Raw genomic sequence first — 66,048 nt, 5'->3', positions numbered from 1 at the left:
TACCAGTAAAGACCCTGAATTACACCGCACCGTCTCTGAGTGGTTCCTGCTACCCCCATCATCCACATCTGCTGCCCTGAGGCCATACCCCTCCCATTGGGGGTTATACCATCTACGCTGCACCATCCATCCACCGGCCTCAGCGGACTGTCCTGCAGCGGCAGCTCCATAGCTGCATTCAACGGGTGGCGTAGTCGTCCTGCATCTACCGCTGTTACATCGCCGCTCACTTTGACTCCCTGGGCACGGAACGGGTCACCGCCACGAGACTACAACCCTCAAGAGATCCGGCTCCGGGTAAGCTCCCGCGTGCGCAACGCAGCGCGACACAGGCCCAGGGGCGCGTCATTAGCTCCTGGGCAGCTGTCTGATTGGGTTAGTTACACAAGATTCTTTGAAGAAGAAGACGTTAATTCTGCTGGCCCTCGTTAGGCGGTCGCCCTCTAAAACCATCCCCTGGGCAGCTGCTGAAAGCCTGGCCCCTTCACAGCGCGAGATGCTTTTAACGCCATCATTTGCATACGGCCGGCTGCGGGGTCAATAAGCACTCCTAGCCGTGGCAAGGAGCTCGGTGTGAGGCCTGGTAGAGGCGGCGGGGTTGCGTCCTTATCTTAGAGGTCTTGGGGGGCTTGGGATGCTTGGGTCTTCCAGCCTCTACTTTACGTAAGGTCGGTGTCCAGCAAGGCGCCACTCAATGCTAGCCGAGCTGGGCAAGATGGCAAAACGTCATCAAAATTGTCTACAATACCTGGTGTTCTCAGGAGGTGTCCCAACCAAGTATTTCGGAACCCATCTCTGCTTTGCTTCCGAGATCAGACGTATCCAAGGTGGTATGGCCAGTAGACGCTGCTTGGCCCATCGCCCGGCCAGCCTTCCTCAGGATCGCGTGGGGACAAGAACTCTGGCCGTTCTGGGGCGGTCTCCGAAGGACCGATGCATAGGCTGTGCCGTCCCTATAGGTGTTGTTTGTTGAGCAATGAAACACCTGCTGCATCAGATGTGTTTAAAAATGGCTCGGCGCAGGGTCTCCTGCAGCCTAAACCGTTCATCGCGGGGATGTGACAGAAAGAGCAAGCTGGACCCACAACTTGGGGTGGAGCGAAACGCCCAGGAGTGAATGAAGGAAGTGAATTTGAGCTGCTCTTCGGGGGGGTCGTGTGGCCTGCAAAGGTGTTTTGCTTGGGTTGTGCTGTAAACTGGCCTCCAGGTTACCGGTGGTTGCCTCCAGGTCAGCGGTGGTTGCCTCCAGTCATGCGGGAGTCGCTGGTCCTGGTGAAAAGAAGCCTAGTATTAAAAGTTAATAAGCAACAATGCTGGAGGCCCACGGTGATGAGAAGGATGCTGGTATTTTGCAAGGATTAAATAGCGCAAGAGAGAAAGCAAATGAAAAGAAGAAAGGAGCATGTGTGCGCTTGTGAAAAAAGGAATGGAAAAAAGGCATAGAGGAGAGTGAGCCCTGCTGGTGGAAGTAAGAAAAGGCAAAAGCCTACAGCACCTGGTGTTCCCAGGCGGTCTCCCATCCAAGTACTAACCAGGCCCAACCCTGCTTAGCTTCCAAGATCAGACAAGATCAGGCGTGTTCAGGGTGGTGTGGCCGTAGGCAGAGACAGGCCTCTCACTTGCTGCTTTTCCACTTTGACGTCCGGTTGCCGGCTGCCCTTTCCAGTGCTTAGTAAGACAAGGTGCTTTTGTGCTTTCTTTTCTCTTCACTTTTTTGCTGGCTCCTTAAAAAGGTCTTGTAGACAGAACGCCCCGCTCAGAGCCGCTGAGCTCACTGATCGGCTGCCGCGCTGTCGACGGAACGTCAGCGTCGCGGCCAATGCCACAGGCCGGGAGCAGCGGCGAGACTCACCGGTAGACCTGGGTAGGGTGAGTAGAGCGCGGTTAGTTGCTTTCTAGATTAACTTTTAATGAAAGGGAGCAACCCTTTTGACTGTCTGCAGCGCGCCGTACCTAGGAAGCGCACACTCACACACAGCGAGCATGCACAAGTTGCTCGCACGAGACCACATTCCCTATTTGCACCTGCAGCTTTTCCGCCACCATGCGTCAGACTCTCCTGCCTGTCTTATTATTATTTCAGGGCCTTAGCAGTAACCACCCCCTCAATTCCCTCCCGCTCCTCCCTAGCACTGAGGTTAGCTCCTGGGCAGCTGTCTGATTGGGTTAGTTACACAAGCTTCTTTGAAGAAGAAGACGTTACTTCTGCTGGCCCTCGTTAGGCGGTCGCCCTCTAAAACCATCCCCTGGGCAGCTGCTGAAAGCCTGGCCCCTTCACAGCGCGAGATGCTTTTAACGCCATCATTTGCATACGGCCGGCTGCGGGGTCAATAAGCACTCCTAGCCGTGGCAAGGAGCTCGGTGTGAGGCCTGGTAGAGGCGGCGGGGTTGCGTCCTTATCTTAGAGGTCTTGGGGGGCTTGGGAGGCTTGGGACTTCCAGCCTCTACTTTACGTAAGGTCGGTGTCCAGCAAGGCGCCACTCCATGCTAGCCGAGCTGGGCAAGATGGCAAAACGTCATCAAAATTGTCTACAATACCTGGTGTTCTCAGGAGGTGTCCCAACCAAGTATTTCCGAACCCATCTCTGCTTTGCTTCCGAGATCAGACGTATCCAAGGTGGTATGGCCAGTAGACGCTGCTTGGCCCATCGCCCGGCCAGCCTTCCTCAGGCTCGCGTGGGGACGAGAACTCTGGCCGTTCTGGGGCGGTCTCCGAAGGACCGATGCATAGGCTGTGCCGTCCCTATAGGTGTTGTTTGTTGAGCAATGAAACACCTGCCGCATCATATGTGTTTAAAAATGGCTCGGCGCAGGGTCTCCTGCAGGCTAAACCGTTCATCGCGGGGATGTGACAGAAAGAGCAAGCTGGACCCGCAACTTGGGGTGGAGCGAAACGCCCAGGAGTGAATGAAGGAAGAGGGTGAGATGGTTGCGAGTGAATTTGAGCTGCTCTTCGGGGGGGTCGTGTGGCCTGCAAAGGTGTTTTACTTGGGTTGTGCTGTAAACTGGCCTCCAGGTTACCGGTGGTTGCCTCCAGGTCAGCGGTGGTTGCCTCCAGTCATGCGGGAGTCGCTGGTCCTGGTGAAAAGAAGCCTAGTATTAAAAGTAAATAAGCAACAATGCTGGAGGCCCACGGTGATGAGAAGGATGCTGGTATTTTGCAAGGATTAAATAGCGCAAGAGAGAAAGCAAATGAAAAGAAGAAAGGAGCATGTGTGCGCTTGTGAAAAAAGGAATGGAAAAAAGGCATAGAGGAGAGTGACCCCTGCTGGTGGAAGTAAGAAAAAGCAAAAGCCTACAGCACCTGGTATTCCCAGGCGGTCTCCCATCCAAGTACTAACCAGGCCTGACCCTGCTTGGCTTCCGAGATCAGACAAGATCGGGCGTGTTCAGGGTGGTGTGGCCGTAGGCAGAGACAGGCCTCTCACTTGCTGCTTTTCCACTTTGACGTCCGGTTGCCGGCTGCCCTTTCCAGTGCTTAGTAAGACAAGGTGCTTTTGTGCTTTCCTTTCTCTTCACTTTTTTGCTGGCTCCTTAAAAAGGTCTTGTAGACAGAACGCCCCGCTCAGAGCCACTGAGCTCACTGATCGGCTGCCGCGCTGTCGACGGAACGTCAGCGTCGCGGCCAATGCCACAGGCCGGGAGCAGCGGCGAGACTCACCTGTAGACCTGGGTAGGGTGAGTAGAGCGTGGTTAGTTGCTTTCTAATAGCCTGCAGCCGGGGATTAACTTTTAATGAAAGGGAGCAACCCTTTTGACTGTCTGCAGCGCGCCGTACCTAGGAAGCGCACACTCACACACAGCGAGCATGCACAAGTTGCTCGCACGAGACCACATTCCCTATTTGCACCTGCAGCTTTTCCGCCACCATGCGTCAGACTCTCCTGCCTGTCTTATTATTATTTCAGGGCCTTAGCAGGAACCACCCCCTCAATTCCCTCCCACTCCTTCCTAGCACTGAGGTTAGCTCCTGGGCAGCTGTCTGATTGGGTTAGTTACACAAGCTTCTTTGAAGAAGAAGACGTTACTTCTGCTGGCCCTCGTTAGGCGGTCGCCCTCTAAAACCATCCCCTGGGCAGCTGCTGAAAGCCTGGCCCCTTCACAGCGCGAGATGCTTTTAACGCCATCATTTGCATACGGCCGGCTGCGGGGTCAATAAGCACTCCTAGCCGTGGCAAGGAACTCGGTGTGAGGCCTGGTAGAGGCGGCGGGGTTGCGTCCTTATCTTAGAGGTCTTGGGGGGCTTGGGAGGCTTGGGACTTCCAGCCTCTACTTTACGTAAGGTCGGTGTCCAGCAAGGCGCCACTCAATGCTAGCCGAGCTGGGCAAGATGGCAAAACGTCATCAAAATTGTCTACAATACCTGGTGTTCTCAGGAGGTGTCCCAACCAAGTATTTCCAAACCCATCTCTGCTTTGCTTCCGAGATCGGACGTATCCAAGGTGGTATGGCCAGTAGACGCTGCTTGGCCCATCGCCCGGCCAGCCTTCCTCAGGCTCGCGTGGGGACGAGAACTCTGGCCGTTCTGGGGCGGTCTCCGAAGGACCGATGCATAGGCTGTGCCGTCCCTATAGGTGTTGTTTGTTGAGCAATGAAACACCTGCCGCATCAGATGTGTTTAAAAATGGCTCGGCGCAGGGTCTCCTGCAGGCTAAACCGTTCATCGCGGGGATGTGACAGAAAGAGCAAGCTGGACCCGCAACTTGGGGTGGAGCGAAACGCCCAGGAGTGAATGAAGGAAGAGGGTGAGATGGTTGCGAGTGAATTTGAGCTGCTCTTCGGGGGGGTCGTGTGGCCTGCAAAGGTGTTTTGCTTGGGTTGTGCTGTAAACTGGCCTCCAGGTTACCGGTGGTTGCCTCCAGGTCAGCGGTGGTTGCCTCCAGTCATGCGGGAGTCGCTGGTCCTGGTGAAAAGAAGCCTAGTATTAAAAGTAAATAAGCAACAATGCTGGAGGCCCACGGTGATGAGAAGGATGCTGGTATTTTGCAAGGATTAAATAGCGCAAGAGAGAAAGCAAATGAAAAGAAGAAAGGAGCATGTGTGCGCTTGTGAAAAAAGGAATAGAAAAAAGGCATAGAGGAGAGTGACCCCTGCTGGTGGAAGTAAGAAAAAGTAAAAGCCTACAGCACCTGGTATTCCCAGGCGGTCTCCCATCCAAGTACTAACCAGGCCCAACCCTGCTTAGCTTCCAAGATCAGACGAGATCGGGCGTGTTCAGGGTGGTGTGGCCGTAGGCAGAGACAGGCCTCTCACTTGCTGCTTTTCCACTTTGACGTCTGGTTGCCGGCTGCCCTTTCCAGTGCTTAGTAAGACAAGGTGCTTTTGTGCTTTCCTTTCTCTTCACTTTTTTGCTGGCTCCTTAAAAAGGTCTTGTAGACAGAACGCCCCGCTCAGAGCCGCTGAGCTCACTGATCGGCTGCCGCGCTGTCGACGGAACGTCAGCGTCGCGGCCAATGCCACAGGCCGGGAGCAGCGGCGAGACTCACCGGTAGACCTGGGTAGGGTGAGTAGAGCGCGGTTAGTTGCTTTCTAATAGCCTGCAGCCGGGGATTAACTTTTAATGAAAGGGAGCAACCCTTTTGACTGTCTGCAGCGCGCCGTACCTAGGAAGCGCACACTCACACACAGCGAGCATGCACAAGTTGCTCGCACGAGACCACATTCCCTATTTGCACCTGCAGCTTTTCCGCCACCATGCGTCAGACTCTCCTGCCTGTCTTATTATTATTTCAGGGCCTTAGCAGGAACCACCCCCTCAATTCCCTCCCGCTCCTTCCTAGCACTGAGGTTAGCTCCTGGGCAGCTGTCTGATTGGGTTAGTTACACAAGCTTCTTTGAAGAAGAAGACGTTACTTCTGCTGGCCCTCGTTAGGCGGTCGCCCTCTAAAACCATCCCCTGGGCAGCTGCTGAAAGCCTGGCCCCTTCACAGCGCGAGATGCTTTTAACGCCATCATTTGCATACGGCCGGCTGCGGGGTCAATAAGCACTCCTAGCCGTGGCAAGGAGCTCGGTGTGAGGCCTGGTAGAGGCGGCGGGGTTGCGTCCTTATCTTAGAGGTCTTGGGGGGCTTGGGAGGCTTGGGACTTCCAGCCTCTACTTTACGTAAGGTCGGTGTCCAGCAAGGCGCCACTCAATGCTAGCCGAGCTGGGCAAGATGGCAAAACGTCATCAAAATTGTCTACAATACCTGGTGTTCTCAGGAGGTGTCCCAACCAAGTATTTCCGAACCCATCTCTGCTTTGCTTCCGAGATCGGACGTATCCAAGGTGGTATGGCCAGTAGACGCTGCTTGGCCCATCGCCCGGCCAGCCTTCCTCAGGCTTGCGTGGGGATGAGAACTCTGGCCGTTCTGGGGCGGTCTCCGAAGGACCGATGCATAGGCTGTGCCGTCCCTATAGGTGTTGTTTGTTGAGCAATGAAACACCTGCCGCATCAGATGTGTTTAAAAATGGCTCGGCGCAGGGTCTCCTGCAGGCTAAACCGTTCATCGCGGGGATGTGACAGAAAGAGCAAGCTGGACCCGCAACTAGGGGTGGAGCGAAACGCCCAGGAGTGAATGAAGGAAGAGGGTGAGATGGTTGCGAGTGAATTTGAGCTGCTCTTCGGGGGGGCCGTGTGTCCTGCAAAGGTGTTTTGCTTGGGTTGTGCTGTAAACTGGCCTCCAGGTTACCGGTGGTTGCCTCCAGGTCAGCGGTGGTTGCCTCCAGTCATGCGGGAGTCGCTGGTCCTGGTGAAAAGAAGCCTAGTATTAAAAGTAAATAAGCAACAATGCTGGAGGCCCACGGTGATGAGAAGGATGCTGGTATTTTGCAAGGATTAAATAGCGCAAGAGAGAAAGCAAATGAAAAGAAGAAAGGAGCATGTGTGCGCTTGTGAAAAAAGGAATGGAAAAAAGGCATAGAGGAGAGTGACCCCTGCTGGTGGAAGTAAGAAAAAGCAAAAGCGTACAGCACCTGGTATTCCCAGGTGGTCTCCCATCCAAGTACTAACCAGGCCTGACCCTGCTTAGCTTCTGAGATCAGGCATGTTCAGGGTGGTGTGGCCGTAGACAGAGACAGGGCTCTCTCTTGCTGCTTTTCCACTTTGACGTCCGGTTGCCGGCTGCCCTTTCCAGTGCTTAGTGAGACAAGGTGCTTTTGTGCTTTCCTTTCTCTTCACTTTTTTGCTGGCTCCTTAAAAAGGTCTTGTAGACAGAACGCCCCGCTCAGAGCCGCTGAGCTCACTGATCGGCTGCCGCCCTGTCGACGGAACGTCAGCGTCGCGGCCAATGCCACAGGCCGGGAGCAGCGGCGAGACTCACCGGTAGACCTGGGTAGGGTGAGTAGAGCGCGGTTAGTTGCTTTCTAATAGCCTGCAGCCGGGGATTAACTTTTAATGAAAGGGAGCAACCCTTTTGACTGTCTGCAGCGCGCCGTACCTAGGAAGCGCACACTCACACACAGCGAGCATGCACAAGTTGCTCGCACGAGATCACATTCCCTATTTGCACCTGCAGCTTTTCCGCCACCATGCGTCAGACTCTCCTGCCTGTCTTATTATTATTTCAGGGCCTTAGCAGGAACCACCCCCTCAATTCCCTCCCGCTCCTTCCTAGCACTGAGGTTAGCTCCTGGGCAGCTGTCTGATTGGGTTAGTTACACAAGCTTCTTTGAAGAAGAAGACGTTACTTCTGCTGGCCCTCGTTAGGCGGTCGCCCTCTAAAACCATCCCCTGGGCAGCTGCTGAAAGCCTGGCCCCTTCACAGCGCGAGATGCTTTTAACGCCATCATTTGCATACGGCCGGCTGCGGGGTCAATAAGCACTCCTAGCCGTGGCAAGGAGCTCGGTGTGAGGCCTGGTAGAGGCGGCGGGGTTGCGTCCTTATCTTAGAGGTCTTGGGGGGCTTGGGAGGCTTGGGACTTCCAGCCTCTACTTTACGTAAGGTCGGTGTCCAGCAAGGCGCCACTCCATGCTAGCCGAACTGGGCAAGATGGCAAAACGTCATCAAAATTGTCTACAATACCTGGTGTTCTCAGGAGGTGTCCCAACCAAGTATTTCCGAACCCATCTCTGCTTTGCTTCCGAGATCGGACGTATCCAAGGTGGTATGGCCAGTAGATGCTGCTTGGCCCATCGCCCGGCCAGCCTTCCTCAGGCTCGCGTGGGGACGAGAAATCTGGCCGTTCTAGGGCGGTCTCCGAAGGACCGATGCATAGGCTGTGCCGTCCCTATAGGTGTTGTTTGTTGAGCAATGAAACACCTGCCGCATCAGATGTGTTTAAAAATGGCTCGGCGCAGGGTCTCCTGCAGGCTAAACCGTTCATCGCGGGGATGTGACAGAAAGAGCAAGCTGGACCCGCAACTAGGGGTGGAGCGAAACGCCCAGGAGTGAATGAAGGAAGAGGGTGAGATGGTTGCGAGTGAATTTGAGCTGCTCTTCGGGGGGGGTCGTGTGGCCTGCAAAGGTGTTTTGCTTGGGTTGTGCTGTAAACTGGCCTCCAGGTTACCGGTGGTTGCCTCCAGGTCAGCGGTGGTTGCCTCCAGTCAGCCGGGAGTCGCTGGTCCTGGTGAAAAGAAGCCTAGTATTAAAAGTAAATAAGCAACAATGCTGGAGGTCCACGGTGATGAGAAGCATGCTGGTATTTTGCAAGGATTAAATAGCGCAAGAGAGAAAGCAAATGAAAAGCAGAAAGGAGCATGTGTGCGCTTGTGAAAAAAGGAATGGAAAAAAGGCATCGAGGAGAGTGACCCCTGCTGGTGGAAGTAAGAAAAAGCAAAAGCCTACAGCACCTGGTATTCCCAGGCGGTCTCCCATCCAAGTACTAACCAGGCCTGACGCTGCTTAGCTTCCGAGATCGGGCGTGTTCAGGGTGGTGTGGACGTAAGCAGAGACAGGCCTCTCACTTGCTGCTTTTCTACTTTGACGTCCGGTTGCCGGCTGCCCTTTCCAGTGCTTAGTAAGACAAGGTGCTTTTGTGCTTTCCTTTCTCTTTACTTTTTTGCTGGCTCCTTAAAAAGGTCTTGTAGACAGAACGCCCCGCTCAGAGCCGCTGAGCTCACTGATCGGCTGCCGCGCTGTCGACGGAACGTCAGCGTCGCGGCCAATGCCACAGGCCGGGAGCAGCTGCGAGATTCACCGGTAGACCTGGGTAGGGTGAGTAGAGCGCGGTTAGTTGCTTTCTAATAGCCTGCAGCCGGGGATTAACTTTTAATGAAAGGGAGCAACCCTTTTGACTGTCTGCAGCGCGCGGTACCTAGGAAGCGCACACTCACACACAGCGAGCATGCACAAGTTGCTCGCACGAGACCACATTCCCTATTTGCACCTGCAGCTTTTCCGCCACCATACGTCAGACTCTCCTGCCTGTCTTATTATTATTTCAGGGCCTTAGCAGTAACCACCCCCTCAATTCCCTCCCGCTCCTTCCTAGCACTGAGGTTAGCTCCTGGGCAGCTGTCTGATTGGGTTAGTTACACAATCTTCTTTGAATAAGAAGACGTTACTTCTGCTGGCCCTCGTTAGGCGGTCGCCCTCTAAAACCATCCCCTGGGCAGCTGCTGAAAGCCTGGCCCCTTCACAGCGCGAGATGCTTTTAACGCCATCATTTGCATACGGCCGGCTGCGGGGTCAATAAGCACTCCTAGCCGTGGCAAGGAGCTCGGTGTGAGGCCTGGTAGAGGCGGCGGGGTTGCGTCCTTATCTTAGAGGTCTTGGGGGGCTTGGGACTTCCAGCCTCTACTTTACGTAAGGTCGGTGTCCAGCAAGGCGCCACTCCATGCTAGCCGAGCTGGGCAAGATGGCAAAACGTCATCAAAATTGTCTACAATACCTGGTGTTCTCAGGAGGTGTCCCAACCAAGTATTTCCGAACCCATCTCTGCTTTGCTTCCGAGATCGGACGTATCCAAGGTGGTATGGCCAGTAGACGCTGCTTGGCCCATCGCCCGGCCAGCCTTCCTCAGGCTCGCGTGGGGACGAGAACTCTGGCCGTTCTAGGGCGGTCTCCGAAGGACCGATGCATAGGCTGTGCCGTCCCTATAGGTGTTGTTTGTTGAGCAATGAAACACCTGCCGCATCAGATGTGTTTAAAAATGGCTCGGCGCAGGGTCTCCTGCAGGCTAAACCGTTCATCGCGGGGATGTGACAGAAAGAGCAAGCTGGACCCGCAACTTGGGGTGGAGCGAAACGCCCAGGAGTGAATGAAGGAAGAGGGTGAGATGGTTGCGAGTGAATTTGAGCTGCTCTTCGGGGGGGGTTGTGTGGCCTGCAAAGGTGTTTTGCTTGGGTTGTGCTGTAAACTGGCCTCCAGGTTACCGGTGGTTGCCTCCAGGTCAGCGGTGGTTGCCTCCAGTCATGCGGGAGTCGCTGGTCCTGGTGAAAAGAAGCCTAGTATTAAAAGTAAATAAGCAACAATGCTGGAGGCCCACGGTGATGAGAAGGATGCTGGTATTTTCAAGGATTAAATAGCGCAAGAGAGAAAGCAAATGAAAAGAAGAAAGGAGCATGTGTGCGCTTGTGAAAAAAGGAATGGAAAAAAGGCATAGAGGAGAGTGACCCCTGCTTGTGGAAGTAAGAAAAAGCAAAAGCCTACAGCACCTGGTATTCCCAGGCGGTCTCCCATCCAAGTACTAACCAGGCCTGACCCTGCTTGGCTTCCGAGATCAGACAAGATCGGGCGTGTTCAGGGTGGTGTGGCCGTAGGCAGATACAGGACTCTCACTTGCTGCTTTTCCACTTTGACGTCCGGTTGCCGGCTGCCCTTTCCAGTGCTTAGTAAGACAAGGTGCTTTTGTGCTTTCCTTTCTCTTCACTTTTTTGCTGGCTCCTTAAAAAGGTCTTGTAGACAGAACGCCCCGCTCAGAGCCGCTGAGCTCACTGATCGGCTGCCGCGCTGTCGACGGAACGTCAGCGTCGCGGCCAATGCCACAGGCCGGGAGCAGCGGCGAGACTCACCGGTAGACCTGGGTAGGGTGAGTAGAGCACGGTTAGTTGCTTTCTAATAGCCTGCAGCCGGGGATTAACTTTTAATGAAAGGGAGCAACCCTTTTGACTGTCTGCAGCGCGCCGTACCTAGGAAGCGCACACTCACACACAGCGAGCATGCACAAGTTGCTCGCACGAGACCACATTCCCTATTTGCACCTGCAGCTTTTCCGCCACCATGCGTCAGACTCTCCTGCCTGTCTTATTATTATTTCAGGGCCTTAGCAGGAACCACCCCCTCAATTCCCTCCCGCTCCTTCCTAGCACTGAGGTTAGCTCCTGGGCAGCTGTCTGATTGGGTTAGTTACACAAGCTTCTTTGAAGAAGAAGACGTTACTTCTGCTGGCCCTCGTTAGGCGGTCGCCCTCTAAAACCATCCCCTGGGCAGCTGCTGAAAGCCTGGCCCCTTCACAGCGCGAGATGCTTTTAACGCCATCATTTGCATACGGCCGGCTGCGGGGTCAATAAGCACTCCTAGCCGTGGCAAGGAGCTCGGTGTGAGGCCTGGTAGAGGCGGCGGGGTTGCGTCCTTATCTTAGAGGTCTTGGGGGGCTTGGGACTTCCAGCCTCTACTTTACGTAAGGTCGGTGTCCAGCAAGGCGCCACTCCATGCTAGCCGAGCTGGGCAAGATGGCAAAACGTCATCAAAATTGTCTACAATACCTGGTGTTCTCAGGAGGTGTCCCAACCAAGTATTTCCAAACCCATCTCTGCTTTGCTTCCGAGATCGGACGTATCCAAGGTGGTATGGCCAGTAGACGCTGCTTGGCCCATCGCCCGGCCAGCCTTCCTCAGGCTCGCGTGGGGACGAGAACTCTGGCCGTTCTAGGGCGGTCTCCGAAGGACCGATGCATAGGCTGTGCCGTCCCTATAGGTGTTGTTTGTTGAGCAATGAAACACCTGCCGCATCATATGTGTTTAAAAATGTCTCGGCGCAGGGTCTCCTGCAGGCTAAACCGTTCATCGTGGGGATGTGACAGAAAGAGCAAGCTGGACCCGCAACTTGGGGTGGAGCGAAACGCCCAGGAGTGAATGAAGGAAGAGGGTGAGATGGTTGCGAGTGAATTTGAGCTGCTCTTCGGGGGGGTTGTGTGGCCTGCAAAGGTGTTTTGCTTGGGTTGTGCTGTAAACTGGCCTCCAGGTTACCGGTGGTTGCCTCCAGGTCAGCGGTGGTTGCCTCCAGTCATGCGGGAGTCGCTGGTCCTGGTGAAAAGAAGCCTAGTATTAAAAGTAAATAAGCAACAATGCTGGAGGCCCACGGTGATGAGAAGGATGCTGGTATTTTGCAAGGATTAAATAGCGCAAGAGAGAAAGCAAATGAAAAGAAGAAAGGAGCATGTGTGCGCTTGTGAAAAAAGGAATGGAAAAAAGGCATAGAGGAGAGTGACCCCTGCTTGTGGAAGTAAGAAAAAGCAAAAGCCTACAGCACCTGGTATTCCCAGGCGGTCTCCCATCCAAGTACTAACCAGGCCTGACCCTGCTTGGCTTCCGAGATCAGACAAGATCGGGTGTGTTCAGGGTGGTGTGGCCGTAGGCAGATACAGGACTCTCACTTGCTGCTTTTCCACTTTGACGTCCGGTTGCCGGCTGCCCTTTCCAGTGCTTAGTAAGACAAGGTGCTTTTGTGCTTTCCTTTCTCTTCACTTTTTTGCTGGCTCCTTAAAAAGGTCTTGTAGACAGAACGCCCCGCTCAGAGCCGCTGAGCTCACTGATCGGCTGCCGCGCTGTCGACGGAACGTCAGCGTCGCGGCCAATGCCACAGGCCGGGAGCAGCGGCGAGACTCACCGGTAGACCTGGGTAGGGTGAGTAGAGCGCGGTTAGTTGCTTTCTAATAGCCTGCAGCCGGGGATTAACTTTTAATGAAAGGGAGCAACCCTTTTGACTGTCTGCAGCGCGCCGTACCTAGGAAGCGCACACTCACACACAGCGAGCATGCACAAGTTGCTCGCACGAGACCACATTCCCTATTTGCACCTGCAGCTTTTCCGCCACCATGTGTCAGACTCTCCTGCCTCTCTTATTATTATTTCAGGGCCTTAGCAGGAACCACCCCCTCAATTCCCTCCCGCTCCTTCCTAGCACTGAGGTTAGCTCCTGGGCAGCTGTCTGATTGGGTTAGTTACACAAGCTTCTTTGAAGAAGAAGACGTTACTTCTGCTGGCCCTCGTTAGGCGGTCGCCCTCTAAAACCATCCCCTGGGCAGCTGCTGAAAGCCTGGCCCCTTTGTAGCACCCTGAGGATTCGGCTGCTACAGGGGTATTGCACCTCAACCAGAGGTGTGATATTCCACTCCCGGGTAAGGATGGAGTGTGGAACTGAGCTCAGAAGGCTGCATGCACTACACACATCCCATTTCCGGAGGGCAGACCAACGGTACTCCCACTTAGAAATGTGCAGGTACGACCGAGTCTGTCCTTGGCTGGAGTGGGAGGGGGGTGGACCATCCCAGTAGTGTAGGGGCAGATAGGGGGAGCAGCCTGGGTAAGGTTAGGAGCTCATTGGGTGCTGGTCACCTGAGCTCACACATAGAGGGAGTATATAAGGTGGGCACCATCTAAGATCAGGGTCAGTCAGCCAGTCTTTGCAGAGGAAGAGAGCAGAAGAGCAGAGCAGCCCCAGGCCAAGAGAGAGAGAGAGGAGAAAGAAAGACCCAGAGGGGGAGAAAGAAGGAACTCTGAGAGCCCAAAATAAATCAAAGGGTGAAGAGTTGGCAACAGGGTACCGGATCCCAAGCTGGCAGAGGCTACAGCACACCTTAGCCAGGAACCGGAGGTCGTGGGCAGGATCGATCTGCCACGATCACCCACTAAATCCACCCAGAAGGCAGACCAGGAATAGGGTCAGGGAACCCAGAGACAAGGGTTTACCACCAAGAGGCCCGAGGGAGCCGGACATAGGTGGATCCCTGGTGGGGAAGGCCAGAGACGAGGACAAGACAGAAAGGGAGCTCAGAACCACGCTCCGGAACTACTTGGGGGTTGGCCGAGTCCAGGACCTGGTGGACGCAGCACGGCTCGGGTGGTCACTCAAGGCCGGAGTGACCGGTACAAAAACAGCAGTAAGTAAACAAACCCTGAACTGCACAGCCCGACTCTGACTCTCATTACCATCCTCACTGCACCTCCACAACCACCATCCTCTGCACCTGACCCCCTGAGGCTATACCCCTCCCGTTGGGGGTTATACTACCTGGGCTGCACAAACACCATCAGCCTCAGCGGACCCTGCTGCAGCGGCGGCCGAAGTGACCGCAATTCAACGGGTGGCGTAGTCGACATAAAGAACTTTAGTAACATCAGTAAGGACTGCCACACACTGAGCTTGACACCCTGGGCACGGACCGGGTCACAGCCACTCGGAGACTACAACCCCCATCTGATCCGGCTCCGGGTATCCCCAACAACACTGGCCCAGGGGGCGCGTCACCTTCACAGCGCGAGATGCTTTTAACGCCATCATTTGCATACGGCCGGCTGCGGGGTCAATAAGCACTCCTAGCCGTGGCAAGGAGCTCGGTGTGAGGCCTGGTAGAGGCGGCGGGGTTGCGTCCTTATCTTAGAGGTCTTGGGGGGCTTGGGAGGCTTGGGACTTCCAGCCTCTACTTTACGTAAGGTCGGTGTCCAGCAAGGCGCCACTCCATGCTAGCCGAGCTGGGCAAGATGGCAAAACGTCATCAAAATTGTCTACAATACCTGGTGTTCTCAGGAGGTGTCCCAACCAAGTATTTCCGAACCCATCTCTGCTTTGCTTCTGAGATCGGACGTATCCAAGGTGGTATGGCCAGTAGACGCTGCTTGGCCCATCGCCTGGCCAGCCTTCCTCAGGCTCGCGTGGGGACGAGAACTCTGGCCGTTCTGGGGCGGTCTCCGAAGGACCGATGCATAGGCTGTGCCGTCCCTATAGGTGTTGTTTGTTGAGCAATGAAACACCTGCCGCATCAGATGTGTTTAAAAATGGCTCGGCGCAGGGTCTCCTGCAGGCTAAACCGTTCATCACGGGGATGTGACAGAAAGAGCAAGCTGGACCTGCAACTTGGGGTGGAGCGAAACGCCCAGGAGTGAATGAAGGAAGAGGGTGAGATGGTTGCGAGTGAATTTGAGCTGCTCTTCGGGGGGGTTGTGTGGCCTGCAAAGGTGTTTTGCTTGGGTTGTGCTGTAAACTGGCCTCCAGGTTACCGGTGGTTGCCTCCAGGTCAGCGGTGGTTGCCTCCAGTCATGCGGGAGTCGCTGGTCCTGGTGAAAAGAAGCCTAGTATTAAAAGTAAATAAGCAACAATGCTGGAGGCCCACGGTGATGAGAAGGATGCTGGTATTTTGCAAGGATTAAATAGCGCAAGAGAGAAAGCAAATGAAAAGAAGAAAGGAGCATGTGTGCGCTTGTGAAAAAAGGAATGGAAAAAAGGCATAGAGGAGAGTGACCCCTGTTTGTGAAAGTAAGAAAAAGCAGAAGCCTACAGCACCTGGTATTCCCAGGCGGTCTCCCATCCAAGTACTAACCAGGCCTGACCCTGCTTAGCTTCTGAGATCAGGCGAGATAGGGCGTGTTCAGGGTGGTGTGGCCGTAGGCAGAGGCAGGCCTCTCACTTGCTGCTTTTCCACTTTGACGTCCGGTTGCCGGCTGCCCTTTCCAGTGCTTAGTAAGACAAGGTGCTTTTGTGCTTTCCTTTCTCTTCACTTTTTTGCTGGCTCCTTAAAAAGGTCTTGTAGACAGAACGCCCCGCTCACAGCCGCTGAGCTCACTGATCGGCTGCCGCGCTGTCGACGGAACGTCAGCGTCGCGGCCAATGCCACAGGCCGGGAGCAGCGGCGAGACTCACCGGTAGACCTGGGTAGGGTGAGTAGAGCGCGGTTAGTTGCTTTCTAATAGCCTGCAGCCGGGGATTAACTTTTAATGAAAGGGAGCAACCCTTTTGACTGTCTGCAGCGCGCCGTACCTAGGAAGCGCACACTCACACACAGCGAGCATGCACAAGTTGCTCGCACGAGACCACATTCCCTATTTGCACCTGCAGCTTTTCCGCCACCATGCGTCAGACTCTCCTGCCTGTCTTATTATTATTTCAGGGCCTTAGCAGGAACCACCCCCTCAATTCCCTCCCGCTCCTTCCTAGCACTGAGGTTAGCTCCTGGGCAGCTGTCTGATTGGGTTAGTTACACAAGCTTCTTTGAAGAAGAAGACGTTACTTCTGCTGGCCCTCGTTAGGCGGTCGCCCTCTAAAACCATCCCCTGGGCAGCTGCTGAAAGCCTGGCCCCTTCACAGCGCGAGATGCTTTTAACGCCATCATTTGCATACGGCCGGCTGCGGGGTCAATAAGCACTCCTAGCCGTGGCAAGGAGCTCGGTGTGAGGCCAGGTAGAGGCGGCGGGGTTGCGTCCTTATCTTAGAGGTCTTGGGGGGCTTGGGAGGCTTGGGACTTCCAGCCTCTACTTTACGTAAGGTCGGTGTCCAGCAAGGCGCCACTCCATGCTAGCCGAGCTGGGCAAGATGGCAAAACGTCATCAAAATTGTCTACAATACCTGGTGTTCTCAGGAGGTGTCCCAACCAAGTATTTCCGAACCCATCTCTGCTTTGCTTCCGAGATCGGACGTATCCAAGGTGGTATGGCCAGTAGACGCTGCTTGGCCCATCGCCCGGCCAGCCTTCCTCAGGCTCGCGTGGGGACGAGAACTCTGGCCGTTCTGGGGCGGTCTCCGAAGGACCGATGCATAGGCTGTGCCGTCCCTATAGGTGTTGTTTGTTGAGCAATGAAACACCTGCCGCATCAGATGTGTTTAAAAATGGCTCGGCGCAGGGTCTCCTGCAGGCTAAACCGTTCATCGCGGGGATGTGACAGAAAGAGCAAGCTGGACCCGCAACTTGGGGTGGAGCGAAACGCCCAGGAGTGAATGAAGGAAGAGGGTGAGATGGTTGCGAGTGAATTTGAGCTGCTCTTCGGGGGGGTCGTGTGGCCTGCAAAGGTGTTTTGCTTGGGTTGTGCTGTAAACTGGCCTCCAGGTCAGCGGTGGTTGCCTCCAGTCATGCGGGAGTCGCTGGTCCTGGTGAAAAGAAGCCTAGTATTAAAAGTAAATAAGCAACAATGCTGGAGGCCCACGGTGATGAGAAGGATGCTGGTATTTTGCAAGGATTAAATAGCGCAAGAGAGAAAGCAAATGAAAAGAAGAAAGGAGCATGTGTGCGCTTGTGAAAAAAGGAATGGAAAAAAGGCATAGAGGAGAGTGACCCCTGCTTGTGGAAGTAAGAAAAAGCAAAAGCCTACAGCACCTGGTATTCCCAGGCGGTCTCCCATCCAAGTACTAACCAGGCCCAACCCTGCTTAGCTTCCAAAATCAGACAAGATCGGGCGTGTTCAGGGTGGTGCAGCCATAGGCAGAGACAGGCCTCTCGCTTGCTGCTTTTCCACTTTGACGTCCGGTTGCCGGCTGCCCTTTCCAGTGCTTAGTAAGACAAGGTGCTTTTGTGCTTTCCTTTCTCTTCACTTTTTTGCTGGCTCCTTAAAAAGGTCTTGTAGACAGAACACCCCGCTCAGAGCCGCTGAGCTCACTGATCGGCTGCCGCGCTGTCGACGGAACGTCAGCGTCGCGGCCAATGCCACAGGCCGGGAGCAGCGGCGAGACTCACCGGTAGACCTGGGTAGGGTGAGTAGAGCGCGGTTAGTTGCTTTCTAATAGCCTGCAGCCGGGGATTAACTTTTAATGAAAGGGAGCAACCCTTTTGACTGTCTGCAGCGCGCCGTACCTAGGAAGCGCACACTCACACACAGCGAGCATGCACAAGTTGCTCGCACGAGACCACATTCCCTATTTGCACCTGCAGCTTTTCCGCCACCATGCGTCAGACTCTCCTGCCTCTCTTATTATTATTTCAGGGCCTTAGCAGGAACCACCCCCTCAATTCCCTCCCGCTCCTTCCTAGCACTGAGGTTAGCTCCTGGGCAGCTGTCTGATTGGGTTAGTTACACAAGCTTCTTTGAAGAAGAAGACGTTACTTCTGCTGGCCCTCGTTAGGCGGTCGCCCTCTAAAACCATCCCCTGGGCAGCTGCTGAAAGCCTGGCCCCTTCACAGCGCGAGATGCTTTTAACGCCATCATTTGCATACGGCCGGCTGCGGGATCAATAAGCACTCCTAGCCGTGGCAAGGAGCTCGGTGTGAGGCCTGGTAGAGGCGGCGGGGTTGCGTCCTTATCATAGAATCATAGAATCATAGAATGGTAGAGTTGGAAGGGACCTCCTGGGTCATCTGGTCCAACCCCCTGCTCAAAGCAGGTTTCACTAGATCATCTCAGACAGATGTCTGTCCAGCCTCTGTTTGAAGACGTCCATTGAAGGGGAACTCACCACCTCTCGTGGCAGCCTGTTCCACTCATTAATCACCCTAACTGTCAAAAAGTTTTTTCTAATATCTAATCTGTGTCTCCTCCCATTTAGTTTCATCCCATTGCTTCTAGTCTTTCGTTGTGCAAATGAGAATAAAGATGATCCTTCTACAATGTGACAGCCCTTGACATATTTGTAGACAGCTATTAAGTCTCCTCTCAGTCTTCTTTTTTGCAAGCTAAACATTCCCAAATCCTGCAACCGTTCCTCATAGGACATGGTTTGCAGACCAGTCACCATTCTGGTCGCTCTTCTCTGAACTTGCTCCAGTTTGTCTATGTCTTTTTTAAAATGTGGTGCCCAAAACTGTACACAGTATTCCAGATGAGGTCTGACCAAAGAGGAGTAAAGACCGATAATGACTTCACGTGATCTAGACTGTATGCTTCTGTTAATACATCCCAGAATTGTATTTGCCTTTTTTTGCTGCTGCATCACACTGTTGACTCATGTTCAGTCTATGATCTATTAGTATACCTAAGTCTTTTTCACATGTACTGTTGCTTAGCTCTATTCCTCCCATTCTGTATATGCTTTTTTCATTTTTATTGCCCAGATGTAGTACTTTGCATTTTTCCCTGTTAAAAACCATTCTGTTGGTTGCTGCCCACTGCTCCAGTTTATTTAGGTCTTTTTGAATCCTCTCTCTCTCTTCTCTAGTATTAGCTATCCCTCCTAGCTTTGTGTCATCAGCAAATTTAATCAGTTTACCCTCAATTCCTTCATCTAAATCATTGATAAAGATGTTGAACAATACAGGTCCCAGGACGGAGCCCTGTGGTACCCCACTTGAGACATTCATCCAGCTGGATGTGAAGCCATTTACAACCACCCTTTGAGTCCGATCACTAAGCCAGTTATGAATCCACCTAACAGTTGCCTGGTCCATTGCATACTTGGTCATTTTTTCAATAAGGATGGTGTGAGATACTTTGTCAAATGCTTTGCTGAAGTCAAGATATACTATATCTACAGCATTTCCCTGATCCACCCAGTCAGTGATTCTGTCATAGAAGGAAATTAAGTTAGTCTGACATGACTTGTTAGTTACAAACCCATGCTGACTCTGGTTAATCACTTCATTCTTATCCATGTACTTACATACATGTTGTTTAATAATTTGTTCAAAGATCTTTCCTGGTATAGAAGTCAGACTCACCGGCCTATAGTTCCCTGGGTCCACCTTCTTCCCCTTTTTGAAGATAGGAACAACATTTGCTCTTCTCCAGTCTTCTGGGACTTCTCCTGTTCTCCAAGAATTTTCAAAGATTATGGAGAGTGGTTCTAAAATTTCTTCTACGATCTCCTTCAGTACTCTGGGGTGTAATTCATCTGGACCTGGAGACTTGAACTCATTTATGTTAGCTAAATATTCCCTCACAAGCTTTCTGTTTACAGATAACTTGGATTCCTCTATTCCTTTAAAAGGACAGTGAAGATCAGTTGATGTTACATTTTCTTTCTGAGGGAAAACAGATGCAAAATAGGAATTAAAAAGTTCGGCCTTCTCAACATCCTCTCTTACCATTTCTCCATTTTCATCCTGTAAAAATCCTATAGCATCTTTGACTTTTCTTTTACTTTTGACATACCCCCAAAATCCTTTTTTATTGCTTTTGACATCTCTTGCAAGCCTTAATTCATTGTCAGCTTTAGCTAACCTGATACGTGCCCTGCAGGATCTGCAGACTGCATTATAATCTTCTTTAGATATGCCTCCCTCTTTCCATTTAATAAACATTTCTTTCTTTCTTTTTAGCATGTGTTTAAGTTCTGTGTTCATCCATCCTGGTTTCCTTAAATGCTTCCCATTCTTCCTACTTTTCGGGATTGTTAACGATTGTGCTTTGAGAATCTCATTTTTAAAAATTTCCCATCCTTCCTGGACATTTTTGTCCTTAAGGACATCCAGCCATTGGATCCCTCCTATTCTCTTTCTGAGTCTCTTAGAGGTCTTGGGGGGCTTGGGAGGCTTGGGACTTCCAGCCTCTACTTTACGTAAGGTCGGTGTCCAGCAAGGCGCCACTCAATGCTAGCCGAGCTGGGCAAGATGGCAAAACGTCATCAAAATTGTCTACAATACCTGGTGTTCTCAGGAGGTGTCCCAACCAAGTATTTCCGAACCCATCTCTGCTTTGCTTCCGAGATCGGACGTATCCAAGGTGGTATGGCCAGTAGACGCTGCTTGGCCCATCGCCCGGCCAGCCTTCCTCAGGCTCGCGTGGGGACGAGAACTCTGGCCGTTCTGGGGCGGTCTCCGAAGGACCGATGCATAGGCTGTGCCGTCCCTATAGGTGTTGTTTGTTGAGCAATGAAACACCTGCCGCATCAGATGTGTTTAAAAATGGCTCGGTGCAGGGTCTCCTGCAGGCTAAACCATTCATCGCGGGGATGTGACAGAAAGAGCAAGCTGGACCCGCAACTTGGGGTGGAGCGAAACGCCCAGGAGTGAATGAAGGAAGAGGGTGAGATGGTTGCGAGTGAATTTGAGCTGCTCTTCGGGGGGGTCGTGTGGCCTGCAAAGGTGTTTTGCTTGGGTTGTGCTGTAAACTGGCCTCCAGGTTACCGGTGGTTGCCTCCAGGTCAGCGGTGGTTGCCTCCAGTCATGCGGGAGTCGCTGGTCCTGGTGAAAAGAAGCCTAGTATTAAAAGTAAATAAGCAACAATGCTGGAGGCCCACGGTGATGAGAAGGATGCTGGTATTTTGCAAGGATTAAATAGCGAAAGAGAAAAGCAAATGAAAAGAAGAAAGGAGCATGTGTGCGCTTGTGAAAAAAGGAATGGAAAAAAGGCATAGAGGAGAGTGACCCCTGCTGGTGGAAGTAAGAAAAAGCAAAAGCCTACAGCACCTGGTATTCCCAGGCGGTCTCCCATCAAAGTACTAACCAGGCCTGACCCTGCTTAGCTTCCGAGATCAGACGAGATCGGGCGTGTTCAGGGTGGTGTGGCCGTAGGCAGAGACAGGCCTCTCACTTGCTGCTTTTCCACTTTGACGTCCGGTTGCCGGCTGCCCTTTCCAGTGCTTAGTAAGACAAGGTGCTTTTGTGCTTTCCTTTCTCTTCACTTTTTTGCTGGCTCCTTAAAAAGGTCTTGTAGACAGAACGCCCCGCTCAGAGCCGCTGAGCTTACTGATCGGCTGCCGCGCTGTCGACGGAACGTCAGCGTCGCGGCCAATGCCACAGGCCGGGAGCAGCGGCGAGACTCACCGGTAGACCTGGGTAGGGTGAGTAGAGCGCGGTTAGTTGCTTTCTAATAGCCTGCAGCCAGGGATTAACTTTTAATGAAAGGGAGCAACCCTTTTGACTGTCTGCAGCGCGCCGTACCTAGGAAGCGCACACTCACACACAGCGAGCATGCACAAGTTGCTCGCACGAGACCACATTCCCTATTTGCACCTGCAGCTTTTCCGCCACCATGCGTCAGACTCTCCTGCCTGTCTTATTATTATTTCAGGGCCTTAGCAGGAACCACCCCCTCAATTCCCTCCCGCTCCTTCCTAGCACTGAGGTTAGCTCCTGGGCAGCTGTCTGATTGGGTTAGTTACACAAGCTTCTTTGAAGAAGAAGACGTTACTTCTGCTGGCCCTCGTTAGGCGGTCGCCCTCTAAAACCATCCCCTGGGCAGCTGCTGAAAGCCTGGCCCCTTCACAGCGCGAGATGCTTTTAACGCCATCATTTGCATACGGCCGGCTGCGGGGTCAATAAGCACTCCTAGCCGTGGCAAGGAGCTCGGTGTGAGGCCTGGTAGAGGCGGCGGGGTTGCGTCCTTATCTTAGAGGTCTTGGGGGGCTTGGGAGGCTTGGGACTTCCAGCCTCTACTTTACGTAAGGTCGGTGTCCAGCAAGGCGCCACTCCATGCTAGCCGAGCTGGGCAAGATGGCAAAACGTCATCATAATTGTCTACAATACCTGGTGTTCTCAGGAGGTGTCCCAACCGAGTATTTCCGAACCCATCTCTGCTTTGCTTCCGAGATCGGACGTATCCAAGGTGGTATGGCCAGTAGACGCTGCTTGGCCCATCGCCCGGCCAGCCTTCCTCAGGCTCGCGTGGGGACGAGAACTCTGGCCGTTCTGGGGCGGTCTCCGAAGGACCGATGCATAGGCTGTGCCGTCCCTATAGGTGTTGTTTGTTGAGCAATGAAACACCTGCCGCATCAGATGTGTTTAAAAATGGCTCGGCGCAGGGTCTCCTGCAGGCTAAACCGTTCATCGCGGGGATGTGACAGAAAGAGCAAGCTGGACCCGCAACTTGGGGTGGAGCGAAACGCCCAGGAGTGAATGAAGGAAGAGGGTGAGATGGTTGCGAGTGAATTTGAGCTGCTCTTCGGGGGGGTTGTGTGGCCTGCAAAGGTGTTTTGCTTGGGTTGTGCTGTAAACTGGCCTCCAGGTTACCGGTGGTTGCCTCCAGGTCAGCGGTGGTTGCCTCCAGTCATGCGGGAGTCGCTGGTCCTGGTGAAAAGAAGCCTAGTATTAAAAGTAAATAAGCAACAATGCTGGAGGCCCACGGTGATGAGAAGGATGCTGGTATTTTGCAAGGATTAAATAGCGCAAGAGAGAAAGCAAATGAAAAGAAGAAAGGAGCATGTGTGCGCTTGTGAAAAAAGGAATGGAAAAAAGGCATAGAGGAGAGTGACCCCTGCTGGTGGAAGTAAGAAAAAGCAAAAGCCTACAGCACCTGGTATTCCCAGGCGGTCTCCCATCCAAGTACTAACCAGGCCTGACCCTGCTTAGCTTCCAAGATCAGACGAGATCGGGCGTGTTCAGGGTGGTGTGGCCGTAGGCAGAGACAGGCCTCTCACTTGCTGCTTTTCCACTTTGACGTCCGGTTGCCGGCTGCCCTTTCCAGTGCTTAGTAAGACAAGGTGCTTTTATGCTTTCCTTTCTCTTCACTTTTTTGCTGGCTCCTTAAAAAGGTCTTGTAGACAGAACGCCCCGCTCAGAGCCGCTGAGCTCACTGATCGGCTGCCGCGCTGTCGACGGAACGTCAGCGTCGCGGCCAATGCCACAGGCCGGGAGCAGCGGCAAGACTCACCGGTAGACCTGGGTAGGGTGAGTAGAGCGCGGTTAGTTGCTTTCTAATAGCCTGCAGCCGGGGATTAACTTTTAATGAAAGGGAGCAACCCTTTTGACTGTCTGCAGCGCGCCGTACCTAGGAAGCGCACACTCACACACAGCGAGCATGCACAAGTTGCTCGCACGAGACCACATTCCCTATTTGCACCTGCAGCTTTTCCGCCACCAAGCGTCAGACTCTCCTGCCTCTCTTATTATTATTTCAGGGCCTTAGCAGGAACCACCCCCTCAATTCCCTCCCGCTCCTTCCTAGCACTGAGGTTAGCTCCTGGGCAGCTGTCTGATTGGGTTAGTTACACAAGCTTCTTTGAAGAAGAAGACGTTACTTCTGCTGGCCCTCGTTAGGCGGTCGCCCTCTAAAACCATCCCCTGGGCAGCTGCTGAAAGCCTGGCCCCTTCACAGCGCGAGATGCTTTTAACGCCATCATTTGCATACGGCCGGCTGCGGGATCAATAAGCACTCCTAGCCGTGGCAAGGAGCTCGGTGTGAGGCCTGGTAGAGGCGGAGGGGTTGCGTCCTTATCTTAGAGGTCTTGGGGGGCTTGGGAGGCTTGGGACTTCCAGCCTCTACTTTACGTAAGGTCGGTGTCCAGCAAGGCGCCACTCAATGTTAGCCGAGCTGGGCAAGATGGCAAAACGTCATCAAAATTGTCTACAATACCTGGTGTTCTCAGGAGGTGTCCCAACCAAGTATTTCCGAACCCATCTCTGCTTTGCTTCCAAGATCGGACGTATCCAAGGTGGTATGGCCAGTAGACGCTGCTTGGCCCATCGCCCGGCCAGCCTTCCTCAGGCTCGCGTGGGGACGAGAACTCTGGCCGTTCTGGGGCGGTCTCCAAAGGACCGATGCATAGGCTGTGCCGTCCCTATAGGTGTTGTTTGTTGAGCAATGAAACACCTGCCACATCAGATGTGTTTAAAAATGGCTCGGCGCAGGGTCTCCTGCAGGCTAAACCGTTCATCGCGGGGATGTGACAGAAAGAGCAAGCTGGACCCGCAACTTGGGGTGGAGCGAAACGCCCAGGAGTGAATGAAGGAAGAGGGTGAGATGGTTGCGAGTGAATTTGAGCTGCTCTTCGGGGGGGTCGTGTGGCCTGCAAAGGTGTTTTGCTTGGGTTGTGCTGTAAACTGGCTTCCAGGTTACCGGTGGTTGCCTCCAGTCATGCGGGAGTCGCTGGTCCTGGTGAAAAGAAGCCTAGTATTAAAAGTAAATAAGCAACAATGCTGGAGGCCCACGGTGATGAGAAGGATGCTGGTATTTTGCAAGGATTAAATAGCGCAAGAGAGAAAGCAAATGAAAAGAAGAAAGGAGCATGTGTGCGCTTGTGAAAAAAGGAATGGAAAAAAGGCATAGAGGAGAGTGACCCCTGCTGGTGGAAGTAAGAAAAAGCAAAAGCCTACAGCACCTGGTATTCCCAGGCGGTCTCCCATCCAAGTACTAACCAGGCCCAACCCTGCTTAGCTTCCAAGATCAGACGAGATTGGGCATGTTCAGGGTGGTGTGGCCGTAGGCAGAGACAGGCCTCTCACTTGCTACTTTTCCACTTTGACGTCCGGTTGCCGGCTGCCCTTTCCAGTGCTTAGTAAGACAAGGTGCTTTTGTGCTTTCCTTTCTCTTCACTTTTTTGCTGGCTCCTTAAAAAGGTCTTGTAGACAGAACGCCCCGCTCAGAGCCGCTGAGCTCACTGATTGGCTGCCGCGCTGTCGACGGAACGTCAGCGTCGCGGCCAATGCCACAGGCCGGGAGCAGCGGCGAGACTCACCGGTAGACCTGGGTAGGGTGAGTAGAGCGCGGTTAGTTGCTTTCTAATAGCCTGCAGCCGGGGATTAACTTTTAATGAAAGGGAGCAACCCTTTTGACTGTCTGCAGCGCGCCGTACCTAGGAAGCGCACACTCACACACAGCGAGCATGCACAAGTTGCTCGCACGAGACCACATTCCCTATTTGCACCTGCAGCTTTTCCGCCACCATGCGTCAGACTCTCCTGCCTGTCTTATTATTATTTCAGGGCCTTAGCAGGAACCACCCCCTCAATTCCCTCCCGCTCCTTCCTAGCACTGAGGTTAGCTCCTGGGCAGCTGTCTGATTGGGTTAGTTACACAAGATTCTTTGAAGAAGAAGACGTTACTTCTGCTGGCCCTCGTTAGGCGGTCGCCCTCTAAAACCATCCCCTGGGCAGCTGCTGAAAGCCTGGCCCCTTCACAGCGCGAGATGCTTTTAACGCCATCATTTGCATACGGCCGGCTGCGGGGTCAATAAGCACTCCTAGCCGTGGCAAGGAGCTCGGTGTGAGGCCTGGTAGAGGCGGCGGGGTTGCGTCCTTATCTTAGAGGTCTTGGGGGGCTTGGGATGCTTGGGACTTCCAGCCTCTACTTTACGTAAGGTCGGTGTCCAGCAAGGCGCCACTCAATGCTAGCCGAGCTGGGCAAGATGGCAAAACGTCATCAAAATTGTCTACAATACCTGGTGTTCTCAGGAGGTGTCCCAACCAAGTATTTCCGAACCCATCTCTGCTTTGCTTCCGAGATCGGACGTATCCAAGGTGGTATGGCCAGTAGACGCTGCTTGGCCCATCGCCCGGCCAGCCTTCCTCAGGCTCGCGTGGGGACGAGAGCTCTGGCCGTTCTGGGGCGGTCTCCGAAGGACCGATGCATAGGCTGTGCCGTCCCTATAGGTGTTGTTTGTTGAGCAATGAAACACCTGCCGCATCAGATGTGTTTAAAAATGGCTCGGCGCAGGGTATCCTGCAGGCTAAACCGTTCATCGCGGGGATGTGACAGAAAGAGCAAGCTGGACCCGCAACTTGGGGTGGAGCGAAACGCCCAGGAGTGAATGAAGGAAGAGGGTGAGATGGTTGCGAGTGAATTTGAGCTGCTCTTCGGGGGGGTCGTGTGGCCTGCAAAGGTGTTTTGCTTGGGTTGTGCTGTAAACTGGCCTCCAGGTTACCGGTGGTTGCCTCCAGTCATGCGGGAGTCGCTGGTCCTGGTGAAAAGAAGCCTAGTATTAAAAGTAAATAAGCAACAATGCTGGAGGCCCACGGTGATGAGAAGGATGCTGGTATTTTGCAAGGATTAAATAGCGCAAGAGAGAAAGCAAATGAAAAGAAGAAAGGAGCATGTGTGCGCTTGTGAAAAAAGGAATGGAAAAAAGGCATAGAGGAGAGTGACCCCTGCTGGTGCAAGTAAGAAAAGGCAAAAGCCTACAGCACCTGGTATTCCCAGGCGGTCTCCCATCCAAGTACTAACCAGGCCCGACCCTGCTTAGCTTCCGAGATCAGATGAGATCAGGCGTGTTCAGGGTGGTGTGGCCGTAGGCAGTGACAGGCCTCTCACTTGCTGCTTTTCCACTTTGACGTCCGGTTGCCGGCTGCCCTTTCCAGTGCTTAGTAAGACAAGGTGCTTTTGTGCTTTCTTTTCTCTTCACTTTTTTGCTGGCTCCTTAAAAAGGTCTTGTAGACAGAACGCCCCGCTCAGAGCCGCTGAGCTCACTGATCGGCTGCCGCGCTGTCGACGGAACGTCAGCGTCGCGGCCAATGCCACAGGCCGGGAGCAGCGGCGAGACTCACCGGTAGACCTGGGTAGGGTGAGTAGAGCGCGGTTAGTTGCTTTCTAATAGCCTGCAGCCGGGGATTAACTTTTAATGAAAGGGAGCAACCCTTTTGACTGTCTGCAGCACGCCGTACCTAGGAAGCGCACACTCACACACAACGAGCATGCACAAGTTGCTCGCACGAGACCACATTCCCTATTTGCACCTGCAGCTTTTCCGCCACCATGCGTCAGACTCTCCTGCCTGTCTTATTATTATTTCAGGGCCTTAGCAGGAACCACCCCCTCAATTCCCTCCCGCTCCTTCCTAGCACTGAGGTTAGCTCCTGGGCAGCTGTCTGATTGGGTTAGTTACACAAGCTTCTTTGAAGAAGAAGACGTTACTTCTGCTGGCCCTCGTTAGGCGGTCGCCCTCTAAAACCATCCCCTGGGCAGCTGCTGAAAGCCTGGCCCCTTCACAGCGCGAGATGCTTTTAACGCCATCATTTGCATACGGCCGGCTGCGGGGTCAATAAGCACTCCTAGCCGTGGCAAGGAGCTCGGTGTGAGGCCTGGTAGAGGCGGCGGGGTTGCGTCCTTATCTTAGAGGTCTTGGGGGGCTTGGGATGCTTGGGACTTCCAGCCTCTACTTTACGTAAGGTCGGTGTCCAGCAAGGCGCCACTCAATGCTAGCCGAGCTGGGCAAGATGGCAAAACGTCATCAAAATTGTCTACAATACCTGGTGTTCTCAGGAGGTGTCCCAACCAAGTATTTCCGAACCCATCTCTGCTTTGCTTCCGAGATCGGACGTATCCAAGGTGGTATGGCCAGTAGACGCTGCTTGGCCCATCGCCCGGCCAGCCTTCCTCAGGCTCGAGTGGGGACGAGAACTCTGGCCGTTCTGGGGCGGTCTCCGAAGGACCGATGCATAGGCTGTGCCGTCCCTATAGGTGTTGTTTGTTGAGCAATGAAACACCTGCCGCATCAGATGTGTTTAAAAATGGCTCGGCGCAGGGTCTCCTGCAGGCTAAACCGTTCATCGCGGGGATGTGACAGAAAGAGCAAGCTGGACCCGCAACTTGGGGTGGAGCGAAACGCCCAGGAGTGAATGAAGGAAGAGGGTGAGATGGTTGCGAGTGAATTTGAGCTGCTCTTCGGGGGGGTCGTGTGGCCTGCAAAGGTGTTTTGCTTGGGTTGTGCTGTAAACTGGCCTCCAGGTTACCGGTGGTTGCCTCCAGGTCAGCGGTGGTTGCCTCCAGTCATGCGGGAGTCGCTGGTCCTGGTGAAAAGAAGCCTAGTATTAAAAGTAAATAAGCAACAATGCTGGAGGCCCACGGTGATGAGAAGGATGCTGGTATTTTGCAAGGATTAAATAGCGCAAGAGAGAAAGCAAATGAAAAGAAGAAAGGAGCATGTGTGCGCTTGTGAAAAAAGGAATGGAAAAAAGGCATAGAGGAGAGTGACCCCTGCTGGTGGAAGTAAGAAAAAGCAAAAGCCTACAGCACCTGGTATTCCCAGGCAGTCTCCCATCCAAGTACTAACCAGGCCCAACCCTGCTTAGCTTCCGAGATTAGACGAGATCGGGTGTGTTCAGGGTGGTGTGGCCGTAGGCAGAGACAAGCCTCTCACTTGCTGCTTTTCCACTTTGACGTCCGGTTGCCGGCTGCCCTTTCCAGTGCTTAGTAAGACAAGGTGCTTTTGTGCTTTCCTTTCTCTTCACTTTTTTGCTGGCTCCTTAAAAAGGTCTTGTAGACAGAACGCCCCGCTCAGAGCCGCTGAGCTCACTGATCGGCTGCCGCGCTGTCGACGGAACGTCAGCGTCGCGGCCAATGCCACAGGCCGGGAGCAGCGGCGAGACTCACCGGTAGACCTGGGTAGGGTGAGTAGAGCGCGGTTAGTTGCTTTCTAATAGCCTGCAGCCGGGGATTAACTTTTAATGAAAGGGAGCAACCCTTTTGACTGTCTGCAGCGCGCCGTACCTAGGAAGCGCACACTCACACACAGCGAGCATGCACAAGTTGCTCGCACGAGACCACATTCCCTATTTGCACCTGCAGCTTTTCCGCCACCATGCGTTAGACTCTCCTGCCTGTCTTATTATTATTTCAGGGCCTTAGCAGGAACTGACGCGCCCCCTGGGCCATGTTGTTAGGGATACCCGGAGCCGGATCAGATGGGGGTTGTAGTCTCCGAGTGGCTGTGACCCGGTCCGTGCCCAGGGTGTCAAACTCAGTGTGCGGCAGTCCTTATAGATGTTATTAGTGTCGACTACGCCACCCGTTGATTTGCGGTCAAAAGGCCGCCGCTGCAAGATGGTCCGCTGAGGCTGGTGGTGTGTGTGCAGCTGCGGTAGTATAACCCCCAACGGGAGGGGTATAGCCTCAGGGGGTCAGGTGCAGAGGATGGGGGTTGTGGTGGTGCAGGGATGATGGTAATTAAAGACAGAGTCGGGTTGTGCAGTTCAGGGTGTTTACTTACTGCAGATATTCCGGTCACTCCGGCCTTGAGTGACCACCCGAGCCGTGCTGCGTCCACCAGGTCCTGGATTCAGCCAACCCCCAAGCAAGTCCGGAGCGTGTCCCTGAGCCCTCCTTCTTGTCCTTTCTTCTGGCCGTCCCCACCAGGGGTCCACCTAGGTCCAGCTCCCTCGGGCCTTCTGTTGGGAGACCCTTGGCCTTGGGTTCCCTGACCCTACACGTGGTTTGCCTTCAGGGTGGATGTGGTGGGTGGCCGTGGCAGATCCTGCCCACGGCCTCCGGTCTCTGGCTGAGGTATGCTTTAGCCCCCACCAGTTTGGGATCCGGTACCCTATTGCCAACTCTTCACCCTGGGGTTGTACTTGGGTTCTCAGAGTTCCTTCTGTCTCCCCCTCTGGGTCTTTCTTTCTCTCCTCTCTCACTCTTGCTCTGGGGCTGCTCTGCTCTTCTGCTCTCCTCCTCTGGCTTCTCACAGACTGACCCTGATCTTAGATGGTGCCCACCTTAAATACTCCCTCTATGTGTGAGCTCAGGTGACCAGCACCCAATGAGCTCCTATCTTTACCCAGGCTGCTCCCCCTATCTGCCCCTACACTACTGGGATGTACCACCCCCCTCCCACTCCAGCCAGGAACAGACTCGGTCGTACCTGCACATTTCTAAGTGGGAGTACCGTTGGTCTGCTCCTCGGAAATGGGATGTGTGTAGTGCATGCAGCTGACTGAGCTCAGTTCCACACTCCATCCTTACCCGGGAGTGGAATATCACACCTCTGGGTTGAGGTGCAATACCCCTGTAGCAGCCGAATCCTCAGGGTGCTACATTCCCCCCTGGTAAATCACAGCACGTCCTCGGGCTGTAAGATATAAAACAACACCAAACATACAATTTTTGCATAAACAACATAATAAAACATATAAAACAACATATATTAGCAGCATCATAAAACTTTTCATATAAAACATTCTCGTAGTCGTTTCTTGCTTCTAACTCCTCCTCCGGACACTGTGCAACGTGTGCCCGGGAAAAGTGCAACAGTTTCTCTAGAAAAATGGTCTTCCTATAAAACCGGTAGGGGGCGCTTTAGGAAGCGCAACTATTTACAAGGGGATATGGCCGCTCTCAGTCCTCGGCCAGGTATTAGGAAAGGGATGACCGCTCTCAGTCCTCGGTCAGTGGGGAAATGGGACACACTGGAACAGTTCAATTTGCTGGTCCCAACAGGGACTATAATAGCAACAACAGTTCACTGTGCCCCGACGGGCAACTATATACAGCTTGTACTCTGCTGTACTCAACGACGACGTCCTCCTGCTCTTTCTTTGTGGTTACCTTTAACTTCAGACCCGTCCGGGTCCTCTTGCTCCTCCTCACACCGCAGCTCCTCCTCCGTCAGGCGATGCACATGGAGGGCGTAGGGTCCTTTGGCACACTTGTGCCGGGTGAAGGTGACCTCGTCCCCTATATACAGGTCACGTCCTCTGTGTCCCTCCGGTAGGTGGGACTCAACGTCTCTTCTTGTCACGAAGACGTCGCCTGGGGTGCGGTGATCTCGGATGAAGCCCCACCCGTGCTGCATATTAAACTTGATCACAGTCCCGGTGGAAGGGGGACCATGAGCTGCACGGGGACTCCTCCTGGCCCGGCTCTTCTGCTCCGCGCTCCTTATCTGGGCTTGTTGTTCCCGGACCCGCCTCTCTCTCCGCTCCCTCTCGAAGACCTCGAGCTGTTGCCGGCAGCACTCTGCACGCTCCGCTGCAGCTGCCCGGGTCTCCTGAGTGAACCCCATGAGATCTTCTCCGGTGGGGTCCCACTCAAACTGTGCCTCCTCTAGCGGGGGCGAGGTCCTTTTTACGGGCTTTGGAACCGGAATCAGGGGTTCATCTAGGGGTCTCTCTTTCCGGAGTCGGGGATGGTGAAACTCCGGTGGCCATATAAAGGGCTGCCCATCCGGGCACGTATGTTGGGCGAACAAATCTTCTCCCAGATGCGGCACTCTTGGTTTTATGGGCGCGGTGGTGGTGGCGCCCGGGTTGCCCAGGCCTTGCGGCCAGGCCTGGGGCACCTGGAAAGTGAAGGGCACCGTAAGGACGGCGGCGCCCTGGGCTACTTGGCCCTGCGACCAGGCCGGTGGCTCCGCGGAGGTAGGGGGCGCTGTTGGTATTGCGGCGCCCGGGGGTACTAGGCCTTGCGACCAGGCTGGTGGTACTTCCTGCTTGGTCACGCTCGGGGTCGAGGCGTGTGACGTCACAGGGGTCGCGGCTGCGGCTTCCGGTTGAGGCCTAGTCTGTGGCGGTGACGTTGCGGTTACGGGCACGGCAGGGGGTACTTCGGGCTCTGCGACGGGGAGCTGGGGCAGGTACGCGGTTTCCCGGTTTGGGGTAGAGACGTCCCCTTTACCTGCCTCCTTTCGTTCGGCTCCCTTCTCGGCGCCGTCTCCGGCCTTCAGTCCTCCTGCGCCATCCTCAGAGGCGGTCTGTCTCCTCGTCTCGGGTGGCGTGCTCCGCTGACGAGTTCTTGTCTGCTGGGCCATCTCACGGCTCCACTCCGCCAACGTCTCTCGCTGCACCCGGGCCATCCTCCGTGCGAGGCCCTCCAGCGCGGTCTGTGCACACTCCCGATCTCGGGGGAGCTGTGCCAGGACCTCCACTAAGCCTAGTGGGGTCGTTGCTTCTAGCAGGCTCCTGACCAACGGGTCGGTGCTGCTCTGCTCTTCTCCCGTTATCTCCAGCAGGCCTTCTGGAGTGGCGACCGGCAACAGGCTCCTGACCACTGGGTCGGTGCTGCCTGGAGTGGCGGCTCGCATCAGGCTCCTGACCACTGGGTCGGTGCTGCCTGGCTCTCCCTCCATCTCCGGGTAGGCTCTTTCTGGACTCTGCTCCAGGCTTCTTGTCTCCGGGTGCGCTCTCTCCAGACTGCTCCAGGCGACACCCATCTTTGCTCTCTTCTTCTCAGTCCTCCCACTTCGAAGGCGGTCCCGGGGCCACTTGGTGATTGTTAGCTCCAGGGGCAGTTCTTTCACGCTGACAGACACCTCTAGCATCACAGTCTCTGTTGGTGGGGGCGGTTTCCACTTTTGGCGCCATTTTCGGTCCTGGCCCACGATGGGAGGTGGCCTCTTGCCACCCTCTAGCACGCCCATAATGGCGTCCGCTCCGACAAGGCGGGAAACCTTTGGAAATGGCGGGAATCGTCTCCCAGTGGCGGGAAACTCTGCAGATGGCGGGAAAAAGCTGTTAATGGCGGACAACCGGCGGGAAACGACCTGTGATGGGGTCCGATGGCGGGGACCCTCCGGAACCGGCGGGAGACTTCTTTTTGAGGTAAACTTGTTCTTTTCTTCAGGCACGCAGTACCCGGGTGTTGCGGGCACGTGATCCTGCCGACTACGCCAAAGTTGACGCGCCCCTTGGGCCATGTTGTTAGGGATACCCGGAGCCGGATCAGATGGGGGTTGTAGTCTCCGAGTGGCTGTGACCCGGTCCGTGCCCAGGGTGTCAAACTCAGTGTGCGGCAGTCCTTATAGATGTTATTAGTGTCGACTACGCCACCCGTTGATTTGCGGTCAAAAGGCCGCCGCTGCAAGATGGTCCGCTGAGGCTGGTGGTGTGTGTGCAGCTGCGGTAGTATAACCCCCAACGGGAGGGGTATAGCCTCAGGGGGTCAGGTGCAGAGGATGGGGGTTGTGGTGGTGCAGGGATGATGGTAATTAAAGACAGAGTCGGGTTGTGCAGTTCAGGGTGTTTACTTACTGCAGATATTCCGGTCACTCCGGCCTTGAGTGACCACCCGAGCCGTGCTGCGTCCACCAGGTCCTGGATTCAGCCAACCCCCAAGCAAGTCCGGAGCGTGTCCCTGAGCCCTCCTTCTTGTCCTTTCTTCTGGCCGTCCCCACCAGGGGTCCACCTAGGTCCAGCTCCCTCGGGCCTTCTGTTGGGAGACCCTTGGCCTTGGGTTCCCTGACCCTACACGTGGTTTGCCTTCAGGGTGGATGTGGTGGGTGGCCGTGGCAGATCCTGCCCACGGCCTCCGGTCTCTGGCTGAGGTATGCTTTAGCCCCCACCAGTTTGGGATCCGGTACCCTATTGCCAACTCTTCACCCTGGGGTTGTACTTGGGTTCTCAGAGTTCCTTCTGTCTCCCCCTCTGGGTCTTTCTTTCTCTCCTCTCTCACTCTTGCTCTGGGGCTGCTCTGCTCTTCTGCTCTCCTCCTCTGGCTTCTCACAGACTGACCCTGATCTTAGATGGTGCCCACCTTAAATACTCCCTCTATGTGTGAGCTCAGGTGACCAGCACCCAATGAGCTCCTATCTTTACCCAGGCTGCTCCCCCTATCTGCCCCTACACTACTGGGATGTACCACCCCCCTCCCACTCCAGCCAGGAACAGACTCGGTCGTACCTGCACATTTCTAAGTGGGAGTACCGTTGGTCTGCTCCTCGGAAATGGGATGTGTGTAGTGCATGCAGCTGACTGAGCTCAGTTCCACACTCCATCCTTACCCGGGAGTGGAATATCACACCTCTGGGTTGAGGTGCAATACCCCTGTAGCAGCCGAATCCTCAGGGTGCTACATTACCACCCCCTCAATTCCCTCCCGCTCCTTCCTAGCACTGAGGTTAGCTCCTGGGCAGCTGTCTGATTGGGTTAGTTACACAAGCTTCTTTGAAGAAGAAGACGTTACTTCTGCTGGCCCTCGTTAGGCGGTCGCCCTCTAAAACCATCCACTGGGCAGCTGCTGAAAGCCTGGCCCCTTCACAGCGCGAGATGCTTTTAACGCCATCATTTGCATACGGCCGGCTGCGGGGTCAATAAGCACTCCTAGCCGTGGCAAGGAGCTCGGTGTGAGGCCTGGTAGAGGCGGCGGGGTTGCGTCCTTATCTTAGAGGTCTTGGGGGGCTTGGGAGGCTTGGGACTTCCAGCCTCTACTTTACGTAAGGTCGGTGTCCAGCAAGGCGCCACTCCATGCTAGCCGAGCTGGGCAAGATGGCAAAACGTCATCAAAATTGTCTACAATACCTGGTGTTCTCAGGAGGTGTCCCAACCAAGTATTTCCGAACCCATCTCTGCTTTGCTTCCGAGATAAGACGTATCCAAGGTGGTATGGTCAGTAGACGCTGCTTGGCCCATCGCCCGGCCAGCCTTCCTCAGGCTCGCGTGGGGACGAGAACTCTGGCCGTTCTGGGGCGGTCTCCGAAGGACCGATGCATAGGCTGTGCCGTCCCTATAGGTGTTGTTTGTTGAGCAATGAAACACCTGCCGCATCAGATGTGTTTAAAAATGGCTCGGCGCAGGGTCTCCTGCAGGCTAAACCGTTCATCGCGGGGATGTGACAGAAAGAGCAAGCTGGACCCGCAACTAGGGGTGGGGCGAAATGCCCAGGAGTGAATGAAGGAAGAGGGTGAGATGGTTGCGAGTGAATTTGAGCTGCTCTTCGGGGGGGTCGTGTGGCCTCCAAAGGTGTTTTGCTTGGGTTGTGCTGTAAACTGGCCTCCAGGTTACCGGTGGTTGCCTCCAGGTCAGCGGTGGATGCCTCCAATCAGCCGGGAGTCGCTGGTCCTGGTGAAAAGAAGCCTAGTATTAAAAGTAAATAAGCAACAATGCTGGAGGCCCACGGTGATGAGAAGGATGCTGGTATTTTGCAAGGATTAAATAGCGCAAGAGAGAAAGCAAATGAAAAGAAGAAAGGAGCATGTGTGCGCTTGTGAAAAAAGGAATGGAAAAAAGGCATAGAGGAGAGTGACCCCTGCTTGTGGAAGTAAGAAAAAGCAGAAGCCTACAGCACCTGGAATTCCCAGGTGGTCTCCCATCCAAGTACTAACCAGGCCTGCCCCTGTTTAGCTTCCAAGATCAGAAGAGATCAGGCGTGTTCAGGGTGGTGTGGCCATAGGCAGAGATGAGTCTCTCACTTGCTGCTTTTCTACTTTGACGTCCGGTTGCCGGCTGCCCTTTCCAGTGCTTAGTAAGACAAGGTGCTTTTGTGCTTTCCTTTCTCTTCACTTTTTTGCTGGCTCCTTAAAAAGGTCTTGTAGACAGAACGCCCCGCTCACAGCCGCTGAGCTCACTGATCAGCTGCCGCGCTGTCGACGGAACGTAAGCGTCGCGGCCAATGCCACAGGCCGGGAGCAGCGGCGAGACTCACCGGTAGACCTGGGTAGGGTGAGTAGAGCGCGGTTAGTTGCTTTCTAGATTAACTTTTAATGAAAGGGAGCAACCCTTTTGACTGTCTGCAGCGCGCCGTACCTAGGAAGCGCACACTCACACACAGCGAGCATGCACAAGTTGCTCGCACGAGATCACATTCCCTATTTGCACCTGCAGCTTTTCCGCCACCATGCGTCAGACTCTCCTGCCTGTCTTATTATTATTTCAGGGCCTTAGCAGGAACCACCCCCTCAATTCCCTCCCGCTCCTTCCTAGCACTGAGGTTAGCTCCTGGGCAGCTGTCTGATTGGGTTAGTTACACAAGCTTCTTTGAAGAAGAAGACGTTACTTCTGCTGGCCCTCGTTAGGCGGTCGCCCTCTAAAACCATCCCCTGGGCAGCTGCTGAAAGCCTGGCCCCTTCACAGCGCGAGATGCTTTTAACGCCATCATTTGCATACGGCCGGCTGCGGGGTCAATAAGCACTCCTAGCCGTGGCAAGGAGCTCGGTGTGAGGCCTGGTAGAGGCGGCGGGGTTGCGTCCTTATCTTAGAGGTCTTGGGGGGCTTGGGAGGCTTGGGACTTCCAGCCTCTACTTTACGTAAGGTCGGTGTCCAGCAAGGCGCCACTCCATGCTAGCCGAACTGGGCAAGATGGCAAAACGTCATCAAAATTGTCTACAATACCTGGTGTTCTCAGGAGGTGTCCCAACCAAGTATTTCCGAACCCATCTCTGCTTTGCTTCCGAGATCGGACGTATCCAAGGTGGTATGGCCAGTAGATGCTGCTTGGCCCATCGCCCGGCCAGCCTTCCTCAGGCTCGCGTGGGGACGAGAAATCTGGCCGTTCTAGGGCGGTCTCCGAAGGACCGATGCATAGGCTGTGCCGTCCCTATAGGTGTTGTTTGTTGAGCAATGAAACACCTGCCGCATCAGATGTGTTTAAAAATGGCTCGGCGCAGGGTCTCCTGCAGGCTAAACCGTTCATCGCGGGGATGTGACAGAAAGAGCAAGCTGGACCCGCAACTAGGGGTGGAGCGAAACGCCCAGGAGTGAATGAAGGAAGAGGGTGAGATGGTTGCGAGTGAATTTGAGCTGCTCTTCGGGGGGGGTCGTGTGGCCTGCAAAGGTGTTTTGCTTGGGTTGTGCTGTAAACTGGCCTCCAGGTTACCGGTGGTTGCCTCCAGGTCAGCGGTGGTTGCCTCCAGTCAGCCGGGAGTCGCTGGTCCTGGTGAAAAGAAGCCTAGTATTAAAAGTAAATAAGCAACAATGCTGGAGGTCCACGGTGATGAGAAGCATGCTGGTATTTTGCAAGGATTAAATAGCGCAAGAGAGAAAGCAAATGAAAAGCAGAAAGGAGCATGTGTGCGCTTGTGAAAAAAGGAATGGAAAAAAGGCATCGAGGAGAGTGACCCCTGCTTGTGGAAGTAAAAAAAAGCAGAAGCCTACAGCACCTGGTATCCCTAGGCGGTCTCCCATCCAAGTACTAACCAGGCCCAACCCTGCTTAAATTCCAAGATCAGAAGAGATCAGGCTTGTTCAGGGTGGTGTGGCCATAGGCAGAGACGAGCCTCTCACTTGCTGCTTTTCTACTTTGACGTCCGGTTGCCGGCTGCCCTTTCCAGTGCTTAGTAAGACAAGGTGCTTTTGTGCTTTCCTTTCTCTTCACTTTTTTGCTGGCTCCTTAAAAAGGTCTTGTAGACAGAACGCCCCGCTCACAGCCGCTGAGCTCACTGATCAGCTGCCGCGCTGTCGACGGAACGTAAGCTTCGCGGCCAATGCCACAGGCCGGGAGCAGCGGCGAGACTCACCGGTAGACCTGGGTAGGGTGAGTAGAGCGCGGTTAGTTGCTTTCTAGATTAACTTTTAATGAAAGGGAGCAACCCTTTTGACTGTCTGCAGCGCGCCGTACCTAGGAAGCGCACACTCACACACAGCGAGCATGCACAAGTTGCTCGCACGAGATCACATTCCCTATTTGCACCTGCAGCTTTTCCGCCACCATGCGTCAGACTCTCCTGCCTGTCTTATTATTATTTCAGGGCCTTAGCAGGAACCACCCCCTCAATTCCCTCCCGCTCCTTCCTAGCACTGAGGTTAGCTCCTGGGCAGCTGTCTGATTGGGTTAGTTACACAAGCTTCTTTGAAGAAGAAGACGTTACTTCTGCTGGCCCTCGTTAGGCGGTCGCCCTCTAAAACCATCCCCTGGGCAGCTGCTGAAAGCCTGGCCCCTTCACAGCGCGAGATGCTTTTAACGCCATCATTTGCATACGGCCGGCTGCGGGGTCATAAGCACTCCTAGCCGTGGCAAGGAGCTCGGTGTGAGGCCTGGTAGAGGCGGCGGGGTTGCGTCCTTATCTTAGAGGTCTTGGGAGGCTTGGGACTTCCAGCCTCTACTTTACGTAAGGTCGGTGTCCAGCAAGGCGCCACTCCATGCTAGCCGAACTGGGCAAGATGGCAAAACGTCATCAAAATTGTCTACAATACCTGGTGTTCTCAGGAGGTGTCCCAACCAAGTATTTCCGAACCCATCTCTGCTTTGCTTCCGAGATCGGACGTATCCAAGGTGGTATGGCCAGTAGATGCTGCTTGGCCCATCGCCCGGCCAGCCTTCCTCAGGCTCGCGTGGGGACGAGAAATCTGGCCGTTCTAGGGCGGTCTCCGAAGGACCGATGCATAGGCTGTGCCGTCCCTATAGGTGTTGTTTGTTGAGCAATGAAACACCTGCCGCATCAGATGTGTTTAAAAATGGCTCGGCGCAGGGTCTCCTGCAGGCTAAACCGTTCATCGCGGGGATGTGACAGAAAGAGCAAGCTGGACCCGCAACTAGGGGTGGAGCGAAACGCCCAGGAGTGAATGAAGGAAGAGGGTGAGATGGTTGCGAGTGAATTTGAGCTGCTCTTCGGGGGGGTCGTGTGGCCTGCAAAGGTGTTTTGCTTGGGTTGTGCTGTAAACTGGCCTCCAGGTTACCGGTGGTTGCCTCCAGGTCAGCGGTGGTTGCCTCCAGTCAGCCGGGAGTCGCTGGTCCTGGTGAAAAGAAGCCTAGTATTAAAAGTAAATAAGCAACAATACTGGAGGCCCACGGTGATGAGAAGCATGCTGGTATTTTGCAAGGATTAAATAGCGCAAGAGAGAAAGCAAATGAAAAGAAGAAAGGAGCATGTGTGCGCTTGTGAAAAAAGGAATGGAAAAAAGGCATCGAGGAGAGTGACCCCTGCTGGTGGAAGTAAGAAAAAGCAAAAGCCTACAGCACCTGGTATTCCCAGGCGGTCTCCCATCCAAGTACTAACCAGGCCTGACGCTGCTTAGCTTCCGAGATCGGGCGTGTTCAGGGTGGTGTGGACGTAAGCAGAGACAGGCCTCTCACTTGCTGCTTTTCTACTTTGACGTCCGGTTGCCGGCTGCCCTTTCCAGTGCTTAGTAAGACAAGGTGCTTTTGTGCTTTCCTTTCTCTTTACTTTTTTGCTGGCTCCTTAAAAAGGTCTTGTAGACAGAACGCCCCGCTCAGAGCCGCTGAGCTCACTGATCGGCTGCCGCGCTGTCGACGGAACGTCAGCGTCGCGGCCAATGCCACAGGCCGGGAGCAGCTGCGAGATTCACCGGTAGACCTGGGTAGGGTGAGTAGAGCGCGGTTAGTTGCTTTCTAATAGCCTGCAGCCGGGGATTAACTTTTAATGAAAGGGAGCAACCCTTTTGACTGTCTGCAGCGCGCCGTACCTAGGAAGCGCACACTCACACACAGCGAGCATGCACAAGTTGCTCGCACGAGACCACATTCCCTATTTGCACCTGCAGCTTTTCCGCCACCATGCGTCAGACTCTCCTGCCTGTCTTATTATTATTTCAGGGCCTTAGCAGTAACCACCCCCTCAATTCCCTCCCGCTCCTTCCTAGCACTGAGGTTAGCTCCTGGGCAGCTGTCTGATTGGGTTAGTTACACAATCTTCTTTGAATAAGAAGACGTTACTTCTGCTGGCCCTCGTTAGGCGGTCTCCCTCTAAAACCATCCCCTGGGCAGCTGCTGAAAGCCTGGCCCCTTCACAGCGCGAGATGCTTTTAACGCCATCATTTGCATACGGCCGGCTGCGGGGTCAATAAGCACTCCTAGCCGTGGCAAGGAGCTCGGTGTGAGGCCTGGTAGAGGCGGCGGGGTTGCGTCCTTATCTTAGAGGTCTTGGGGGGCTTGGGACTTCCAGCCTCTACTTTACGTAAGGTCGGTGTCCAGCAAGGCGCCACTCCATGCTAGCCGAGCTGGGCAAGATGGCAAAACGTCATCAAAATTGTCTACAATACCTGGTGTTCTCAGGAGGTGTCCCAACCAAGTATTTCCGAACCCATCTCTGCTTTGCTTCCGAGATCGGACGTATCCAAGGTGGTATGGCCAGTAGACGCTGCTTGGCCCATCGCCCGGCCAGCCTTCCTCAGGCTCGCGTGGGGACGAGAACTCTGGCCGTTCTAGGGCGGTCTCCGAAGGACCGATGCATAGGCTGTGCCGTCCCTATAGGTGTTGTTTGTTGAGCAATGAAACACCTGCCGCATCATATGTGTTTAAAAATGGCTCGGCGCAGGGTCTCCTGCAGGCTAAACCGTTCATCGCGGGGATGTGACAGAAAGAGCAAGCTGGACCCGCAACTTGGGGTGGAGCGAAACGCCCAGGAGTGAATGAAGGAAGAGGGTGAGATGGTTGCGAGTGAATTTGAGCTGCTCTTCGGGGGGGGTTGTGTGGCCTGCAAAGGTGTTTTGCTTGGGTTGTGCTGTAAACTGGCCTCCAGGTTACCGGTGGTTGCCTCCAGGTCAGCGGTGGTTGCCTCCAGTCATGCGGGAGTCGCTGGTCCTGGTGAAAAGAAGCCTAGTATTAAAAGTAAATAAGCAACAATGCTGGAGGCCCACGGTGATGAGAAGGATGCTGGTATTTTGCAAGGATTAAATAGCGCAAGAGAGAAAGCAAATGAAAAGAAGAAAGGAGCATGTGTGCGCTTGTGAAAAAAGGAATGGAAAAAAGGCATAGAGGAGAGTGACCCCTGCTTGTGGAAGTAAGAAAAAGCAAAAGCCTACAGCACCTGGTATTCCCAGGCGGTCTCCCATCCAAGTACTAACCAGGCCTGACCCTGCTTGGCTTCCGAGATCAGACAAGATCGGGCGTGTTCAGGGTGGTGTGGCCGTAGGCAGATACAGGACTCTCACTTGCTGCTTTTCCACTTTGACGTCCGGTTGCCGGCTGCCCTTTCCAGTGCTTAGTAAGACAAGGTGCTTTTGTGCTTTCCTTTCTCTTCACTTTTTTGCTGGCTCCTTAAAAAGGTCTTGTAGACAGAACGCCCCGCTCAGAGCCGCTGAGCTCACTGATCAGCTGCCGCGCTGTCGACGGAACGTCAGCGTCGCGGCCAATGCCACAGGCCGGGAGCAGCGGCGAGACTCACCGGTAGACCTGGGTAGGGTGAGTAGAGCGCGGTTAGTTGCTTTCTAATAGCCTGCAGCCGGGGATTAACTTTTAATGAAAGGGAGCAACCCTTTTGACTGTCTGCAGCGCGCCGTACCTAGGAAGCGCACACTCACACACAGCGAGCATGCACAAGTTGCTCGCACGAGACCACATTCCCTATTTGCACCTGCAGCTTTTCCGCCACCATGCGTCAGACTCTCCTGCCTGTCTTATTATTATTTCAGGGCCTTAGCAGGAACCACCCCCTCAATTCCCTCCCGCTCCTTCCTAGCACTGAGGTTAGCTCCTGGGCAGCTGTCTGATTGGGTTAGTTACACAAGCTTCTTTGAAGAAGAAGACGTTACTTCTGCTGGCCCTCGTTAGGCGGTCGCCCTCTAAAACCATCCCCTGGGCAGCTGCTGAAAGCCTGGCCCCTTCACAGCGCGAGATGCTTTTAACGCCATCATTTGCATACGGCCGGCTGCGGGGTCAATAAGCACTCCTAGCCGTGGCAAGGAGCTCGGTGTGAGGCCTGGTAGAGGCGGCGGGGTTGCGTCCTTATCTTAGAGGTCTTGGGGGGCTTGGGACTTCCATCCTCTACTTTACGTAAGGTCGGTGTCCAGCAAGGCGCCACTCCATGCTAGCCGAGCTGGGCAAGATGGCAAAACGTCATCAAAATTGTCTACAATATCTGGTGTTCTCAGGAGGTGTCCCAACCAAGTATTTCCGAACCCATCTCTGCTTTGCTTCCGAGATCGGACGTATCCAAGGTGGTATGGCCAGTAGACGCTGCTTGGCCCATCGCCCGGCCAGCCTTCCTCAGGCTCGCGTGGGGACGAGAACTCTGGCCGTTCTAGGGCGGTCTCCGAAGGACCGATGCATAGGCTGTGCCGTCCCTATAGGTGTTGTTTGTTGAGCAATGAAACACCTGCCGCATCATATGTGTTTAAAAATGTCTCGGCGCAGGGTCTCCTGCAGGCTAAACCGTTCATCGTGGGGATGTGACAGAAAGAGCAAGCTGGACCCGCAACTTGGGGTGGAGCGAAACGCCCAGGAGTGAATGAAGGAAGAGGGTGAGATGGTTGCGAGTGAATTTGAGCTGCTCTTCGGGGGGGTTGTGTGGCCTGCAAAGGTGTTTTGCTTGGGTTGTGCTGTAAACTGGCCTCCAGGTTACCGGTGGTTGCCTCCAGGTCAGCGGTGGTTGCCTCCAGTCATGCGGGAGTCGCTGGTCCTGGTGAAAAGAAGCCTAGTATTAAAAGTAAATAAGCAACAATGCTGGAGGCCCACGGTGATGAGAAGGATGCTGGTATTTTGCAAGGATTAAATAGCGCAAGAGAGAAAGCAAATGAAAAGAAGAAAGGAGCATGTGTGCGCTTGTGAAAAAAGGAATGGAAAAAAGGCATAGAGGAGAGTGACCCCTGCTTGTGGAAGTAAGAAAAAGCAAAAGCCTACAGCACCTGGTATTCCCAGGCGGTCTCCCATCCAAGTACTAACCAGGCCTGACCCTGCTTGGCTTCTGAGATCAGACAAGATCGGGTGTGTTCAGGGTGGTGTGGCCGTAGGCAGATACAGGACTCTCACTTGCTGCTTTTCCACTTTGACGTCCGGTTGCCGGCTGCCCTTTCCAGTGCTTAGTAAGACAAGGTGCTTTTGTGCTTTCCTTTCTCTTCACTTTTTTGCTGGCTCCTTAAAAAGGTCTTGTAGACAGAACGCCCCGCTCAGAGCCGCTGAGCTCACTGATCGGCTGCCGCGCTGTCGACGGAACGTCAGCGTCGCGGCCAATGCCACAGGCCGGGAGCAGCGGCGAGACTCACCGGTAGACCTGGGTAGGGTGAGTAGAGCGCGGTTAGTTGCTTTCTAATAGCCTGCAGCCGGGGATTAACTTTTAATGAAAGGGAGCAACCCTTTTGACTGTCTGCAGCGCGCCGTACCTAGGAAGCGCACACTCACACACAGCGAGCATGCACAAGTTGCTCGCACGAGACCACATTCCCTATTTGCACCTGCAGCTTTTCCGCCACCATGTGTCAGACTCTCCTGCCTCTCTTATTATTATTTCAGGGCCTTAGCAGGAACCACCCCCTCAATTCCCTCCCGCTCCTTCCTAGCACTGAGGTTAGCTCCTGGGCAGCTGTCTGATTGGGTTAGTTACACAAGCTTCTTTGAAGAAGAAGACGTTACTTCTGCTGGCCCTCGTTAGGCGGTCGCCCTCTAAAACCATCCCCTGGGCAGCTGCTGAAAGCCTGGCCCCTTTGTAGCACCCTGAGGATTCGGCTGCTACAGGGGTATTGCACCTCAACCAGAGGTGTGATATTCCACTCCCGGGTAAGGATGGAGTGTGGAACTGAGCTCAGAAGGCTGCATGCACTACACACATCCCATTTCCGGAGGGCAGACCAACGGTACTCCCACTTAGAAATGTGCAGGTACGACCGAGTCTGTCCTTGGCTGGAGTGGGAGGGGGGTGGACCATCCCAGTAGTGTAGGGGCAGATAGGGGGAGCAGCCTGGGTAAGGTTAGGAGCTCATTGGGTGCTGGTCACCTGAGCTCACACATAGAGGGAGTATATAAGGTGGGCACCATCTAAGATCAGGGTCAGTCAGCCAGTCTTTGCAGAGGAAGAGAGCAGAAGAGCAGAGCAGCCCCAGGCCAAGAGAGAGAGAGAGGAGAAAGAAAGACCCAGAGGGGGAGAAAGAAGGAACTCTGAGAGCCCAAAATAAATCAAAGGGTGAAGAGTTGGCAACAGGGTACCGGATCCCAAGCTGGCAGAGGCTACAGCACACCTTAGCCAGGAACCGGAGGTCGTGGGCAGGATCGATCTGCCACGATCACCCACTAAATCCACCCAGAAGGCAGACCAGGAATAGGGTCAGGGAACCCAGAGACAAGGGTTTACCACCAAGAGGCCCGAGGGAGCCGGACATAGGTGGATCCCTGGTGGGGAAGGCCAGAGACGAGGACAAGACAGAAAGGGAGCTCAGAACCACGCTCCGGAACTACTTGGGGGTTGGCCGAGTCCAGGACCTGGTGGACGCAGCACGGCTCGGGTGGTCACTCAAGGCCGGAGTGACCGGTACAAAAACAGCAGTAAGTAAACAAACCCTGAACTGCACAGCCCGACTCTGACTCTCATTACCATCCTCACTGCACCTCCACAACCACCATCCTCTGCACCTGACCCCCTGAGGCTATACCCCTCCCGTTGGGGGTTATACTACCTGGGCTGCACAAACACCATCAGCCTCAGCGGACCCTGCTGCAGCGGCGGCCGAAGTGACCGCAATTCAACGGGTGGCGTAGTCGACATAAAGAACTTTAGTAACATCAGTAAGGACTGCCACACACTGAGCTTGACACCCTGGGCACGGACCGGGTCACAGCCACTCGGAGACTACAACCCCCATCTGATCCGGCTCCGGGTATCCCCAACAACACTGGCCCAGGGGGCGCGTCACCTTCACAGCGCGAGATGCTTTTAACGCCATCATTTGCATACGGCCGGCTGCGGGGTCAATAAGCACTCCTAGCCGTGGCAAGGAGCTCGGTGTGAGGCCTGGTAGAGGCGGCGGGGTTGCGTCCTTATCTTAGAGGTCTTGGGGGGCTTGGGAGGCTTGGGACTTCCAGCCTCTACTTTACGTAAGGTCGGTGTCCAGCAAGGCGCCACTCCATGCTAGCCGAGCTGGGCAAGATGGCAAAACGTCATCAAAATTGTCTACAATACCTGGTGTTCTCAGGAGGTGTCCCAACCAAGTATTTCCGAACCCATCTCTGCTTTGCTTCTGAGATCGGACGTATCCAAGGTGGTATGGCCAGTAGACGCTGCTTGGCCCATCGCCTGGCCAGCCTTCCTCAGGCTCGCGTGGGGACGAGAACTCTGGCCGTTCTGGGGCGGTCTCCGAAGGACCGATGCATAGGCTGTGCCGTCCCTATAGGTGTTGTTTGTTGAGCAATGAAACACCTGCCGCATCAGATGTGTTTAAAAATGGCTCGGCGCAGGGTCTCCTGCAGGCTAAACCGTTCATCACGGGGATGTGACAGAAAGAGCAAGCTGGACCTGCAACTTGGGGTGGAGCGAAACGCCCAGGAGTGAATGAAGGAAGAGGGTGAGATGGTTGCGAGTGAATTTGAGCTGCTCTTCGGGGGGGTTGTGTGGCCTGCAAAGGTGTTTTGCTTGGGTTGTGCTGTAAACTGGCCTCCAGGTTACCGGTGGTTGCCTCCAGGTCAGCGGTGGTTGCCTCCAGTCATGCGGGAGTCGCTGGTCCTGGTGAAAAGAAGCCTAGTATTAAAAGTAAATAAGCAACAATGCTGGAGGCCCACGGTGATGAGAAGGATGCTGGTATTTTGCAAGGATTAAATAGCGCAAGAGAGAAAGCAAATGAAAAGAAGAAAGGAGCATGTGTGCGCTTGTGAAAAAAGGAATGGAAAAAAGGCATAGAGGAGAGTGACCCCTGCTGGTGGAAGTAAGAAAAAGCAAAAGCCTACAGCACCTGGTATTCCCAGGTGGTCTCCCATCCAAGTACTAACCAGGCCCGACCCTGCTTAGCTTCCAAGATCAGACGAGATCATCAGTGTTCAGGGTGGTGTGGCCGTAGGCAGAGACAGGCCTCTCACTTGCTGCTTTTCTACTTTGACGTCCGGCTGCCGGCTGCCCTTTCCAGTGCTTAGTAAGACAAGGTGCTTTTGTGCTTTCCTTACTCTTCACTTTTTTGCTGGCTCCTTAAAAAGCTCTTGTAGACAGAACGCCCCGCTCAAAGCCGCTGAGCTCACTGATCGGCTGCCGCGCTGTCGACGGAACGTCAGCGTCGCGGCCAATGCCACAGGCCGGGAGCAGCGGCGAGACTCACCGGTAGACCTGGGTAGGGTGAGTAGAGCGCGGTTAGTTGCTTTCTAATAGCCTGCAGCCGGGGATTAACTTTTAATGAAAGGGAGCAACCCTTTTGACTGTCTGCAGCGCGCCGTACCTAGGAAGCGCACACTCACACACAGCGAGCATGCACAAGTTGCTCGCACGAGACCACATTCCCTATTTGCACCTGCAGCTTTTCCGCCACCATGCGTCAGACTCTCCTGCCTGTCTTATTATTATTTCAGGGCCTTAGCAGGAACCACCCCCTCAATTCCCTCCCGCTCCTTCCTAGCACTGAGGTTAGCTCCTGGGCAGCTGTCTGATTGGGTTAGTTACACAAGCTTCTTTGAAGAAGAAGACGTTACTTCTGCTGGCCCTCGTTAGGCGGTCGCCCTCTAAAACCATCCCCTGGGCAGCTGCTGAAAGCCTGGCCCCTTCACAGCGCGAGATGCTTTTAACGCCATCATTTGCATACGGCCGGCTGCGGGGTCAATAAGCACTCCTAGCCGTGGCAAGGAGCTCGGTGTGAGGCCAGGTAGAGGCGGCGGGGTTGCGTCCTTATCTTAGAGGTCTTGGGGGGCTTGGGAGGCTTGGGACTTCCAGCCTCTACTTTACGTAAGGTCGGTGTCCAGCAAGGCGCCACTCCATGCTAGCCGAGCTGGGCAAGATGGCAAAACGTCATCAAAATTGTCTACAATACCTGGTGTTCTCAGGAGGTGTCCCAACCAAGTATTTCCGAACCCATCTCTGCTTTGCTTCCGAGATCGGACGTATCCAAGGTGGTATGGCCAGTAGACGCTGCTTGGCCCATCGCCCGGCCAGCCTTCCTCAGGCTCGCGTGGGGACGAGAACTCTGGCCGTTCTGGGGCGGTCTCCGAAGGACCGATGCATAGGCTGTGCCGTCCCTATAGGTGTTGTTTGTTGAGCAATGAAACACCTGCCGCATCAGATGTGTTTAAAAATGGCTCGGCGCAGGGTCTCCTGCAGGCTAAACCGTTCATCGCGGGGATGTGACAGAAAGAGCAAGCTGGACCCGCAACTTGGGGTGGAGCGAAACGCCCAGGAGTGAATGAAGGAAGAGGGTGAGATGGTTGCGAGTGAATTTGAGCTGCTCTTCGGGGGGGTCGTGTGGCCTGCAAAGGTGTTTTGCTTGGGTTGTGCTGTAAACTGGCCTCCAGGTTACCGGTGGTTGCCTCCAGGTCAGCGGTGGTTGCCTCCAGTCATGCGGGAGTCGCTGGTCCTGGTGAAAAGAAGCCTAGTATTAAAAGTAAATAAGCAACAATGCTGGAGGCCCACGGTGATGAGAAGGATGCTGGTATTTTGCAAGGATTAAATAGCGCAAGAGAGAAAGCAAATGAAAAGAAGAAAGGAGCATGTGTGCGCTTGTGAAAAAAGGAATGGAAAAAAGGCATAGAGGAGAGTGACCCCTGCTTGTGGAAGTAAGAAAAAGCAAAAGCCTACAGCACCTGGTATTCCCAGGCGGTCTCCCATCCAAGTACTAACCAGGCCCAACCCTGCTTAGCTTCCAAAATCAGACAAGATCGGGCGTGTTCAGGGTGGTGCAGCCATAGGCAGAGACAGGCCTCTCGCTTGCTGCTTTTCCACTTTGACGTCCGGTTGCCGGCTGCCCTTTCCAGTGCTTAGTAAGACAAGGTGCTTTTGTGCTTTCCTTTCTCTTCACTTTTTTGCTGGCTCCTTAAAAAGGTCTTGTAGACAGAACGCCCCGCTCAGAGCCGCTGAGCTCACTGATCGGCTGCCGCGCTGTCGACGGAACGTCAGCGTCGCGGCCAATGCCACAGGCCGGGAGCAGCGGCGAGACTCACCGGTAGACCTGGGTAGGGTGAGTAGAGCGCGGTTAGTTGCTTTCTAATAGCCTGCAGCCGGGGATTAACTTTTAATGAAAGGGAGCAACCCTTTTGACTGTCTGCAGCGCGCCGTACCTAGGAAGCGCACACTCACACACAGCGAGCATGCACAAGTTGCTCGCACGAGACCACATTCCCTATTTGCACCTGCAGCTTTTCCGCCACCATGCGTCAGACTCTCCTGCCTCTCTTATTATTATTTCAGGGCCTTAGCAGGAACCACCCCCTCAATTCCCTCCCGCTCCTTCCTAGCACTGAGGTTAGCTCCTGGGCAGCTGTCTGATTGGGTTAGTTACACAAGCTTCTTTGAAGAAGAAGACGTTACTTCTGCTGGCCCTCGTTAGGCGGTCGCCCTCTAAAACCATCCCCTGGGCAGCTGCTGAAAGCCTGGCCCCTTCACAGCGCGAGATGCTTTTAACGCCATCATTTGCATACGGCCGGCTGCGGGATCAATAAGCACTCCTAGCCGTGGCAAGGAGCTCGGTGTGAGGCCTGGTAGAGGCGGCGGGGTTGCGTCCTTATCATAGAATCATAGAATGGTAGAGTTGGAAGGGACCTCCTGGGTCATCTGGTCCAACCCCCTGCTCAAAGCAGGTTTCACTAGATCATCTCAGACAGATGTCTGTCCAGCCTCTGTTTGAAGACGTCCATTGAAGGGGAACTCACCACCTCTCGTGGCAGCCTGTTCCACTCATTAATCACCCTAACTGTCAAAAAGTTTTTTCTAATATCTAATCTGTGTCTCCTCCCATTTAGTTTCATCCCATTGCTTCTAGTCTTTCGTTGTGCAAATGAGAATAAAGATGATCCTTCTACAATGTGACAGCCCTTGACATATTTGTAGACAGCTATTAAGTCTCCTCTCAGTCTTCTTTTTTGCAAGCTAAACATTCCCAAATCCTGCAACCGTTCCTCATAGGACATGGTTTGCAGACCAGTCACCATTCTGGTCGCTCTTCTCTGAACTTGCTCCAGTTTGTCTATGTCTTTTTTAAAATGTGGTGCCCAAAACTGTACACAGTATTCCAGATGAGGTCTGACCAAAGAGGAGTAAAGACCGATAATGACTTCACGTGATCTAGACTGTATGCTTCTGTTAATACATCCCAGAATTGTATTTGCCTTTTTTTGCTGCTGCATCACACTGTTGACTCATGTTCAGTCTATGATCTATTAGTATACCTAAGTCTTTTTCACATGTACTGTTGCTTAGCTCTATTCCTCCCATTCTGTATATGCTTTTTTCATTTTTATTGCCCAGATGTAGTACTTTGCATTTTTCCCTGTTAAAAACCATTCTGTTGGTTGCTGCCCACTGCTCCAGTTTATTTAGGTCTTTTTGAATCCTCTCTCTCTCTTCTCTAGTATTAGCTATCCCTCCTAGCTTTGTGTCATCAGCAAATTTAATCAGTTTACCCTCAATTCCTTCATCTAAATCATTGATAAAGATGTTGAACAATACAGGTCCCAGGACGGAGCCCTGTGGTACCCCACTTGAGACATTCATCCAGCTGGATGTGAAGCCATTTACAACCACCCTTTGAGTCCGATCACTAAGCCAGTTATGAATCCACCTAACAGTTGCCTGGTCCATTGCATACTTGGTCATTTTTTCAATAAGGATGGTGTGAGATACTTTGTCAAATGCTTTGCTGAAGTCAAGATATACTATATCTACAGCATTTCCCTGATCCACCCAGTCAGTGATTCTGTCATAGAAGGAAATTAAGTTAGTCTGACATGACTTGTTAAGTTACAAACCCATGCTGACTCTGGTTAATCACTTCATTCTTATCCATGTACTTACATACATGTTGTTTAATAATTTGTTCAAAGATCTTTCCTGGTATAGAAGTCAGACTCACCGGCCTATAGTTCCCTGGGTCCACCTTCTTCCCCTTTTTGAAGATAGGAACAACATTTGCTCTTCTCCAGTCTTCTGGGACTTCTCCTGTTCTCCAAGAATTTTCAAAGATTATGGAGAGTGGTTCTAAAATTTCTTCTACGATCTCCTTCAGTACTCTGGGGTGTAATTCATCTGGACCTGGAGACTTGAACTCATTTATGTTAGCTAAATATTCCCTCACAAGCTTTCTGTTTACAGATAACTTGGATTCCTCTATTCCTTTAAAAGGACAGTGAAGATCAGTTGATGTTACATTTTCTTTCTGAGGGAAAACAGATGCAAAATAGGAATTAAAAAGTTCGGCCTTCTCAACATCCTCTCTTACCATTTCTCCATTTTCATCCTGTAAAAATCCTATAGCATCTTTGACTTTTCTTTTACTTTTGACATACCCCCAAAATCCTTTTTTATTGCTTTTGACATCTCTTGCAAGCCTTAATTCATTGTCAGCTTTAGCTAACCTGATACGTGCCCTGCAGGATCTGCAGACTGCATTATAATCTTCTTTAGATATGCCTCCCTCTTTCCATTTAATAAACATTTCTTTCTTTCTTTTTAGCATGTGTTTAAGTTCTGTGTTCATCCATCCTGGTTTCCTTAAATGCTTCCCATTCTTCCTACTTTTCGGGATTGTTAACGATTGTGCTTTGAGAATCTCATTTTTAAAAATTTCCCATCCTTCCTGGACATTTTTGTCCTTAAGGACATCCAGCCATTGGATCCCTCCTATTCTCTTTCTGAGTCTCTTAGAGGTCTTGGGGGGCTTGGGAGGCTTGGGACTTCCAGCCTCTACTTTACGTAAGGTCGGTGTCCAGCAAGGCGCCACTCAATGCTAGCCGAGCTGGGCAAGATGGCAAAACGTCATCATAATTGTCTACAATACCTGGTGTTCTCAGGAGGTGTCCCAACCGAGTATTTCCGAACCCATCTCTGCTTTGCTTCCGAGATCGGACGTATCCAAGGTGGTATGGCCAGTAGACGCTGCTTGGCCCATCGCCCGGCCAGCCTTCCTCAGGCTCGCGTGGGGACGAGAACTCTGGCCGTTCTGGGGCGGTCTCCGAAGGACCGATGCATAGGCTGTGCCGTCCCTATAGGTGTTGTTTGTTGAGCAATGAAACACCTGCCGCATCAGATGTGTTTAAAAATGGCTCGGCGCAGGGTGTCCTGCAGGCTAAACCGTTCATCGCGGGGATGTGACAGAAAGAGCAAGCTGGACCCGCAACTTGGGGTGGAGCGAAACGCCCAGGAGTGAATGAAGGAAGAGGGTGAGATGGTTGCGAGTGAATTTGAGCTGCTCTTCGGGGGGGTTGTGTGGCCTGCAAAGGTGTTTTGCTTGGGTTGTGCTGTAAACTGGCCTCCAGGTTACCGGTGGTTGCCTCCAGGTCAGCGGTGGTTGCCTCCAGTCATGCGGGAGTCGCTGGTCCTGGTGAAAAGAAGCCTAGTATTAAAAGTAAATAAGCAACAATGCTGGAGGCCCACGGTGATGAGAAGGATGCTGGTATTTTGCAAGGATTAAATAGCGCAAGAGAGAAAGCAAATGAAAAGAAGAAAGGAGCATGTGTGCGCTTGTGAAAAAAGGAATGGAAAAAAGGCATAGAGGAGAGTGACCCCTGCTGGTGGAAGTAAGAAAAAGCAAAAGCCTACAGCACCTGGTATTCCCAGGCGGTCTCCCATCCAAGTACTAACCAGGCCTGACCCTGCTTAGCTTCCAAGATCAGACGAGATCGGGCGTGTTCAGGGTGGTGTGGCCGTAGGCAGAGACAGGCCTCTCACTTGCTGCTTTTCCACTTTGACGTCCGGTTGCCGGCTGCCCTTTCCAGTGCTTAGTAAGACAAGGTGCTTTTATGCTTTCCTTTCTCTTCACTTTTTTGCTGGCTCCTTAAAAAGGTCTTGTAGACAGAACGCCCCGCTCAGAGCCGCTGAGCTCACTGATCGGCTGCCGCGCTGTCGACGGAACGTCAGCGTCGCGGCCAATGCCACAGGCCGGGAGCAGCGGCGAGACTCACCGGTAGACCTGGGTAGGGTGAGTAGAGCGCGGTTAGTTGCTTTCTAATAGCCTGCAGCCGGGGATTAACTTTTAATGAAAGGGAGCAACCCTTTTGACTGTCTGCAGCGCGCCGTACCTAGGAAGCGCACACTCACACACAGCGAGCATGCACAAGTTGCTCGCACGAGACCACATTCCCTATTTGCACCTGCAGCTTTTCCGCCACCATGCGTCAGACTCTCCTGCCTCTCTTATTATTATTTCAGGGCCTTAGCAGGAACCACCCCCTCAATTCCCTCCCGCTCCTTCCTAGCACTGAGGTTAGCTCCTGGGCAGCTGTCTGATTGGGTTAGTTACACAAGCTTCTTTGAAGAAGAAGACGTTACTTCTGCTGGCCCTCGTTAGGCGGTCGCCCTCTAAAACCATCCCCTGGGCAGCTGCTGAAAGCCTGGCCCCTTCACAGCGCGAGATGCTTTTAACGCCATCATTTGCATACGGCCGGCTGCGGGATCAATAAGCACTCCTAGCCGTGGCAAGGAGCTCGGTGTGAGGCCTGGTAGAGGCGGAGGGGTTGCGTCCTTATCTTAGAGGTCTTGGGGGGCTTGGGAGGCTTGGGACTTCCAGCCTCTACTTTACGTAAGGTCGGTGTCCAGCAAGGCGCCACTCAATGTTAGCCGAGCTGGGCAAGATGGCAAAACGTCATCAAAATTGTCTACAATACCTGGTGTTCTCAGGAGGTGTCCCAACCAAGTATTTCCGAACCCATCTCTGCTTTGCTTCCAAGATCGGACGTATCGAAGGTGGTATGGCCAGTAGACGCTGCTTGGCCCATCGCCCGGCCAGCCTTCCTCAGGCTCGCGTGGGGACGAGAACTCTGGCCGTTCTGGGGCGGTCTCCAAAGGACCGATGCATAGGCTGTGCCGTCCCTATAGGTGTTGTTTGTTGAGCAATGAAACACCTGCCGCATCAGATGTGTTTAAAAATGGCTCGGCGCAGGGTCTCCTGCAGGCTAAACCGTTCATCGCGGGGATGTGACAGAAAGAGCAAGCTGGACCCGCAACTTGGGGTGGAGCGAAACGCCCAGGAGTGAATGAAGGAAGAGGGTGAGATGGTTGCGAGTGAATTTGAGCTGCTCTTCGGGGGGGTCGTGTGGCCTGCAAAGGTGTTTTGCTTGGGTTGTGCTGTAAACTGGCTTCCAGGTTACCGGTGGTTGCCTCCAGGTCAGCGGTGGTTGCCTCCAGTCATGCGGGAGTCGCTGGTCCTGGTGAAAAGAAGCCTAGTATTAAAAGTAAATAAGCAACAATGCTGGAGGCCCACGGTGATGAGAAGGATGCTGGTATTTTGCAAGGATTAAATAGCGCAAGAGATAAAGCAAATGAAAAGAAGAAAGGAGCATGTGTGCGCTTGTGAAAAAAGGAATGGAAAAAAGGCATAGAGGAGAGTGACCCCTGCTGGTGGAAGTAAGAAAAAGCAAAAGCCTACAGCACCTGGTATTCCCAGGCGGTCTCCCATCCAATTACTAACCAGGCCCGACCCTGCTTAGCTTCCAAGATCAGACGAGATTGGGCGTGTTCAGGGTGGTGTGGCCGTAGGCAGAGACAGGCCTCTCACTTGCTACTTTTCCACTTTGACGTCCGGTTGCCGGCTGCCCTTTCCAGTGCTTAGTAAGACAAGGTGCTTTTGTGCTTTCCTTTCTCTTCACTTTTTTGCTGGCTCCTTAAAAAGGTCTTGTAGACAGAACGCCCCGCTCAGAGCCGCTGAGCTCACTGATTGGCTGCCGCGCTGTCGACGGAACGTCAGCGTCGCGGCCAATGCCACAGGCCGGGAGCAGCGGCGAGACTCACCGGTAGACCTGGGTAGGGTGAGTAGAGCGCGGTTAGTTGCTTTCTAATAGCCTGCAGCCGGGGATTAACTTTTAATGAAAGGGAGCAACCCTTTTGACTGTCTGCAGCGCGCCGTACCTAGGAAGCGCACACTCACACACAGCGAGCATGCACAAGTTGCTCGCACGAGACCACATTCCCTATTTGCACCTGCAGCTTTTCCGCCACCATGCGTCAGACTCTCCTGCCTGTCTTATTATTATTTCAGGGCCTTAGCAGGAACCACCCCCTCAATTCCCTCCCGCTCCTTCCTAGCACTGAGGTTAGCTCCTGGGCAGCTGTCTGATTGGGTTAGTTACACAAGATTCTTTGAAGAAGAAGACGTTACTTCTGCTGGCCCTCGTTAGGCGGTCGCCCTCTAAAACCATCCCCTGGGCAGCTGCTGAAAGCCTGGCCCCTTCACAGCGCGAGATGCTTTTAACGCCATCATTTGCATACGGCCGGCTGCGGGGTCAATAAGCACTCCTAGCCGTGGCAAGGAGCTCGGTGTGAGGCCTGGTAGAGGCGGCGGGGTTGCGTCCTTATCTTAGAGGTCTTGGGGGGCTTGGGATGCTTGGGACTTCCAGCCTCTACTTTACGTAAGGTCGGTGTCCAGCAAGGCGCCACTCAATGCTAGCCGAGCTGGGCAAGATGGCAAAACGTCATCAAAATTGTCTACAATACCTGGTGTTCTCAGGAGGTGTCCCAACCAAGTATTTCCGAACCCATCTCTGCTTTGCTTCCGAGATCGGACGTATCCAAGGTGGTATGGCCAGTAGACGCTGCTTGGCCCATCGCCCGGCCAGCCTTCCTCAGGCTCGCGTGGGGACCAGAACTCTGGCCGTTCTGGGGCGGTCTCCGAAGGACCGATGCATAGGCTGTGCCGTCCCTATAGGTGTTGTTTGTTGAGCAATGAAACACCTGCCGCATCAGATGTGTTTAAAAATGGCTCGGCGCAGGGTCTCCTGCAGGCTAAACCGTTCATCGCGGGGATGTGACAGAAAGAGCAAGCTGGACCCGCAACTTGGGGTGGAGCGAAACGCCCAGGAGTGAATGAAGGAAGAGGGTGAGATGGTTGCGAGTGAATTTGAGCTGCTCTTCGGGGGGGTCGTGTGGCCTGCAAAGGTGTTTTGCTTGGGTTGTGCTGTAAACTGGCCTCCAGGTTACCGGTGGTTGCCTCCAGGTCAGCGGTGGTTGCCTCCAGTCATGCGGGAGTCGCTGGTCCTGGTGAAAAGAAGCCTAGTATTAAAAGTAAATAAGCAACAATGCTGGAGGCCCACGGTGATGAGAAGGATGCTGGTATTTTGCAAGGATTAAATAGCGCAAGAGAGAAAGCAAATGAAAAGAAGAAAGGAGCATGTGTGCGCTTGTGAAAAAAGGAATGGAAAAAAGGCATAGAGGAGAGTGACCCCTGCTTGTGGAAGTAAGAAAAAGTAAAAGCCTACAGCACCTGGTATTCCCAGGCAGTCTCCCATCCAAGTACTAACCAGGCCCAACCCTGCTTATAATCCGAGATCAGATGAGATCAGGTGTTTTCAGGGTGGTGTGGCCATAGGCAGAGACAGGCCTCTCACTTGCTGCTTTTCTACTTTGACGTCCGGTTGCCGGCTGCCCTTTCCAGTGCTTAGTGAGACAAGGTGCTTTTGTGCTTTCCTTTCTCTTCACTTTTTTGCTGGCTCCTTAAAAAGGTCTTGTAGACAGAACGCCCCGCTCAGAGCCGCTGAGCTCACTGATCGGCTGCCGCCCTGTCGACGGAACGTCAGCGTCGCGGCCAATGCCACAGGCCGGGAGCAGCGGCGAGACTCACCGGTAGACCTGGGTAGGGTGAGTAGAGCGCGGTTAGTTGCTTTCTAATAGCCTGCAGCCGGGGATTAACTTTTAATGAAAGGGAGCAACCCTTTTGACTGTCTGCAGCGCGCCGTACCTAGGATGCGCACACTCACACACAGCGAGCATGCACAAGTTGCTCGCACGAGACCACATTCCCTATTTGCACCTGCAGCTTTTCCGCCACCATGCGTCAGACTCTCCTGCCTGTCTTATTATTATTTCAGGGCCTTAGCAGGAACCACCCCCTCAATTCCCTCCCGCTCCTTCCTAGCACTGAGGTTAGCTCCTGGGCAGCTGTCTGATTGGGTTAGTTACACAAGCTTCTTTGAAGAAGAAGACGTTACTTCTGCTGGCCCTCGTTAGGCGGTCGCCCTTTAAAACCATCCACTGGGCAGCTGCTGAAAGCCTGGCCCCTTCACAGCGCGAGATGCTTTTAACGCCATCATTTGCATACGGCCGGCTGCGGGGTCAATAAGCACTCCTAGCCGTGGCAAGGAGCTCGGTGTGAGGCCTGGTAGAGGCGGCGGGGTTGCGTCCTTATCTTAGAGGTCTTGGGGGGCTTGGGAGGCTTGGGACTTCCAGCCTCTACTTTACGTAAGGTCGGTGTCCAGCAAGGCGCCACTCCATGCTAGCCGAGCTGGGCAAGATGGCAAAACGTCATCAAAATTGTCTACAATACCTGGTGTTCTCAGGAGGTGTCCCAACCAAGTATTTCCGAACCCATCTCTGCTTTGCTTCCGAGATAAGACGTATCCAAGGTGGTATGGTCAGTAGACGCTGCTTGGCCCATCGCCCGGCCAGCCTTCCTCAGGCTCGCGTGGGGACGAGAACTCTGGCCGTTCTGGGGCGGTCTCCGAAGGACCGATGCATAGGCTGTGCCGTCCCTATAGGTGTTGTTTGTTGAGCAATGAAACACCTGCCGCATCAGATGTGTTTAAAAATGGCTCGGCGCAGGGTCTCCTGCAGGCTAAACCGTTCATCGCGGGGATGTGACAGAAAGAGCAAGCTGGACCCGCAACTAGGGGTGGGGCGAAATGCCCAGGAGTGAATGAAGGAAGAGGGTGAGATGGTTGCGAGTGAATTTGAGCTGCTCTTCGGGGGGGTCGTGTGGCCTCCAAAGGTGTTTTGCTTGGGTTGTGCTGTAAACTGGCCTCCAGGTTACCGGTGGTTGCCTCCAGGTCAGCGGTGGATGCCTCCAATCAGCCGGGAGTCGCTGGTCCTGGTGAAAAGAAGCCTAGTATTAAAAGTAAATAAGCAACAATGCTGGAGGCCCACGGTGATGAGAAGGATGCTGGTATTTTGCAAGGATTAAATAGCGCAAGAGAGAAAGCAAATGAAAAGAAGAAAGGAGCATGTGTGCGCTTGTGAAAAAAGGAATGGAAAAAAGGCATAGAGGAGAGTGACCCCTGCTTGTGGAAGTAAGAAAAAGCAGAAGCCTAGAGCACCAGGAATTCCCAGGCGGTCTCCCATCCAAGTACTAACCAGGCCTGCCCCTGTTTAGCTTCCAAGATCAGAAGAGATCAGGCGTGTTCAGGGTGGTGTGGCCATAGGCAGAGATGAGTCTCTCACTTGCTGCTTTTCTACTTTGACGTCCGGTTGCCGGCTGCCCTTTCCAGTGCTTAGTAAGACAAGGTGCTTTTGTGCTTTCCTTTCTCTTCACTTTTTTGCTGGCTCCTTAAAAAGGTCTTGTAGACAGAACGCCCCGCTCACAGCCGCTGAGCTCACTGATCAGCTGCCGCGCTGTCGACGGAACGTAAGCGTCGCGGCCAATGCCACAGGCCGGGAGCAGCGGCGAGACTCACCGGTAGACCTGGGTAGGGTGAGTAGAGCGCGGTTAGTTGCTTTCTAGATTAACTTTTAATGAAAGGGAGCAACCCTTTTGACTGTCTGCAGCGCGCCGTACCTAGGAAGCGCACACTCACACACAGCGAGCATGCACAAGTTGCTCGCACGAGATCACATTCCCTATTTGCACCTGCAGCTTTTCCGCCACCATGCGTCAGACTCTCCTGCCTGTCTTATTATTATTTCAGGGCCTTAGCAGGAACCACCCCCTCAATTCCCTCCCGCTCCTTCCTAGCACTGAGGTTAGCTCCTGGGCAGCTGTCTGATTGGGTTAGTTACACAAGCTTCTTTGAAGAAGAAGACGTTACTTCTGCTGGCCCTCGTTAGGCGGTCGCCCTCTAAAACCATCCCCTGGGCAGCTGCTGAAAGCCTGGCCCCTTCACAGCGCGAGATGCTTTTAACGCCATCATTTGCATACGGCCGGCTGCGGGGTCAATAAGCACTCCTAGCCGTGGCAAGGAGCTCGGTGTGAGGCCTGGTAGAGGCGGCGGAGTTGCGTCCTTATCTTAGAGGTCTTGGGGGGCTTGGGAGGCTTGGGACTTCCAGCCTCTACTTTACGTAAGGTCGGTGTCCAGCAAGGCGCCACTCCATGCTAGCCGAACTGGGCAAGATGGCAAAACGTCATCAAAATTGTCTACAATACCTGGTGTTCTCAGGAGGTGTCCCAACCAAGTATTTCCGAACCCATCTCTGCTTTGCTTCCGAGATCGGACGTATCCAAGGTGGTATGGCCAGTAGATGCTGCTTGGCCCATCGCCCGGCCAGCCTTCCTCAGGCTCGCGTGGGGACGAGAAATCTGGCCGTTCTAGGGCGGTCTCCGAAGGACCGATGCATAGGCTGTGCCGTCCCTATAGGTGTTGTTTGTTGAGCAATGAAACACCTGCCGCATCAGATGTGTTTAAAAATGGCTCGGTGCAGGGTCTCCTGCAGGCTAAACCGTTCATCGCGGGGATGTGACAGAAAGAGCAAGCTGGACCCGCAACTAGGGGTGGAGCGAAACGCCCAGGAGTGAATGAAGGAAGAGGGTGAGATGGTTGCGAGTGAATTTGAGCTGCTCTTCGGGGGGGGTCGTGTGGCCTGCAAAGGTGTTTTGCTTGGGTTGTGCTGTAAACTGGCCTCCAGGTTACCGGTGGTTGCCTCCAGGTCAGCGGTGGTTGCCTCCAGTCAGCCGGGAGTCGCTGGTCCTGGTGAAAAGAAGCCTAGTATTAAAAGTAAATAAGCAACAATGCTGGAGGTCCACGGTGATGAGAAGCATGCTGGTATTTTGCAAGGATTAAATAGCGCAAGAGAGAAAGCAAATGAAAAGCAGAAAGGAGCATGTGTGCGCTTGTGAAAAAAGGAATGGAAAAAAGGCATCGAGGAGAGTGACCCCTGCTTGTGGAAGTAAAAAAAAGCAGAAGCCTACAGCACCTGGTATTCCTAGGCGGTCTCCCATCCAAGTACTAACCAGGCCCAACCCTGCTTAAATTCCAAGATCAGAAGAGATCAGGCTTGTTCAGGGTGGTGTGGCCATAGGCAGAGACGAGCCTCTCACTTGCTGCTTTTCTACTTTGACGTCCGGTTGCCGGCTGCCCTTTCCAGTGCTTAGTAAGACAAGGTGCTTTTGTGCTTTCCTTTCTCTTCACTTTTTTGCTGGCTCCTTAAAAAGGTCTTGTAGACAGAACGCCCCGCTCACAGCCGCTGAGCTCACTGATCAGCTGCCGCGCTGTCGACGGAACGTAAGCGTCGCGGCCAATGCCACAGGCCGGGAGCAGCGGCGAGACTCACCGGTAGACCTGGGTAGGGTGAGTAGAGCGCGGTTAGTTGCTTTCTAGATTAACTTTTAATGAAAGGGAGCAACCCTTTTGACTGTCTGCAGCGCGCCGTACCTAGGAAGCGCACACTCACACACAGCGAGCATGCACAAGTTGCTCGCACGAGATCACATTCCCTATTTGCACCTGCAGCTTTTCCGCCACCATGCGTCAGACTCTCCTGCCTGTCTTATTATTATTTCAGGGCCTTAGCAGGAACCACCCCCTCAATTCCCTCCCGCTCCTTCCTAGCACTGAGGTTAGCTCCTGGGCAGCTGTCTGATTGGGTTAGTTACACAAGCTTCTTTGAAGAAGAAGACGTTACTTCTGCTGGCCCTCGTTAGGCGGTCGCCCTCTAAAACCATCCCCTGGGCAGCTGCTGAAAGCCTGGCCCCTTCACAGCGCGAGATGCTTTTAACGCCATCATTTGCATACGGCCGGCTGCGGGGTCATAAGCACTCCTAGCCGTGTCAAGGAGCTCGGTGTGAGGCCTGGTAGAGGCGGCGGGGTTGCGTCCTTATCTTAGAGGTCTTGGGGGGCTTGGGAGGCTTGGGACTTCCAGCCTCTACTTTACGTAAGGTCGGTGTCCAGCAAGGCGCCACTCCATGCTAGCCGAACTGGGCAAGATGGCAAAACGTCATCAAAATTGTCTACAATACCTGGTGTTCTCAGGAGGTGTCCCAACCAAGTATTTCCGAACCCATCTCTGCTTTGCTTCCGAGATCGGACGTATCCAAGGTGGTATGGCCAGTAGATGCTGCTTGGCCCATCGCCCGGCCAGCCTTCCTCAGGCTCGCGTGGGGACGAGAAATCTGGCCGTTCTAGGGCGGTCTCCGAAGGACCGATGCATAGGCTGTGCCGTCCCTATAGGTGTTGTTTGTTGAGCAATGAAACACCTGCCGCATCAGATGTGTTTAAAAATGGCTCGGCGCAGGGTCTCCTGCAGGCTAAACCGTTCATCGCGGGGATGTGACAGAAAGAGCAAGCTGGACCCGCAACTAGGGGTGGAGCGAAACGCCCAGGAGTGAATGAAGGAAGAGGGTGAGATGGTTGCGAGTGAATTTGAGCTGCTCTTCGGGGGGGTCGTGTGGCCTGCAAAGGTGTTTTGCTTGGGTTGTGCTGTAAACTGGCCTCCAGGTTACCGGTGGTTGCCTCCAGGTCAGCGGTGGTTGCCTCCAGTCAGCCGGGAGTCGCTGGTCCTGGTGAAAAGAAGCCTAGTATTAAAAGTAAATAAGCAACAATACTGGAGGCCCACGGTGATGAGAAGCATGCTGGTATTTTGCAAGGATTAAATAGCGCAAGAGAGAAAGCAAATGAAAAGAAGAAAGGAGCATGTGTGCGCTTGTGAAAAAAGGAATGGAAAAAAGGCATCGAGGAGAGTGACCCCTGCTGGTGGAAGTAAGAAAAAGCAAAAGCCTACAGCACCTGGTATTCCCAGGCGGTCTCCCATCCAAGTACTAACCAGGCCTGACGCTGCTTGGCTTCCAAGATCGGGCGTGTTCAGGGTGGTGTGGACGTAAGCAGAGACAGGCCTCTCACTTGCTGCTTTTCTACTTTGACGTCCGGTTGCCGGCTGCCCTTTCCAGTGCTTAGTAAGACAAGGTGCTTTTGTGCTTTCCTTTCTCTTTACTTTTTTGCTGGCTCCTTAAAAAGGTCTTGTAGACAGAACGCCCCGCTCAGAGCCGCTGAGCTCACTGATCGGCTGCCGCGCTGTCGACGGAACGTCAGCGTCGCGGCCAATACCACAGGCCGGGAGCAGCTGCGAGATTCACCGGTAGACCTGGGTAGGGTGAGTAGAGCGCGGTTAGTTGCTTTCTAATAGCCTGCAGCCGGGGATTAACTTTTAATGAAAGGGAGCAACCCTTTTGACTGTCTGCAGCGCGCGGTACCTAGGAAGCGCACACTCACACACAGCGAGCATGCACAAGTTGCTCGCACGAGACCACATTCCCTATTTGCACCTGCAGCTTTTCCGCCACCATGCGTCAGACTCTCCTGCCTGTCTTATTATTATTTCAGGGCCTTAGCAGTAACCACCCCCTCAATTCCCTCCCGCTCCTTCCTAGCACTGAGGTTAGCTCCTGGGCAGCTGTCTGATTGGGTTAGTTACACAATCTTCTTTGAATAAGAAGACGTTACTTCTGCTGGCCCTCGTTAGGCGGTCGCCCTCTAAAACCATCCCCTGGGCAGCTGCTGAAAGCCTGGCCCCTTCACAGCGCGAGATGCTTTTAACGCCATCATTTGCATACGGCCGGCTGCGGGGTCAATAAGCACTCCTAGCCGTGGCAAGGAGCTCGGTGTGAGGCCTGGTAGAGGCGGCGGGGTTGCGTCCTTATCTTAGAGGTCTTGGGGGGCTTGGGACTTCCAGCCTCTACTTTACGTAAGGTCGGTGTCCAGCAAGGCGCCACTCCATGCTAGCCGAGCTGGGCAAGATGGCAAAACGTCATCAAAATTGTCTACAATACCTGGTGTTCTCAGGAGGTGTCCCAACCAAGTATTTCCGAACCCATCTCTGCTTTGCTTCCGAGATCGGACGTATCCAAGGTGGTATGGCCAGTAGACGCTGCTTGGCCCATCGCCCGGCCAGCCTTCCTCAGGCTCGCGTGGGGACGAGAACTCTGGCCGTTCTAGGGCGGTCTCCGAAGGACCGATGCATAGGCTGTGCCGTCCCTATAGGTGTTGTTTGTTGAGCAATGAAACACCTGCCGCATCATATGTGTTTAAAAATGGCTCGGCGCAGGGTCTCCTGCAGGCTAAACCGTTCATCGCGGGGATGTGACAGAAAGAGCAAGCTGGACCCGCAACTTGGGGTGGAGCGAAACGCCCAGGAGTGAATGAAGGAAGAGGGTGAGATGGTTGCGAGTGAATTTGAGCTGCTCTTCGGGGGGGGTTGTGTGGCCTGCAAAGGTGTTTTGCTTGGGTTGTGCTGTAAACTGGCCTCCAGGTTACCGGTGGTTGCCTCCAGGTCAGCGGTGGTTGCCTCCAGTCATGCGGGAGTCGCTGGTCCTGGTGAAAAGAAGCCTAGTATTAAAAGTAAATAAGCAACAATGCTGGAGGCCCACGGTGATGAGAAGGATGCTGGTATTTTGCAAGGATTAAATAGCGCAAGAGAGAAAGCAAATGAAAAGAAGAAAGGAGCATGTGTGCGCTTGTGAAAAAAGGAATGGAAAAAAGGCATAGAGGAGAGTGACCCCTGCTTGTGGAAGTAAGAAAAAGCAAAAGCCTACAGCACCTGGTATTCCCAGGCGGTCTCCCATCCAAGTACTAACCAGGCCTGACCCTGCTTGGTTTCCGAGATCAGACAAGATCGGGCGTGTTCAGGGTGGTGTGGCCGTAGGCAGATACAGGACTCTCACTTGCTGCTTTTCCACTTTGACGTCCGGTTGCCGGCTGCCCTTTCCAGTGCTTAGTAAGACAAGGTGCTTTTGTGCTTTCCTTTCTCTTCACTTTTTTGCTGGCTCCTTAAAAAGGTCTTGTAGACAGAACGCCCCGCTCAGAGCCGCTGAGCTCACTGATCGGCTGCCGCGCTGTCGACGGAACGTCAGCGTCGCGGCCAATGCCACAGGCCGGGAGCAGCGGCGAGACTCACCGGTAGACCTGGGTAGGGTGAGTAGAGCGCGGTTAGTTGCTTTCTAATAGCCTGCAGCCGGGGATTAACTTTTAATGAAAGGGAGCAACCCTTTTGACTGTCTGCAGCGCGCCGTACCTAGGAAGCGCACACTCACACACAGCGAGCATGCACAAGTTGCTCGCACGAGACCACATTCCCTATTTGCACCTGCAGCTTTTCCGCCACCATGCGTCAGACTCTCCTGCCTGTCTTATTATTATTTCAGGGCCTTAGCAGGAACCACCCCCTCAATTCCCTCCCGCTCCTTCCTAGCACTGAGGTTAGCTCCTGGGCAGCTGTCTGATTGGGTTAGTTACACAAGCTTCTTTGAAGAAGAAGACGTTACTTCTGCTGGCCCTCGTTAGGCGGTCGCCCTCTAAAACCATCCCCTGGGCAGCTGCTGAAAGCCTGGCCCCTTCACAGCGCGAGATGCTTTTAACGCCATCATTTGCATACGGCCGGCTGCGGGGTCAATAAGCACTCCTAGCCGTGGCAAGGAGCTCGGTGTGAGGCCTGGTAGAGGCGGCGGGGTTGCGTCCTTATCTTAGAGGTCTTGGGGGGCTTGGGACTTCCAGCCTCTACTTTACGTAAGGTCGGTGTCCAGCAAGGCGCCACTCCATGCTAGCCGAGCTGGGCAAGATGGCAAAACGTCATCAAAATTGTCTACAATACCTGGTGTTCTCAGGAGGTGTCCCAACCAAGTATTTCCGAACCCATCTCTGCTTTGCTTCCGAGATCGGACGTATCCAAGGTGGTATGGCCAGTAGACGCTGCTTGGCCCATCGCCCGGCCAGCCTTCCTCAGGCTCGCGTGGGGACGAGAACTCTGGCCGTTCTAGGGCGGTCTCCGAAGGACCGATGCATAGGCTGTGCCGTCCCTATAGGTGTTGTTTGTTGAGCAATGAAACACCTGCCGCATCATATGTGTTTAAAAATGTCTCGGCGCAGGGTCTCCTGCAGGCTAAACCGTTCATCGTGGAGATGTGACAGAAAGAGCAAGCTGGACCCGCAACTTGGGGTGGAGCGAAACGCCCAGGAGTGAATGAAGGAAGAGGGTGAGATGGTTGCGAGTGAATTTGAGCTGCTCTTCGGGGGGGTTGTGTGGCCTGCAAAGGTGTTTTGCTTGGGTTGTGCTGTAAACTGGCCTCCAGGTTACCGGTGGTTGCCTCCAGGTCAGCGGTGGTTGCCTCCAGTCATGCGGGAGTCGCTGGTCCTGGTGAAAAGAAGCCTAGTATTAAAAGTAAATAAGCAACAATGCTGGAGGCCCACGGTGATGAGAAGGATGCTGGTATTTTGCAAGGATTAAATAGCGCAAGAGAGAAAGCAAATGAAAAGAAGAAAGGAGCATGTGTGCGCTTGTGAAAAAAGGAATGGAAAAAAGGCATAGAGGAGAGTGACCCCTGCTTGTGGAAGTAAGAAAAAGCAAAAGCCTACAGCACCTGGTATTCCCAGGCGGTCTCCCATCCAAGTACTAACCAGGCCTGACCCTGCTTGGCTTCCGAGATCAGACAAGATCGGGTGTGTTCAGGGTGGTGTGGCCGTAGGCAGATACAGGACTCTCACTTGCTGCTTTTCCACTTTGACGTCCGGTTGCCGGCTGCCCTTTCCAGTGCTTAGTAAGACAAGGTGCTTTTGTGCTTTCCTTTCTCTTCACTTTTTTGCTGGCTCCTTAAAAAGGTCTTGTAGACAGAACGCCCCGCTCAGAGCCGCTGAGCTCACTGATCGGCTGCCGCGCTGTCGACGGAACGTCAGCGTCGCGGCCAATGCCTCAGGCCGGGAGCAGCGGCGAGACTCACCGGTAGACCTGGGTAGGGTGAGTAGAGCGCGGTTAGTTGCTTTCTAATAGCCTGCAGCCGGGGATTAACTTTTAATGAAAGGGAGCAACCCTTTTGACTGTCTGCAGCGCGCCGTACCTAGGAAGCGCACACTCACACACAGCGAGCATGCACAAGTTGCTCGCACGAGACCACATTCCCTATTTGCACCTGCAGCTTTTCCGCCACCATGTGTCAGACTCTCCTGCCTCTCTTATTATTATTTCAGGGCCTTAGCAGGAACCACCCCCTCAATTCCCTCCCGCTCCTTCCTAGCACTGAGGTTAGCTCCTGGGCAGCTGTCTGATTGGGTTAGTTACACAAGCTTCTTTGAAGAAGAAGACGTTACTTCTGCTGGCCCTCGTTAGGCGGTCGCCCTCTAAAACCATCCCCTGGGCAGCTGCTGAAAGCCTGGCCCCTTTGTAGCACCCTGAGGATTCGGCTGCTACAGGGGTATTGCACCTCAACCAGAGGTGTGATATTCCACTCCCGGGTAAGGATGGAGTGTGGAACTGAGCTCAGAAGGCTGCATGCACTACACACATCCCATTTCCGGAGGGCAGACCAACGGTACTCCCACTTAGAAATGTGCAGGTACGACCGAGTCTGTCCTTGGCTGGAGTGGGAGGGGGGTGGACCATCCCAGTAGTGTAGGGGCAGATAGGGGGAGCAGCCTGGGTAAGGTTAGGAGCTCATTGGGTGCTGGTCACCTGAGCTCACACATAGAGGGAGTATATAAGGTGGGCACCATCTAAGATCAGGGTCAGTCAGCCAGTCTTTGCAGAGGAAGAGAGCAGAAGAGCAGAGCAGCCCCAGGCCAAGAGAGAGAGAGAGGAGAAAGAAAGACCCAGAGGGGGAGAAAGAAGGAACTCTGAGAGCCCAAAATAAATCAAAGGGTGAAGAGTTGGCAACAGGGTACCGGATCCCAAGCTGGCAGAGGCTACAGCACACCTTAGCCAGGAACCGGAGGTCGTGGGCAGGATCGATCTGCCACGATCACCCACTAAATCCACCCAGAAGGCAGACCAGGAATAGGGTCAGGGAACCCAGAGACAAGGGTTTACCACCAAGAGGCCCGAGGGAGCCGGACATAGGTGGATCCCTGGTGGGGAAGGCCAGAGACGAGGACAAGACAGAAAGGGAGCTCAGAACCACGCTCCGGAACTACTTGGGGGTTGGCCGAGTCCAGGGCCTGGTGGACGCAGCACGGCTCGGGTGGTCACTCAAGGCCGGAGTGACCGGTACAAAAACAGCAGTAAGTAAACAAACCCTGAACTGCACAGCCCGACTCTGACTCTCATTACCATCCTCACTGCACCTCCACAACCACCATCCTCTGCACCTGACCCCCTGAGGCTATACCCCTCCCGTTGGGGGTTATACTACCTGGGCTGCACAAACACCATCAGCCTCAGCGGACCCTGCTGCAGCGGCGGCCGAAGTGACCGCAATTCAACGGGTGGCGTAGTCGACATAAAGAACTTTAGTAACATCAGTAAGGACTGCCACACACTGAGCTTGACACCCTGGGCACGGACCGGGTCACAGCCACTCGGAGACTACAACCCCCATCTGATCCGGCTCCGGGTATCCCCAACAACACTGGCCCAGGGGGCGCGTCACCTTCACAGCGCGAGATGCTTTTAACGCCATCATTTGCATACGGCCGGCTGCGGGGTCAATAAGCACTCCTAGCCGTGGCAAGGAGCTCGGTGT

General features: G+C 53.8%; 22 non-coding genes and 7 pseudogenes across 22 annotated transcripts; all 29 read right to left on the bottom strand.

Moving 5' to 3' along the window:
• Nucleotides 1-1,483: 1,483 nt before the first annotated feature.
• On the bottom strand, nucleotides 1,484-1,602 carry LOC141266368 (5S ribosomal RNA). The gene has a single exon (XR_012320407.1). It is a non-coding gene; the product is annotated as a 5S ribosomal RNA (ribosomal RNA).
• A 1,690-nt stretch (nucleotides 1,603-3,292) lies between these two features.
• LOC141266531 (5S ribosomal RNA) lies at nucleotides 3,293-3,411 on the bottom strand. The gene has a single exon (XR_012320566.1). It is a non-coding gene; the product is annotated as a 5S ribosomal RNA (ribosomal RNA).
• Nucleotides 3,412-5,117: 1,706 nt separating this feature from the next.
• LOC141267522 (5S ribosomal RNA) lies at nucleotides 5,118-5,236 on the bottom strand. Its single transcript, XR_012321312.1, has one exon. It is a non-coding gene; the product is annotated as a 5S ribosomal RNA (ribosomal RNA).
• Nucleotides 5,237-6,942: 1,706 nt separating this feature from the next.
• On the bottom strand, nucleotides 6,943-7,051 carry LOC141269256 (5S ribosomal RNA; annotated as a pseudogene).
• Nucleotides 7,052-8,758: 1,707 nt separating this feature from the next.
• LOC141269651 (5S ribosomal RNA) lies at nucleotides 8,759-8,867 on the bottom strand (annotated as a pseudogene).
• A 1,697-nt stretch (nucleotides 8,868-10,564) lies between these two features.
• On the bottom strand, nucleotides 10,565-10,683 carry LOC141266530 (5S ribosomal RNA). Its single transcript, XR_012320565.1, has one exon. It is a non-coding gene; the product is annotated as a 5S ribosomal RNA (ribosomal RNA).
• Nucleotides 10,684-12,380: 1,697 nt separating this feature from the next.
• On the bottom strand, nucleotides 12,381-12,499 carry LOC141266334 (5S ribosomal RNA). Its single transcript, XR_012320374.1, has one exon. It is a non-coding gene; the product is annotated as a 5S ribosomal RNA (ribosomal RNA).
• Nucleotides 12,500-15,410: 2,911 nt separating this feature from the next.
• LOC141267609 (5S ribosomal RNA) lies at nucleotides 15,411-15,529 on the bottom strand (annotated as a pseudogene).
• Nucleotides 15,530-17,214: 1,685 nt separating this feature from the next.
• On the bottom strand, nucleotides 17,215-17,333 carry LOC141267154 (5S ribosomal RNA). Its single transcript, XR_012321168.1, has one exon. It is a non-coding gene; the product is annotated as a 5S ribosomal RNA (ribosomal RNA).
• Nucleotides 17,334-21,174: 3,841 nt separating this feature from the next.
• On the bottom strand, nucleotides 21,175-21,293 carry LOC141269363 (5S ribosomal RNA). Its single transcript, XR_012321498.1, has one exon. It is a non-coding gene; the product is annotated as a 5S ribosomal RNA (ribosomal RNA).
• A 1,706-nt stretch (nucleotides 21,294-22,999) lies between these two features.
• Nucleotides 23,000-23,118, bottom strand: LOC141266182 (5S ribosomal RNA). Its single transcript, XR_012320236.1, has one exon. It is a non-coding gene; the product is annotated as a 5S ribosomal RNA (ribosomal RNA).
• Nucleotides 23,119-24,803: 1,685 nt separating this feature from the next.
• On the bottom strand, nucleotides 24,804-24,922 carry LOC141267970 (5S ribosomal RNA). Its single transcript, XR_012321358.1, has one exon. It is a non-coding gene; the product is annotated as a 5S ribosomal RNA (ribosomal RNA).
• A 1,685-nt stretch (nucleotides 24,923-26,607) lies between these two features.
• Nucleotides 26,608-26,726, bottom strand: LOC141266921 (5S ribosomal RNA). Its single transcript, XR_012320940.1, has one exon. It is a non-coding gene; the product is annotated as a 5S ribosomal RNA (ribosomal RNA).
• Nucleotides 26,727-28,432: 1,706 nt separating this feature from the next.
• On the bottom strand, nucleotides 28,433-28,551 carry LOC141269534 (5S ribosomal RNA). Its single transcript, XR_012321515.1, has one exon. It is a non-coding gene; the product is annotated as a 5S ribosomal RNA (ribosomal RNA).
• A 6,637-nt stretch (nucleotides 28,552-35,188) lies between these two features.
• On the bottom strand, nucleotides 35,189-35,307 carry LOC141267383 (5S ribosomal RNA; annotated as a pseudogene).
• A 1,691-nt stretch (nucleotides 35,308-36,998) lies between these two features.
• LOC141267131 (5S ribosomal RNA) lies at nucleotides 36,999-37,117 on the bottom strand. The gene has a single exon (XR_012321145.1). It is a non-coding gene; the product is annotated as a 5S ribosomal RNA (ribosomal RNA).
• A 1,680-nt stretch (nucleotides 37,118-38,797) lies between these two features.
• LOC141269650 (5S ribosomal RNA) lies at nucleotides 38,798-38,906 on the bottom strand (annotated as a pseudogene).
• A 1,698-nt stretch (nucleotides 38,907-40,604) lies between these two features.
• On the bottom strand, nucleotides 40,605-40,723 carry LOC141266529 (5S ribosomal RNA). Its single transcript, XR_012320564.1, has one exon. It is a non-coding gene; the product is annotated as a 5S ribosomal RNA (ribosomal RNA).
• A 1,697-nt stretch (nucleotides 40,724-42,420) lies between these two features.
• LOC141266827 (5S ribosomal RNA) lies at nucleotides 42,421-42,539 on the bottom strand. Its single transcript, XR_012320849.1, has one exon. It is a non-coding gene; the product is annotated as a 5S ribosomal RNA (ribosomal RNA).
• Nucleotides 42,540-45,450: 2,911 nt separating this feature from the next.
• On the bottom strand, nucleotides 45,451-45,569 carry LOC141266947 (5S ribosomal RNA). The gene has a single exon (XR_012320966.1). It is a non-coding gene; the product is annotated as a 5S ribosomal RNA (ribosomal RNA).
• A 1,706-nt stretch (nucleotides 45,570-47,275) lies between these two features.
• Nucleotides 47,276-47,394, bottom strand: LOC141267153 (5S ribosomal RNA). The gene has a single exon (XR_012321167.1). It is a non-coding gene; the product is annotated as a 5S ribosomal RNA (ribosomal RNA).
• A 3,835-nt stretch (nucleotides 47,395-51,229) lies between these two features.
• Nucleotides 51,230-51,348, bottom strand: LOC141266181 (5S ribosomal RNA). The gene has a single exon (XR_012320235.1). It is a non-coding gene; the product is annotated as a 5S ribosomal RNA (ribosomal RNA).
• A 1,706-nt stretch (nucleotides 51,349-53,054) lies between these two features.
• LOC141270418 (5S ribosomal RNA) lies at nucleotides 53,055-53,173 on the bottom strand. Its single transcript, XR_012321654.1, has one exon. It is a non-coding gene; the product is annotated as a 5S ribosomal RNA (ribosomal RNA).
• Nucleotides 53,174-54,879: 1,706 nt separating this feature from the next.
• On the bottom strand, nucleotides 54,880-54,998 carry LOC141266613 (5S ribosomal RNA). Its single transcript, XR_012320643.1, has one exon. It is a non-coding gene; the product is annotated as a 5S ribosomal RNA (ribosomal RNA).
• Nucleotides 54,999-56,704: 1,706 nt separating this feature from the next.
• Nucleotides 56,705-56,823, bottom strand: LOC141268088 (5S ribosomal RNA; annotated as a pseudogene).
• Nucleotides 56,824-58,514: 1,691 nt separating this feature from the next.
• Nucleotides 58,515-58,633, bottom strand: LOC141266609 (5S ribosomal RNA). Its single transcript, XR_012320639.1, has one exon. It is a non-coding gene; the product is annotated as a 5S ribosomal RNA (ribosomal RNA).
• Nucleotides 58,634-60,322: 1,689 nt separating this feature from the next.
• Nucleotides 60,323-60,431, bottom strand: LOC141270208 (5S ribosomal RNA; annotated as a pseudogene).
• A 1,698-nt stretch (nucleotides 60,432-62,129) lies between these two features.
• Nucleotides 62,130-62,248, bottom strand: LOC141267037 (5S ribosomal RNA). The gene has a single exon (XR_012321056.1). It is a non-coding gene; the product is annotated as a 5S ribosomal RNA (ribosomal RNA).
• Nucleotides 62,249-63,945: 1,697 nt separating this feature from the next.
• LOC141266332 (5S ribosomal RNA) lies at nucleotides 63,946-64,064 on the bottom strand. The gene has a single exon (XR_012320373.1). It is a non-coding gene; the product is annotated as a 5S ribosomal RNA (ribosomal RNA).
• Nucleotides 64,065-66,048: the final 1,984 nt, after the last annotated feature.

This window comes from Phyllobates terribilis, unplaced genomic scaffold (assembly GCF_046119375.1).
Source record: "Phyllobates terribilis strain yellow unplaced genomic scaffold, ASM4611937v1 Scaffold_4__5_contigs__length_816908805, whole genome shotgun sequence".
Taxonomy (NCBI): Eukaryota; Metazoa; Chordata; class Amphibia; order Anura; family Dendrobatidae; genus Phyllobates; species Phyllobates terribilis.
The sequence above is the reverse complement of the archived record's forward strand: the minus strand, read 5'-3'. Positions and strand labels throughout refer to the sequence as shown.